General features: G+C 43.5%; 2 protein-coding genes across 2 annotated transcripts; both read right to left on the reverse strand.

Moving 5' to 3' along the window:
• Positions 1-10361: 10361 nt before the first annotated feature.
• On the reverse strand, positions 10362-26525 carry LOC133753689 (melanoma-associated antigen 8-like). The gene is made up of 4 exons (XM_062184378.1): positions 26408-26525; positions 15567-15638; positions 13863-13946; positions 10362-11482 (listed from the first exon to the last, which is right to left on the reverse strand). Exons 1-4 carry the CDS (start codon positions 26523-26525, stop codon positions 10362-10364), a joined length of 1395 nt encoding a protein of 464 aa, XP_062040362.1.
• A 2280-nt stretch (positions 26526-28805) lies between these two features.
• GABRQ (gamma-aminobutyric acid type A receptor subunit theta) lies at positions 28806-42676 on the reverse strand. The gene is made up of 9 exons (XM_062182923.1): positions 42320-42676; positions 40299-40387; positions 38943-39010; positions 37034-37254; positions 33390-33472; positions 32812-32949; positions 32088-32240; positions 30596-30852; positions 28806-29867 (listed from the first exon to the last, which is right to left on the reverse strand). The coding sequence occupies exons 1-9, from the start codon at positions 42466-42468 to the stop codon at positions 29112-29114; spliced, it is 1914 nt and encodes a 637-aa protein (XP_062038907.1). The 5' UTR covers positions 42469-42676; the 3' UTR covers positions 28806-29111.
• Between the last annotated feature and the right edge of the window lie 29196 nt (positions 42677-71872).

The raw sequence follows: 71872 nt of genomic DNA on the forward strand, positions 1-71872 counted from the left end.
GATGAAACATAATACATGTTGACTTTATTCAGCATTTTGATATTATTAATTTTACACGATATTATTTAGGTTATGCGATATCAGGAGAAGAGGAACATCCTTCAAAGACTTTACCTCCTTTTCTTGGAAAGGGATTAGTATGTTTTTGCCTGTATACAGTGTAGTTGTATCATGTTGGGCAGAATTATGATCTTATTATTATTGTATTTAGTTGCAGATTAAGTATGGTCTCAGGAGCTATTTTTGGGTGTCAAATTGAGAAGAGTGTGGGCTTGAGATGGATAATTTTATATCAACCTGACTGAACTAAGGGATACTTCCACAGCTGGAAAAACCTTACTCCTGTGTGCATGTTTTGGCAAGAGATTAAAATTTGAATCAGAAGACTGGACAAAAGGTCACATTCACCCATGTGGCTGGACATCATGTAACCCATTGATGGCCTGAATAGAATATTCTCATCTGCCCTTAGACATTGAAACTCCTGGTTCTCAGGTCTTCAGACTCTAGGACTTAAACCAGTGACTTTCCCCCTTGCCTCCTCTCCTTGCCCGGTTCTGTTTGTCTGGAGAACTCTAATACAAGTGTATAGTCCACTATTTACACAACACTCTTTTTTTTTTCTTTAAAGATTTATTTATTTGAAAGTCAGAGTTACACAGAGAGGAGAGGGAGAGAGAGACAGAGAGAGAGAGAGAGAGAGAGAGAGAGAGAGAGGTCTTCCATCCGCTGTTTCACTCCCCAATTGGCTGCAACGGCTGGAGCTGCTCTGATCTGAAGCCAGGAGCCAGGAGTTCCTTCTGGGTCTCCCACGCAGGTGCAGGGGCCCAAGGAATTGGGCCATCGTCTGCTTTCTTAGGCCATAGCAGAGAGCTGGATTGGAAGTGGAGCAGCCAGGTCTTAAACCAGTGCCCATATGGGATGCCAGCGCTTCAGGCTAGGGCATTAACCCACTGCGCGACAGCGCCAGCCCCAACACAACACTCTTTAACCTAAATCTGTGGCCTCAGATGACCCCTGTTGGTCAGTCAAGTTGACATACTCATGCTTCCCACTACCCGCTGAATAGCTCCCCACCAGCAGGAGACAGCAAGTTTCTGGCAAAATGGTCACAGAGCCCATTTTCTCCACACTTCCTCATCAAATCATCATCGACTTTTCGTCCTTTACCCTCAACCTCAACTAAAGGAAACAGCTTCTGCCTAGAACACCGTGGATTCCCCCATCATTCACAGTGCCTAACTTCCTAAAACTACCACATGTGCCTCTACCTCACCATTGTTCCAATAACAGATGGAATTAAGGGCTTTTTCACTTTCTTTCATTTTGCTTACTTCATGTTCTTTATCAGCATGTGTTCAGTTACAGTTGCTGCATGAATGAGATAAATAATGAGGGAATGAATCAAAATACAATTCAGGGACTCAAACTGTAGAGCACGCCACCTCCTGGGCCTTTGGCCTCCTGGAAAAAAGGCAGAGTTAGCTTAACTGTGCTCACTCAACCTCAGAATTCCTGTGGAAAACTGTCCCTGATTGTGGAAAGATCCTCTCCAGACCCAAACACCATCCCAGCAGGATGCTGCATTGGACCCCATCCATCCTGGCAGTTGGACAAGGAAGGGAGCCACCTCCCCAGGGTTTCCATCAACCTGCAAATGTCGGCACCAGACTGCAGTGGGGCCTCTGTCCCAGACGACTCCTGCTGGTGACATAGGTCAGCTCCCATGGCTACAGAACACCTGCCCCGGGTGCCAACAATTCAGAAACCATGGGAGTCAGTCTGAGGCAGAGGAATCATCTGGACTGTTTTTCAAGGCATGTGCACAACCAGCCCTTCATCTGCAGAGTTGGATTAACTGGTCCTAGGGCATTCTTCCTCCAGGGACCCGTCCAGGCTGATGACTGTTGCCTTCCACTGCTCACTGATAGTCCCTGCCTCTCTCAGCTGTCAGTCATCAGTCCCCAGCCCTGTCCTTCACCTGGTGTGTGTGTGTGTGTGTGTGTGTGTTGGGGGGGGGGCATAAGCTGCAGACGGGCTCCACTGAACCCAGGGGATAAAACAGCAGCTCCCATCAGATGTTCTGGCAGCTCTCAGTCCTGGGGCACTGGCGAAGGTGCATGGGAGCATGAGAATGGTCAAGAGATATTAGGCACCTGGAAGGATGCAGGGAGATAGCCATCCTCTTCCTGAGGGTGACCGGTGGGGGGCTTGCATGCTGCAGGCCCCTCATCTGCAGATCTCCCCAGGTAGCACTGTAGCTGGCAGCTGGTGAGGAAGATCCCCAGGTGCCTCAAGCCTATTCCTGTGTGTTGTCCCATGTGCCCCCCTCCTCTTCCTCTGGCCCCTTGCCCCACTGTGTGGAATTCTGGGTTCAGAATTCACCAGCTTGCCTGGGGTGCCGCACACTCGGTGCTTGATGTGTGTGGTCTCTTAGGGATGCTGGCCATTGATCTCCCCTCGATCCTCAAGACATTCCCTCGCTCACCACTCTCCTTCCTTAGCTGCTGATCAGTCTGACTGAATCCTTCTCAAAGCAAAGGAGAAATGTCCTGTTGACATTTCAGAATTTTCAGTCATACCCAGAAGGAATAGTGTTGTTCAGGACATCACAGCATAAACCTAGCTTCATATGAGTGAGAGATAAAGTTACATCTAAGCTAATTAAAAAATGGGGAGACACAAGTTATAATATCTGTGGGGTAATATTTTTCATCTGTATATTTTATCAAAATGTTAAAGAATGTAAATTACAGTTTTGAGAGTAAAGGACATGCACATGCACTTATTTTTTAGAACACAATTTGGTACCACAGTTTTGAAACAAAATTGGGGCAATAGTCATAAAAAATTTCCATATTTACAACCTTTCTACTTTAACCAAGTAACACCTTTTGAAAAAAGATTTATTTATTTATTTGCAAAGCAGAGTTGCAGAGAGGAAGAGAGAGCGAGAGACAGAGAGATCTTCCATCTGCTGGTTCACACCCCAAATGATCACAATGGCCAGAGCTGGGTTGATTTGAAGCCAGGAGTTGTGAGCTTCTTCTGGGTCTCCCATATGGGTGCAGGGGCCCAAGCAATTTGGCCATCTTCTGATGCTTTTCCAGGTGCATTAACAGGGAGCTGGATCAGAAGTGGAGCAGTGGCGACTGGAACCGGCACCCATATGTGATGCTGGCACTGCAGGTGGCAGTTTTACCTGCTACACCATGGTGCTGGCCCCATAAACATTTTTTAAAATTATTTATTTATTAATTTAATTTATTTATTTTGTAGGCGGAGAAAAAGAGAGAGGAAGAGGGAGAAGGAGAGAAGGAATGACGGGGGTGAGGAGGGAGAGCGAGAGAGAGAATATCTTCCATAAGCTAATTCACTTCCCAAATGTCTGCAACAGCCGGTGCTGGGTCAGGATGAAGCCAGTATCCAGGAAGTCTTTCCAGGTCTCCTACATAGATGTCAGACATCCATATACTTGTACCATCATCTATTGTCTCCCAGGTGCATTAGCAGGAAGCTAGATCAGAAGTGTCGTGTAGTCATGATTTGAACTGGCACTCTGATATGGGAGATTCTGTTATGGAATGTGGATGTCTCAAGCGGTGGCTTAACCTACTACACCACAACACTAGCCTTATAACCAAGTAAACACCTTAATATGCTAACTGTGCTCACCTTTGAACATAGGGCTGAATTTTGGAGAAATTTTGCAGGGAGATAATTACGTATTCCCACATTTTTTTTTACAAGAATATAGGCACTACTAATGTTTACAATTAAATTTAAATATGCCTCACAACAGAACTATGATCTGTGTCAGCTGAAGTGACTGCCAACTGATGCATCAGACAAAACCTGGAGTGTGAAGAGCTTGACACAGTGAAAGTTTACTTGTGCACTTACATTCTGGTGCAGTTGGGCAGAGCCCCTCTGTACTCGGGTGCCCCAGAGATCCACATTGCTCCCACCTTGTGATTCCACCATTTCCACAAGAGGCTGCTACATTTGCTGTGGCAATGGGGGAGAAAGCATGGAGCTAGCATAGAGGTCCTCAAATGCCTAGCGTGGCAAGCTGTTATCTTTTGCTTATGGGTCAGTGGACAGGAAATTGCAGGACCTTCATAACTACAGGAAAGGGAGTAGGCCAAGTTGTGAGTGAGCACTTGCAGTCCCTCCCACAGACTGTTACATAGGATGTACTCAGCAAGCAGCACCTACTATCATTTGTTATGACGATGAGTCTCTTCATTTCTAGGAGTTCCTGCCAAGGACAACTTCGTCTTGAAATATTCCTAATCTTTCAGTGGCTAGTATATGACAGAAACTTTATCTTTCAGTTTTCATGACTTTATTTAAACACAAATAAAATGTGATCTGAGCTGTCTATTCATTTTCTTCACTGAACAGACGACATTAGAATTTGTGACTGATGGCCAGCTGAGCTGGTTTGCAGTTCTTGGAGGAAACATTGTGAACAATTTCTGCACAGGAAGATTTGTTGCACATCAACAGCACCTCCATCTCCTTGACATCATGAACTACAAACTTCTGGAAGCCACTGGGCAGCATGTGCTTTGTTTTCTTGTTTTTCCTGTCATCAATGTTGGGCATCAAGATATGGCCCTTGAATCTTCTTCACACCCTGTTGGCAATAACCTAGGGTTTCCATTGGTTATGCTTAATCTTGACATATTGGTCTGACTGGTGCTGGATGAAGTTTTTGGTCCTCTCTTTGATGATCTTGGGCTTCACCAGGGATCTGAGGGCAGCCATGATGCCAAGTAGAAGGCTGCCACCTCCATAGGTAGTGTCAAGGAAGAGAAACAGAAACTTTTAAATACGTGATCCTAGACAATTTGAAAAAGAATCATATAAAAGTCAGCAGGGAGAGTTTTCCATCTTCAGTCAATAGCATTTTTCTGAACTCCCTCTTGCAACAACTTTTTTCCCCTCAGAAACCTTTTATTTAAGGAATACAAACTTCATGTATTTCATAAATACAACTTTAGGAACATAGTGATTCTTCCCACCTTACCCGCCCTCCTACTCCTCTTCCTCCTCCCTCTCCTATTCTCATTCTTATTTTTTACTACAATCTATTTTCAATTAACTTTATACACATATGAGTAATTCTATACTAAGTAAAGAGTTCATGAAATAATATGAAAGAAAAAGAAACTGTTACTCAACAGTCATGGGCTGCTCAAAGTCATTGCATCTCAAAGTGTTAATTTCACTTCCATAGATTACCTTTTAGGTGCTCTATTAGTTATCACAGACCAGGGGGAACATATGTTATTTGTCCTTTTGGGACTGGCTTATTTTGACTTAAAAAAGCCAGAATCTTACCCTGGGACAGATACACAGACCAAGGATGTGGAATGATGCGTATTTTTTTCATTTTCATTTTTAAGCAGAACTGGCATGTCCACTAAGTAACCATTTATCACCTCCCAGGAGGACTTTAGAGTTTTAGGACTTGAGCTTGGTAGATATTTGCTTCACAGTGATTTCCATAGTCTTTCCTCATCTACCACTTACAAGGGAGATGTTTTAGATGAAGTCAGGAAAGCAGAGATCTCATGATGGGTGTAGTGCTCTTATAAGAAGAGATACAAGAAAGCTGGCTTGCTCTTTTTTCTCTATCATGTGAAGAAACACAGAGAAATAAGTCACCTTCAAGCCAGGTTTGTAGGCATCCAATCTGCCAGTACCTTGGTCTTGGAATTTCCAGTTTCTAGGCCTATGAGAAATGAATTCCTGCTGTTTATGCCATCCAGTCCATGGAGCAGTTTGAGAAGCCCTAATCTAAAATTATAAAATTGAAAATGTGTCAAAATTTGATAATTTGAGTGTTAATGTGACAGCACAAGAGTAAAATTCCACATCTGATCTCATCTGATAGATCACAGCCAAAACATAGGTACATTAAAAATATTGTATAACACTAGCTTTGGGCTCCGTGTATAAGGTGTATATGAAATATAAATATATTTCATGTTTAAAATTGTTCTCATCCTTAAAATATCCAGTTATGAATATGCAAATACTCCAAAATTCAAAAAAATCTGAAACGTAAAACACTTTTGGTCCTAGGTATTTTGGATGAGGAATACTCAACTTGTATATTTTTATTTGATGGAGAGAGAGAGAGAGAGAGAGACTCCCATCCCCTAGTTTACTCCCCAAATGCTGCAACAGCTGAGAGCTGGACAAGGCTGAAGTTGGGAACCAGGATCTCTAGGTATTCCATGTGGGTGGCAGGCTCCCAAGTATTCAACTCATCACCTACTGCATCCCATGGTATGCATGAGCAGGAATTTGGAATCAGGAGCACTGTGAACTTGGGCATTTGGTCTAGTAGTTAAAATACTGGTTGGGGTGCCTGTATTCCACAAAGGAATACCTAGGTTCAAGTTCCAGCTCTGCTCAATTCCAATTTCCTGCTAATGTGAACCCAAGGAGGCAGTAGGTGTTGGCCCAAGAAATTGGGTTCCTGCTTCCCGTGTGGGATATCTGTGTTGAGTTTTTGGCTCCTGGCTCCAGCTTGGCTCAGCCAAGTCAGCTCTCTGTTACTACAATTAAAATATCTGAGAGATGCTAACTCATATTGGAAGAGATTTATTTTTGTTCACGATTTTGGAGGTTCACAGTCCAAGATTGCCTCCCCCCACTCAGTGGTATACTGTGTGATGAGAGTGGTGAATGGTGGATTGCATTCAGAGGAAGGATCACATGGTGAGCCAGGAAACAGAGATAAACAAAGAGCACACTCTTCCATGTGGTCTCTTCATATAATGACATCATGGTTTGATCACAGGCTCTACCCTAGCAACCTAACTCAATCCAATCACTTAACCAAACTCCCTGTTTTCAGATACCATAATTGGATCAAGTTCCATCCTTAATCTATTAACATAAGGCTCTGGGGATCAAGACTGCTAACATATGGCCTGGGGTCAGCACTGTGGCGTAGCAGGTAAAAGCCACTGCCTGCAGCCCTGGCATCCCATATGGGTGACAGTTCTAGTTCCGGCTGCTCCACTTCCAATCCAGCTGTCTGCTGTGGCTTGGGAAAGCAGTAGAAGATGGCTCAAGTCTTTGGGCCCCTGTACCCACGTGGGAGATCCAGAAGAAGCCCCTGGCTCCTGGCTTCAGATCGGCGCAGCTCTGGCCATTGCAGCCAAGTGGGGAGTGAACCAGCTGATGGTAGACCTCTCTTTGTCTCTCTGCCTTTCCTTCTCTGTGTAACTCAGACTTTCAAATAAATAAATAAATCTTAGAAAAACCACTTGGACCCTTGGGGGACACTTAAGCTATTATCCAAACCATAACAGAAGACAAACAGGGGAAGACCATGGGAAGGGCATTACAATGTGGGAAAATGTTGGAATTGCATAAAAACACTGAGACTTAGGTAGAGCTTAGGTATAGCTCAAGGAACCTCAGAAATCCACAAGTTGTTTCATTCAGATTGTCACCTTCTTTCTTTTCTCAGCCTGTGTTGTCTTAACAAAATACCACAGAATGGGCTGCTTAAACAATAGACATTTATTTCTAACAATTTTGGAGGCTGTGAAGACTAAAATCAAGGTACCAGTATGTCGGGTGTCTCATAAAGGCTCTCTTCCTGGCTTGTACATAGTTGCCTTCTCTGTATATCCTCCCATGGCAGTGGGGGTTAGAGAGAGAAGGAGAGGGGGAGGGAGAGGAGTAGAAGGAGAGAGGGAGAGGGAGAGGGAGAGAGGGAGGAGGAGAGAGAAGGGAGGGGAGAGGGAGAGAGGGGGAGAGGGAAAGGGAGGGGGAGAGGAAGAGGGAGAGAGGGAGAGAGTTGCCTTCTCTGTATATCCTCCCATGGCAGTGGGGGTTAGAGAGAGAAGGAGAGGGAGAGGGAGAGGAAGAGAGGGGGAGAGAGAGATGGGGAGAGGGAGAGGGAGAAGGAGAGGGGAAGGGAGGGGGAGAAGGAGAGGGAGAGAGGGGGAGGGGGAGAGGGAGAATGAGAAGGGGAGGGGGAGAGGGAGAGGGAGAAGGAGGGGAAGAGGGAGAGGGAGAGGGAGAGAGGGGGGGAGGGGGAGGAGGAGGAGGAGGGAGAGAGAGACCAATTCCATGAGGGTTTCGCTCCCATTACTTCATTTCACCCTGGGAACCTTCCAAAGGCCCCACCTCCAAATATATCACATTGGAATTAGGCTTTCAACTTGGAATTGTAGGGGTGCACATTTCAGTCTACACCATTTCTTTGATCCTATTTTTAGTGCCTTGGACACAGAGTCCTTCTTTCTGGTTGACTAAGAGATATACAGTCATGAGAAGAGACATGACTTTCAGGAGAGAAGGTCTGTTTCAGGTTGCAAGGAGTGAGATTAATTCAGATCTTGTGTATTACTTTATTAGGGTTGTCATAACAAAGTATCAGATCAGGTGGCTTAAACAATAGAGCCATTTTCTCACAGTTCTAGAGGCTAGAAGTTGGAGATTAAGGTGTGGGCAAAGCTGGTTGCTTGGGGAACCCTTTTTCCTTGGCTTGTAGTTGGAACCCTCTCCCTGTGTCTTCAGATGGTCCTCCCTCTGCCTGTCTGTGTTGTCATCTACTGTTCTTATATGTACACCAGCCATATTGGATTAGGATTCATTCTGATGACCTAATTTTACTTCAACTACTTTAAAGATTTCGTCTATAAATGCAATCACTTTCGGAGGTACTGGGGGTGGTTGGGACTTGAACATATGATTTTAGGGCAGACACAATTTCTGCCTATAACACCAGGGATTTGGTATCAGCCCTGTGATAACGGGAAAATCCCGTCATATGATCCTCAGTTTCTTCAACTGTGAAATGCGTTCGATAAAGTATGTCTTGTAGGACTGCTGGATTGTATGTGATGCTCACAAAGCACTCACCACAGGGTCTGGTACACACTGGATCTGCAATGATAAGCAATTCTTTGTGTTACCTTTTGGACCTCTGATCCTACCACTGCCTTCTCTGGGAATTTTGTTATTATCTAGGAGACCTCTAACAGTATGCAGCATAACAGTAAGGGGGTTATCAATTTAGCCCAGAGTGTTGCTTCATAGATAAAACTCAGTAAAATTTCCCTCCTAGATGATCTAGTATTGAATTTGGGTGTGAATCTGGATATAGCTCAAAGTTCCTAAAATTTGATGCAAGAACCAAACCCTTCCCTCCTTTCTCAGCTACTCCTCCATTTACACCCATATTTTCATTCATCTCTCCTTCTAAGCAAACTATAGCTCCTGCTTACAATTGGTCAAATAACAGTATTAAAATTACCTAATTAAACTTCCATTTTAATAGCTTTGGCTCTGGTTATACCAAACATGCAGAAGAGTATCTGCCAGGGGCTTTGGGGCATTACTTCTTGGAGACACACCCTTATTTCTCAGGAAATCCTTAGATATGACAGGCATCAATCATCTGATTCTTGCTGTGTTCACCTCATTGAGACAAGCATCCAGGACACTTTCTATACCCACTCCATGTGCAGATTCCTTTGCTTCATCCAACATGCAGAAATAACTGCCCAGAGAAATACTCAGTCGCAACCTTTTCTCAAACCAAAGCTGCACTCCTGACTCCTGCCAAGACCCAGCCTCAACACAGTGAACTCCCACAGAAGGAAGTACTGTTTCTCAACCTTCAGAATGCCTTGGCTCAGGGCATTATACTACCCTGCCCTCCCCTGGAGCCCCATATGCTCAGCCTTCTTTCCATAGTCATGTGTGTCTGAGAGAACATCTCACCATCTTCCTCCTATGATGGCTGCTGCGGGACTCCACCCTTTTCTAGTAGAGTGCTTGTGACTTGTGTCAACATCTCCACTCCTAGCACAGGGCCTTCCATACAGCAGATGCACAAATGGATGTGTGAACAATAAACGAACCAGTGAATTGAGACACAATTTATTAAGATTTAATTTCTCCTATATTTTCATATAAGCTGAACAAATCCAAGGAAATTCTTATTCCAATGCCATGTTATCTCATTCCAAACCACAAAATAAGATGGAAAGTCTCCTAAATTTGTTTTACAAAATGGCAAAAATTTTACTCTAAATTGTACAAGAGCAAAACATCTGTATCATTCATAACCTTAGATTCTGAAGCTAATTAAGCTTCTAGTTAAAAGGAATCTTTAAAAGACTTCAAAAGGAAGATAAAGTTTCAAGTTATCCTTATAAAATAGGAAAACCAACATGTTATTCACTCAGTTTTGCCTAGCCCTAAACTGCCTCTCTACTTAAAACTGTGACTGCCATCTCTAAATTCAGTGACTTTATTAAAGTACCTTAACATGTCTCAGATTTTATTAAAGTGCCTTAAATTGCCTCACACTTTATTCAGGGGAAGCTTCTGGATGTGGTGCTGGAAGTTGTTCTGGCCATGGCACTAGTGCCACTTGAAGTGGCAAATCTTCCCTGGGCTCTCTCTTCCTCATCTCTCAAAGCCTCCTCATAACACAGCGGGAAGGATGTGGCATCACCACCATTGAACTTGGCCAAATACTCCAGGACTCTCATCTTGCTGGTTTCAGCATAGGCCCTTGGCCCCCACAAGAACACATAGTGAGGAGGATCGCTATGGGGCACCTGCAAGTACTCCAGGTACCCTTCTAGCACCCAATCTTCAGTGATGAGCTTCCAGGGCTCCCCATAGATGTGGTGCTCACTCCCAACATGTACCCCCATCACACTCAGCGCCTCCCACAGCTCCTCCTCAGGGACACAATTGCCTTCTGTGAAGATCACTCCCAGGATGATTATCAGAAGGCCGGTCTTGGGCATGCTCTGATCATCATCTAGCATACCATCATAGGTGAGGCCCAGGGCGGTATCAAGCACATAGGAGTGACCCATGGGATCTACTTCCTTCACATCAATGCCAAAGACCATCTGCAAGCACAGAGACACCTTACTGAAGATCACAGGAAAATGGTCTTCATAATCTTTGATGACACAAGACAGCATTTCTGCCTTGGTGATCGGCTCCTTCATTCGATACTTATGGAGCAGGAGCTGCACCAACTCCTCCACCTTCTCATCCAATGCATTTTGGAGCAAAGACTCTGCATCTTCTGGGTCCTGCCAGGTGCGTGGGCCCTCCTCTTCCTGGCTGCTGCAGCTGTCATCAGATTGGCTCCACGGAAAGGCTGTAGGGGAGGAGATGCTATGAGGACCCTGGGGAGGACTCTGGGGAGGACTCTGGGGAGGACTCGGTGTCTGAATAGCAAAAAAGTCATCTGGGTTGCTTAGAATCAGAGGAGAGGAAGAAGAGGAGGAATAGGTGGCGAAGAACTCCTCTTCACTCTCCTCTTCAGACTCAAAAATCTGTTCATCAATGTCTGGCTCCTCTCCTTGGTCCTGAAGGCCTCCCTCATGCTTCTGACAAGAAGGCATCACGTTTTCTTTGGGGTCAGGTGGCAAGAGGCTAGGCAGCAGCTGGTTGATGGGAACCCACAGGCCTGGAGGAGAGAGGGAGGGTAAAAGTGACCTCAGCTGAGAACTGCACCCTTGGGGGCTGTGACAAAGGCCTTCCCTCTGGGTGAACATGGGCCTCACAGGGTTCCTGTCCTGCTTATGGGACTGTCCCCTGAAAACCTACAGAGAGTGAGAGGGCTCTTCAGAATGCAAGGAGACTATGAGTGTGTGAGTCTCCAGAGCTGACAGTAGGGGTGGGATGGGGCCAAGCAATGGGATCCCTTATGTTCTGGGGTAGGTGGCACTCTGGGTCCACAATCAGGGGATGCACCTTGCCTTGACTCTTGGCACTGCTAGGGTCTTAGCTGCTCTGTGACCTAAAGACACTGCCTCAGACTGAGACCTTTACCAGCAGGTTACTACAGCACCTGTAAGAGGAACTGAAGGGATACTCAGGCTGCACACTGAAAGCAGCACCCTAGGTCCCCCAGACTTGACAGGAGGATGGCCAAGACTCTGAGAGGTCCCCACTATGCTGGGATGAAAGGTCCTATCTGTACTCACTTGAGGTCTTCGTTTTCTCCTAGCTAGCCTTGAACTCTACCCCTCTGCTGGTCTAAGGCAAAGTTTCAGAGCAAGAGTTTGCCTCTTGAAAGGCAATGAACGGCAGTGAGGGGGGCCCAACATCCAGTCACACCTGCCCAGGGCCTTCCAGGGAGGACAAAAAGGTGGCCAAATTCAATGGGGGATGTGTCTATTCTGAAGTAAGGAGACTGATCCACCCTCACCTTCCTGCCTGGCAGGGCCTGGAACAATTCCTGTTGACTTGAGCCCACTCAAACCAAAGCCTTATCTCCATGAGATACCAGAAGAGGAAGTAAGGGTAAGCCAATCCACTCAATGTTTTCTGTATCTTTCTCTGGCTGACAGAATGGGACAGGATGGGGTTGGGGTCCTGTATATTCAGGTTAGTGGAGACTCCTCAGCCCTTAGCTGGACTCCTGGTAGAGCTTAGAACAAATCCTTCTGTTGACCTGAGTGTAGTCCTTTCTAATTAAGGCCCTACCCTCTCCAAAGCCTCCCCAGCTAGACATGAGGCTGAAGCTGGCAGTCCTTCCCAGAGCCTCTTGGACTGAGAGTAGGGCCATAGTGGATATTTCTGGGGTCTTCTTTGTGTTCTGAGCTGGGGTGTAAATTCAACCTTCAACAACAGCCTTTAGCTTCCCTCTTTGCAGACCCTGGGACTCCTCTCTTTGCTTTCAGAAGTTCCTTCCTCTTCTGATCTGATACCACCCATACAACCAAGGCCCTCAGTTCCCTGAGTCCCCCAAGTAAGAAATGGGAAGATGTCCCACCCTGGGGGTACTCTTCTGCCTTGGGCCTCCCAGAACTAACAGGATGGCTGGATTCTGTGGAATCTTTTCATTTCTGGGGTGGCAGTACCTTCACTCTTCACCAAAGATCCTCACCTTGTCTCCCGGCTGAGCCCGAGATGATGACTCCTTTGATACCAGGTGTGGTGGTCTCTATCAACCCTCAGAACACGACTTTGATCACTCTAGAAGCTCTGAGACAAAAGTTATTCTTAGCATCTGAGTCCAGGATCGACCAGGGCTATCAGGAGGGCCTGGGTCCAGACTGTTCTGGGGTGGAGGTTATCTCAATCCACCTTCAGGATATTCACCTCGAATCCTGACAGGGCCCAGCACAGACCCCTTGCTGATCTGACACTGCCCCCTCAGCTCAAGCCAAAGCTCTTACCTGCCTGAGGACCCCTCTTCCTCCATCATGGTTGCAGTGAGAGCAAGCCACATAGTACAATCCTTACTTAGGGCCTCCCAGGGTTGAGAGCAGAGCAGTTGGGCTCTGTGGGGTATGTTCTTTACTGAGGCAGGTTCTAGGTACTTACCTTGACTTCTGACAAAACCTGGGATTCCTTCCTCAGCTGATGTGAAGCTGCACTCCTCAGAGCAAGGTCTTCTTCATGACTCTCCCTTCAAGAAGAATCAGGAACCACAACACCTGGCACCACTGTGTGGGTTCTTGCAGGGTCAACTACAAGGGCATGAAGTGGTTGTGCACTCCATCTAGGAGTGTGAGTTCTCCGCAGTCCTCTCTCTACATCCTCACCTTGATTCTTGCCAGGGTCAGGGACTCTTCCCTGTGCCAACATCCTCAGACCAAAGTCCTAACCACCCTCAGACTTGGGAGGCCGCAGTAAAGGAGCATCATACTGTTCTGGGGTATGGGTACCTCCAGTCCCCATCAAAGGTGATTACCTCTCTGATACCCCAAAGGCAGAAGAAAAGATGCACAATATCTGACCATTCTGCCCAGGGCTTCACAAAGTTGATAGCAGAGCTAGGCCTCTTCTGTACTAAGTCTGCTGGAGTCCTACCCCCCCCCCCCACATCAAGTCCTCACCTTGACTCCTGGAAGGGCCTGGATCCCTTCCTCTGCTCACCAGAGGTGATATTTCTTCTACCAAGCCTCTAATCTCTTTCCGACCTGAAAAACGACATCAGGATAAGCTGTATATGGTCACTTTTTTTTTTAAAAGTTTTAAGGAGTTTATTCAGTGAGAGAAATGCATAGGAAGGTGAAGGTTTTATCTAAGTGAGAAATAAAAGTCTAGAGGCTAAGTTAGGGTGCATACCAAGCAGAGACCAGGCCAGGAGCCAGCCACATGCAGTAAGCATGTGGGCAGGAAAGCAGGGAGTGGGTGGCCCAAAGGCCACACACCCTGAAGGCACAGGCAACAAGGGCAACAAAAAGGGCAATTAAGGGAGGGGCCCACAGTGCTCCAGGCCTTTTATCTACTTCCAAAGGGGAGTGGTTATGTAACCTGATTGGCAAGTGGGCATACAGGTGGGGTCAGGTAGGGGCATGAGATCACACAGGGGGTGTGGTGAAAGCGTGGCCTTCCAGCTCACAAATCTAATCAATTCTATCCTATCTGCTTGCCTATATAATTTCCCCCTCAGAGAGATTCCAGCCCTTAATCCTAAATGCTGTTGAAGGACATAGAATCATATCTTCTATAACTTCTTCCTGCTTATGAGGGGTGAAGTGCAGGCCCTGACTGCACTTTGACCTGCTCACTTTGTACAGGGCCTCCCAGAACTTATGGCAGGGATGTAGCTGTGCCCCCTGTCCTGGAATCCTGGGTGTCCTGTGTCCTTTCTTAGTCCTAACCTCAACTTCTGGGTAGAGCTTGGGCCCCTCTGTCTGCCTGTCTGAGTCCTGTGCTCCTTCTTCCAAGCCCATAACCTCTATCAGATCCCAGTGGCAGAAGTCAGAAACCTTCCCAAGGCCATCCTCCTGATGGCAAGGATAGGCTTCTGTGGGATCCTTCCTGGTCTGGAGTCTAAGCCCCTTCCTTCTCCTTTGGTCCTCTCATTGGTGCCTGGTATAGCCTGGGACTCCTCCTCTCAGCTTAAGGCCCCCACTTTTTTCAGAACCCTGAGGTGGAAGTTAGGGTACAGCACATAAGGCCACCTTGTGGGAGCTTCCAATGGCTGACAGCAGGGCGGAGCTAAACTCTAGGGACCCTGTACCAGGATAGGATATATCCCCTCAGTCCTTCCCCAGGGTCCTGACTATGAAGCCAGCCCCATCCTCTGATGATGAGGCTGCCCCAACACATCAAGATTCTGACTCTCAGAGTCCTCTGAGGTGGAAAGGGAGGGGGCTCTGCCGGGGTAACCTGTTCTGGGCAGAGATGGATTATTTAGGACCTTCATCTGAGGTGAGGGCTTCCTTAATCCACTATCCACACCTCACTTTGAATTCTAACAAAGCCTTTCCCCCTTGGCCGGCCTGAAGCACCGACCTCAGAAACGTTTCTCTGACTCCTGAGGTAAAAGTCAGGGAACATCACATCTGACTTCATGAGCGTGCCTGGGGATTACCATGGATGACAGAAGGGGCAAGAACGGATTCTCCACAGGCCTTATTAGCCTTCCTTGGGGTCCTCACCTCACAGAACATGGCACCCGTCTTCAAAAAGCCATGTCCTTGCCTCCTTCGACTCCCGCTCCCAGTCTCCACACAAAAAGTCTGCTATTAAATGGTGCAGGACTGAGAAGAGGGCTACAGCTGGATTATTCGGGGTCCTCAGCCTCTCACCTTGACTTGTAACAGCGTTCCCACCCGATCCCGTTGTGGACCTGAAGCGGGAACCTCCAACAAACTCGTAAACTGAAGAAGCGGAAGTCAGGGGGCGTCACATCCGGCTAGTACCCAATGTCCGGGGCTTCTCATGGCTGATAGCAGGGGCGGAACCGGAACCTCTGGATTGTTACCTTGTTACCTGTGAAGGCTTAGACCCCAACCTCTGCTGACCTGAATTGGCCCTCTATCTGGGATGGGGGCTTCTTTGGTTCACTTCTAACACAGCCTAGGCTCTTTTCTATTAGTTGACTTGAAGAGCGGACCTCAGAAGCCTCTGCTGAGCTCCGGACAGATGACGTAACATCCGGCCACTGTGTCCCGGATTTTCCACTGGAGTCCCTTTGTCCTTGGGTCCTGGGGTCTTGTGTTTGTCCTCTCTCATTTGTCACTTGTAACCCTTTTGCTTCTACTTAGCCTATAAACTCTCTCAAGTCTGGGTGCAAATATCAGGACACGCTGCATCTGATTATCCTGCGTCAAGCTCCCAGAGTTTGCAGCAGAGGTGGGATGTGGAGAGGGAGCCTTTGTCCTGGGATCCAGGGTTTTCTTAGCCTAAGTGTCTCACCTTGACTCCTAGCAGGGAGAAGGACAACTTCCTAGGTCAACCTATGGACGCATGGCCTTTCCTCATAGATGCTTCTTTATTGGAAGCTAAGAAACACTGCTTTCACCCACACAGCTGACAACAGATGTGACAGTGGGGCATCTTTTGTTCTGGAGTCTAGGGTTTACTGCATGCCCTCTCAGGGTCCTTACCTTGACTCCCACTCTGACCTTGACTCTTAATTTGACACCTCCCTGGTCCTACCTGATTATGCTTCTGTCATATCAAGGCCTTAAGTCTCATAAGGCAAAATTGGACATACACAGGTCAGCCCCTGTACAGTCAGGAATTAGAGGAGTGGCTAGATGGACAAGGAAGCCTGGGCTCTTACAGAACTAATAGCAAGGTCAGAAGTGTATTCTTGGGGATTACTGTTTTTTAAATGAGTGGATACCTTAATTCTTACTCATGAGGGCTTCCATCTTGGCTGTTGGCTACTTCATGAAATGCTCCCTGGAGATTCCCTCTCTTTGACATATCTGAGCAGTTTTCCAACTGTAACCCTTGTGGAAATTGACTCCACAAGCTTGAAAGGGGAGTTACAGTGCTTATGACAAGTGGTAGACAGTCATATTTGTAGCATTTGTTTACAACATTTGGATTTCTTCTATATCTGTATTTTGTAGGACTTTATTAAATTTCTCTTATTTATTTATGCCTTTTTAATTTAAAAAATCTTTATATTTATTCAAAGGGCATAGAGAGAGGCCAGCATTAATGCATATCCCAGGACTGGCTACATTACAGATTGAGAAAGTCAAATCATATCTATATTGATACATAAATGTTTTATATAAAAATTGACATAAAATCATAATAAGAAGGAAATGTATATGCTAGAAATAAATGAATAAATAAATAGGAGAGAACAGTAAAACATCCTGTGCAGAAAATTACAAATCAATATGTAGCTATTTTACCATCGCTTAAGTGTGGGCTGTGCACAATGATTTCCATCCAATGAAAGTAGAGTGTGAAGAGGGGGACAGCTGGTTCTAACACACTCGAGAGTGGTTTTAAAAGAGAGTGGCAAGGGAACATCTTCCATAATGGGCAGAGTCTTGAACAGTGTGCCTGGATTGGGGTCAGAATGGACTGGCTAGTTGCTCAGAGACCACGAGAAGAGAGGCCTGAAAGAGACTCCCAAATTAACTTGATCTGGTCCAAGGGCACAAAGAGTATTCCAGACACAAGTGAAAAGGTGGTAAGCAGGGTTCTACTAGCTCCAATTTTCCTATGTGACATTAAAGGGAAAATGTTTAAGAAGCTGATGTGTTTCTGCTAACTTTCCTACTCCTTGAAAAAAAAACTACAAATAACACATCTTTTCTCTCATATATGGATGCGCGCGCGTGTGTGTGTGTGTGTGTATAGTTTAAAAATATGGATGCCACAGTGTTTGGTATATAAATGTTTATAAATGTTTCCTTTACTTAATTATAGTTCTTATTTAATAATATACTTTTATCTTCTCATGAATAAAAAAAACCCTACATTGGAAGTAGTATTACTTCCTTTAGTTTTTTCCTCCATCCTTTTTAAGGTTTTCCATTCAGAATTTTGGTTGGATCAAGGTAAAAAAGAAACATGTACCAGGAGATAACAATTTAGGGAAAGAAATTGAAATTAGTGAATGGAAAATTGAGGGTGCAGTATTGGATTGTGTTGCAGCAAATCTTAGATTGACCATTGGAACAGTTCATGTTCAGGTTCTGAAACTGACTCCCCATGCAGTCACTCAGCTGTTTCCAGACAACTGGACAGAAACTTGTTGGAGTCTCAAGGCAAATAAATCTCTCTCTTTTTCTTTTATTTTTTTTGAGATTTATTTATTTATTTGAAGGCAGAGTTACAGAGGAAGGAGAGAGAAAGGAAGAGGGAGAGGTTAAGGGAGAGGGAGAGGTTAGGGGAGAGGGAGAGGGAGAGAGAGAGAGAGAACACAAACTTCCACCTGCTGGTTTACTCCCCAAGTGCCCACAACAAGTACGGCAGGCCAGACAGAAACCGGGAGTCAGGAATTCCATTTTAGTCTTCCATGTCAGTGACAAGAACCCAGTTACTTGAGACATCATTGCTACCTCCCAGAGCCTGCATTAACACGAAGCTGGAGCCAGGAGCTAGAGGCGGGTATCAAACCCATGTACTCCAATATGGGACTTGGGTGTTTTAACTGGCATCCTTACTGCTAGGCTAGATGCCTGTCCTCCTATTACTTTTAAAAGTATCAGGGTATGGAATTTACCCAAGGGAAATTAATTTGGCTAATAAAAAAGCCATCTGCACATTAATGTTTATTGCAGCTCAATTCACAATAGCTAAGACCTGGAACCAACCCAAATGCCCATCAACAGTAGACTGGATAAAGAAATTATGGGACATGTACTCCATAGAATACTATACAGCAGTAAGAAACAACGAAACCCAGTCATTTGCAACAAGATGGAGCAATCTGGAAAACATCATGCTGAGTGAATTAAGCCAGACCCAAAGAGAAAAATATCATTTGTTTTCCCTGATCGGTGACAACTGAGTGCCAAAGGGGAAACCTGTTAAGTGAAATGGACACTATAAGCAACAATGAACTGATCAGCTCCTGTCCTGACTTTAGATGTACAATGTAATACTTTATCCATTTTAGTATTTGTTGTTATTGTTGTTGTTCTAGTACTATTGGTTGAACTCAGTAATTAACACACAATTATTCTTAGGTGTTTAAATTTTAACTGAAAAGTGATCCCTGTTAAATCTAAGAGTGGAAAAAGAGAGGGAGGAGATGAACAATTTGGAACATGCTCAATCGGACTGGCCGCAAATGGTGGAGTTAGAAACGTGCCAGGGGATTCCAACACAATTCCATCAAGATGGCATGTACCAATGCCATCGCACTAGTCCAAGTGACCAATTTCAGCTCACAATTGATAGCTCTGATAGGTCTAAGACTCAAAGAGATCACACAAACAAGACAAGTGTCTGCTAATACTAACTGATAGAATCAAAAAGGGAGAGAAAGATCCAACATGGGAAGTGGGATACACAGCAGACTCATAGGATGGCAGATGTCCTAAACAACACTCTGGCCTCAGAATCGGCCCTCAGGGCATTCAGATCTGGCTGAAGAGCCCATGAGAGTATAGCAGGCATGGAAAGCCAAGATATCATGGAAAAAAAAAAAAAGACCTAAAAGAATGATCTCTGTGAGGGAGATCCCAGTGGAAAGAACGGGGCCATCAAAGAAGGAGGTACCCTTCTCCGAAGGGAGGAGAGAACCTCCACTTTGACTATGACCCTATCGGAATAAGATCAAAGTCGGCGAACTCTAAAGGCTTCCATAGCCCTGGCAACTCATGACTAGAGCCTAGGGAGATTACTGACGCCATGAACAGGAGTGTCAAATTGTTAAATCAGCAACAGGAGTCACTGTGTACTTACACCCCATGTGGGATCTGTCCCTAATGTGTCGTCTAAAGCCAAGTGATGCTATGACTGGTACTGAAACGGTATTTTTATACTTTGCGTTTCTGTGTGGGCGCAGACTGATGAGGTCTTTGCTAATTATATACTGAAGTGATCTTCTGTATGTAAAGAGAATTGGAAATGAAAAAAAAAAAAAACAACCTGGTGTTAAAATGGAAATGGCATAGAAAATTAATTAATTTGAAAAAAAAAATTCTGTAGGATCTCTGTCTTTAATGTGCTGTACATTGCTATTTAATGCTATAATTAGTAATCCAATGGTAGTTTTTTCACTTGATGTTGCTATATGGGCAAAAAGTTGAAATCTTTACCCAATATGTACTAAACTGATCTTCTGTGTACAAAGAGAATTGAAAATGAATCTTTACATGAATGGAAGGGGAGAGGGAGCGGGAGGGGGGAGGGTGGCGGGCGGGAGGGAAGTTGTGGGAGGGGGGAAGCCATTGTAACCCATAAGCTGTGCTTTGGAAATTTATATTCATTAAATAAAAGTTTAATTAAAAAAAAAAAAAAGTATCAGGGTAAAAATATTCTCAGTGTGGGTGTTTGATGTACCAGTTAATATGCTGCTTGGGACACCCCTGTCCCATATGAGTGCCTGGGTTCAAATCCTGGATCTGCTTTTGATTTCAGCTTCATAATAATGCATATCCTGGGAGGGAACAGGTGAGATGGCCCAAGTACTTAGGTCCCTGCCACTCACATGGGAGACTTGGTTTGAGTTTCAGGCTCCTGGTTTTTGTCTGGCCCAACCCCAGCTGTTGTGGGCATTTTGGGAGTGGACCAACAGATGATAAGTCTCTCTCTTCCTGCCTTTCAAATAAACAAAAACAAAAATAATATGCTCAAAGTTTTTAAAAAATAAATCTACCTTAGTCCTGTTCACTTTATTGATTCCTCTCCTCTCTTACCCTTGATATTCTGTGATTGGGATGAGAGGTTGGAGAGATCTAAACTGGATAAACATCACTATAGCAGTAGCAAGTGACCCCTGCAAGGCCAGCATTGTGGCACAGCAAGCTAAGCTTCCATCTGCAATGCCAGCATCCCAAATTGGAACACCAATTTATGTCCCAGCTGCCCTGCTTTTGACCCAACTCCCTTCTAATGTGCCTGGGAAGGCATCGGAGGATTGTACCAGTATTTGAGCCCCTGCCACCTATGTAGGAGACAGATTGGATCTCTAGACTCTTGGCTTCTGCCTGAACCAGCCCCAGTAGCCATTTGAGGAGTGAATCAGCTGATGGAAGATCCCTCTTCCCTCCCCATTCATATTCTTTCTTTCTCTCTGTCTCTGTTTCTCTCTGTCTCTTTCTCTCTCTCTCTCTCCTCTCTCCCACTCCACACTGCATTTCAAATAAATAAATAAATAAAATTTTTTTAAAGCAAGTGGTCCCCAGGTGACCCTAATTGGTCTCAGAAGAAGCTTGGCTAAGATGAGAGGCTGGAAAGAGAGGGCTTGCTGAAAGCTTGAGAAGCTGTGGTAATGGTTTTGCTATGGTTTGTCCCTTGAAACTTACATTGAAATTTGATTTCCATTGTGGTAGTGCTGGGAGGTAGGGCTTTCAAGAGGCAATTAGGGGGGTTGGCATTGTGGCATAGTGGGTAAAACCACCCCTTATGATGCTGGCATCCCATATAGGCACTAGTTCAAGTCCCAGCTGTTCCACTTCCAATCCAGCTCTCTGCTATGGCCTGGGAAAGCAGCAGAGGATGGCTCAAGTCCTTGGGCCCCTCTTCCCATGTGGGAGACCTGGAAGAAGCTCCTGGCTCCTGGCTTCAGATTGGCCCAGCTCCAGCAGTTGTGGGCATTTTGGGGGTGAACCATCAGATGGAAGATCTCTCTCTCCCTCTCTCTCTGTAACTCTTTCACATAAATAATCTTTAAAAATTTTTTTATTAGTTTGCATGCATTGCATAAATATAACTTTAGGAACATAGTAATAACAACAACAACAAAAACCTCAGACTTCCAGATCACTGAGACCGGATTCTCACTTTTTGAAAAAAGAGGCATTTAGTTTCTGAGGGTGGACTTAATGCCTTTCTCATGGGAGTGAGTTCTTGTTCCAAGGACTGGGGTAGTTACCACAAGAGTGGGTGGTTATAAAGAGACCAGTCCTCATGTTGTATGTTTTCCTCATATAGCCACTTGCCCTTCTGCTTTTCTAGCAGGTTTTTGAAGCCCTTGCTAGATGTGTCCACTTGATTCTGGGTTTCCAGCCTCCAGAACGGGAAGTTCAATAACTTTCTTTCCTTTGCAAGTTACCCAGTCTCAAGTATTCTGTTATAACAACATAAAATGAACAACATAAAATAACCAGCTCCTTTACCCTGCAAGTTGTCCAACTGGGAAGAAGCAGCGGGGCCATGCTGTGGGCACTGGGTAAAATTGCTGCCTGCAATGCCAGCATCCCATTTGGGTGCAGGTTCAAGTCTGGGCTGCTCCACTTCTGATCCAGCTCCCTGCTAATGCACCTTGGAAAGCAGCAGAGGATGGCCCAAGTGCTTGAGTTCCTGCACCCATGTGGGAGACTTGGAAGAAGCTCCTGGTTCCTGGCTTTGGATTGGCCTAGCACAGCCAGTGGGGCCATTTGGGGAGTGAACCAACAGATGGAAGATCTCTCTCTCTCTCTTTCCCTCCTTCTCTCTCTCTCTGTAACTCTGCCTTTCAAATAAATACATAAATACACCTTTTTAAAAAAGCAGGAAAAAAAAAAGCAGGGAGGTTACCTGCCTCTCCTCTCACCCCATCCCTTAGAATAGTTGTATATTCATGCAGGCAGCTAGTGACTGTGCAGTTGGCAGTGTCAGGCCCACCCAAGGACCATGAGCTTCATCTGTGCTTGTGGTCACCTGCAGAAGTTGGCTTATCAGTAAGAATTTTAGCCAGTAGAAGACTATGTAGCAGCTCAAGGCAGGCTCTGGCTGTATTGGAAAAACTCTTCCCTACCCCCTTCTCTAGCTGCATATTCTTCTTCTGTGTGAAACTGGCAAAGGAAGACTACCAGGAGTTGAAAGGGAGATTCCTTGCCTCAGAAAGTCCCTGTGGGATCTTTGGGAAGGTTATGTGGAGCTAACCATACTGTAAAGTTTGGTCCAGCAAGGGCTACTGTTTGGGAGGATGAGGACAGCAGTGATCTCAGTTCTTGTCTCATATCAAAGAAGAATTTCCCCGTGGAGAGGGATGGTGAGCAAAACAACATTTATTGAACTAAGAAATCTCCTGTCACAACAGTCAGGAGGGGTGCTCCAAGGGAGGAGTTGCCAGTAAAAACCTGTAGGGATTGCCCTTTTTACATACAGAGTGGTTCTCTCTGATTAGTCCCTTTCTGAAAATCAAACCTAGATTTTACCAATCAGGGGAGGAGCAGAATAACAGCTAACCAGAAGGCAGGGATTACAATCCTGTCTAGCTTTGGTAAAGCTAAGTACAGTTAACTGAACTCACTGCCTTCCAAGGGGCCTAATTCCCTTCTAACTGGCCTAATTGTCCATTAGCCCATCTAACTCCTTCAGCAAGGGCTACCAAATGGTTAGTAAGGGACAATGAATGTGCACTCTTTAATGGGAGTCTCTGCAGCTAATGAGGCTTTGGGTTGGGTATTAGTAGGCAATTAGAATTGGGAGCCTGAGTCCAGTGAGAGAGACTAGGGAGGGCCAGGGAGACAAAGCATGCTGCTTGGGGCTGCTGACAAAGGTTAGGACAGTAAGGAAGAAGCACTATCCAGGAAACTCTTCTATTCTATATGTTTCAGCTTGGAACTGTGGGGAGGCTCAGAAGGGACCTTGTAGGAAGAGTCATTGCTTTATGATTCATGTTGCAACTCCAAGATTCTCATGGAAAAGTACTTGGAAATATTCAGTGAAATGTGGGTTGTAGCAAGGACCCTCTGCACCATCAGCAGGACCTCTGCTTTCTTCCCATCCCCACAGGGCTTTCTTGTTCTTTATTGTGCACATCTACATTGACAAAGGAGATTTTAAAAATGATTTTGTTCTTTATAAAAACCACTTTCCTTATTCCCCCCATCCCATAAAATGGAACTAAATGCTCACTTTGGATTTTGGCACCACAATGGTTTATTCTGTTTTTTAAAAAAATTGCGTCCAATGATTAAGAATAGTTTGTGGAAATATGTAAACAAATTTCAACATGACATTGTTAATTCCCCTCTGTGATTGAAAATTATGCCTTCAAATGTTCTAGGGCATGAAGAAGTTGGTGTGCAAAGCCATAGAAGGGCCGTAGGGAGCAAAGGAATCCAGGAGTTTCCTGGGCCCAGATGGCCATCATGTGCAGCATCTTCCAATCCCACAGAAAGGAAACACAGTGACCCATCAGAGTATTTGTCATTATATACCTTTATTTTTCCCTGTTGGCTATTTACAAAATTTTATTTCAGCATGTTTTTCAGAAGCATAATTTTGCTTCTTCATATAGTTTCTTGAAGTCAGGGCCAGTCAAGGTCATGTTCATGCAAAAATGTACATTTAATGAGGACAAGGAGAGAGCCCCCAGTCATCTCACAAAACTTTGCTGCTCTGTGTCTTCTTGTGGATCAGGCCTCCCAGGACAACTAATCTTGGGCCTCTTCTTTTCTTGATTTTCACTGCCTGGACAAGCACCATTCTTCAAGACCTACATGTGTAATTTTACTCATTTCAAATGCTTTCAGGATGTTACTGACTTAGCTGCCCTTGAAAGCATCCCCTGAAACTGCCTAATGTCAGGAAGTTTAGGTGCCCTAAACTCAGGCACCGCTAGCTCTGCTGATGACTACTGACCCTAGGGATGCAGTCTGGCAAGATGGTAGGTGCAAATGCTCACACCAGTTGAGTCAACAGAGGTGACCCTGACCAATTGCCTTATTTCATAATTTAAATATATCAAGAAGATATTTTAACATCCTTCCCCTCCCTCCCCTGAAAACCCAACACTGATAATATAGACTTCATATTGTTCACAGGATACTATACAGCAAACACAAACATAACTGCACTTTCAGTAGGACAAGTCACGATTTCTTTTTATGCCGAGCTGTAGAACAGCTAGAAGTTACTGCTCATCACCATGGCAGGGTGCCATGCAGGTGCATAGCTTAGTAAGTGCATTCAGTGGTTAATAGATCAAAGGTTTAGCTTTTGTATATACAGAATAAGGAAACCTCATTAGGAATGCCCACAGTCTCAGCAACAGTTAGCTCCAAATATGCAAAGATGTTGTAGCTTTGCTATTAACAAGATGACATAAATCTCAAGAATATATCTTTCAAGCTCCATTGAGAACCAATAGATTGTTACATCTGCAAAGGCACCCCACAGTGGCAGATGGAATAGGCAGTAAATTCCTAGGAAATGTGTCACATATCCCCATAACAAAACAACACTTGGGAATAAGACTTGGGATATCTTTCCCATGGTAGGGATTCTAGCGGAAAAGTTAATGGGAGGGAAGGAAATGGAAGGTTGGTAGAGGGGTATAGTTGGGGTGCTCCATTCCAGACTCAGCAAGGCCATTTCCTCTTCCCAAGCTCCAAATTCCTAAGTGCGTTTTCATTGGCTGAAACCAGGATCATCTGAATGGTTGCTGTGCACTTCCAGTTACTTGATGTCAAGTATGAGTGGTGAGAAAAGATAGGCAGCCAGCTGGAGAGAGTATGCTTGCAAGGCTGGACAGCTGAAAATGGGGCTGAACATCACCAATGACGGACCACATAGAGACATGAAAAGGGAAGATCTGGCAAATTTCAGGTTAAAATGCCCATATTCATGGGAAACCCAGAAGGTTCAAATTTCTGAAAAGGTGTAATTGCCAAACCTTCTCTTTACCTTGACACTTAACCTCACAGAGTATGGGTCGCAGTTGAGTTCAACCGCTCTCATTGCAGCACATTAGGGCAAGAATAATATATCTAGCTATATGGGTCTATAGAGATATTTACAACTGGCCTCTCTGCCCTTCCTCTGTGCTGTGAAGCCTTCCTGTGCACTGTTGTTGGATGCATCTTGAAAACCTTTTCTTTTGTTCACACTGTTCCAACTTCCCTTTATGGTTTCATCCCCTACTGGAATTAAAGCCAAATCCAAATCAACCCACCAACTTTTAGTCTCCAAGAAGCCTGCCTTTCAATAACCACAACTGGCGCTTCATATGTGTAGTCACTGCTTTCTCCTTGTCTTGGATCTTTGAGTGGGGTGTCCAGAAATAAATAAAATGTATGTACGTGTGTGTGTGTGTGTGTGTAATTGTGCCAGTGACTATGTGTGACCATATGTCATTGTGAGTGCATGTCTGGGTGTGTTTATATATTTGATGAGGGTGAATGCCCCCTGTTCATGTATACATGTGACAATGTGCGTCTACGTTGGCGTGGATATATGACAGGTTATATGTATGTTGTGTGCGTAGAAGAGACAAACTGGATCCTAGTAGGTAGGTAGTTCCCGGGGCTCCTTTGTACTTCTCTCTTATCTATCTCTTTTCCTGGTTGGGGGAGGAAGTATAGAGTTCTGGGACTTCAAATCCAAGGTGGAAATTGAGGCTGATTGCTGAAGTCCAGTAGCCAACAACCATCCCAGAATGGGATACTAAAGTGCTTCTTGTCCCTGAGTGGGCAGACAGCGCATGCCTGCAGCCATCCCACACTTCTTTGGTTCTTAGCATGCAGCTGCTGGCAGCCAATCCCCTGAGCATTCTTTCACATCACCCACTTGCCTGCAGCTGCCAGCACCTCACATGTGTGTGTCAGGCTCACAAGGTGATTAGAATTAAAGGAAGAGTTATAAAGACCATAAACCACCTCCTCTTGAGTTCTCAAGCCCTCCTGCCCCATCGTCTACACTATATTTTGATTCCAAATGTATCTTGAAGGCTCTCTCTCCAGCCTGGAACTCCCAAATATGTCCTTCTAGGACCAAGCGAAATAGACTTTACTCACAGCTTATCCCATGATCAAGCATTTCCTACTCCAGGCATTTCCTACCTCAAGGCACTACATTACCACTTCTTAGGACTACATTCACTTCCTCTGAGTTTTATATCCAGGAGATAGCACAGATGCATGGAAGGAGGGGTGAAGAGTAGATGGGGGCCACGAGGAGACACCGCTCCCTGGGACAGGGAATTTGAAAGAAACAGTGAACTAGCCCAGCCAAATAGGGCCTCCCTTATTTGCGAACAGGCCGAAGAAACTCTGGTGGTTTTAGGAGGGCCACCAACAGGTAATACATATGCTTTCAGGCATGTTTCCTTTCATACCCATTCAAATCAGATAAACACAGATATGTAGAAATGTACTTATTATATACATGCACACAATTTACACCCATGTGTGTACACACACATATAAGAGACATTTTCACAGGAGTGCACACACATTGTGTGTGTGTGTGTTACACTGATAGACAGTGTTATACGGCTTCTCAAATAGCTGTGTGTGCACACAGACCTACCTTGATGCATGCACGTACACACATCTAGGTACATACAGAAACACAAACACAGAAGCACAGTTAAAAGTATGAGTGCATAGAGGGGTGAGGGCCTGTAGGACAAGCTACCTAGGGAGGAAGGGGGAACATAGGTTGAGTGCTTGACAAAGCTCATTCCTGCATGGCCTCCATTGATAAGGTGGAGCTGCTTGGCAAGCTGGAGTTCAGGCCAATCCTACTTCTGTGAGGAGCCCTGGTGGGTGGGCAGTGCCCATGTTTTCCATCTGCTCTGTTTGTGCTTATTGGCTAGTTACTGGTCTTCTTCTTTTCTTTATTTTTTTAAAAAGATTTTGCTTATTTATTTGAGAGATAGAGTCACAGAGAGAGGGAAAGACAGAGAGAAAGGTCTTCTATTTGTTGGTTCACTCTCAAAATGGCCAGAACAACCAGAGTTGGCACAATCCAAAGCCAGGTGCCAGGAGCCTCCTCCAGATCTCCCACGCGGGTTCAGGGGCCCAAGGACTTCTGCCATCCTCCATTGCTTTCCCAGGCCACAGCAGAGAGCTGGATCAGAAGAGGAGTAGCCGGGACATGAACTGGCCCCCATATGGGATGCCAGTGCCAATGGCAGTGCCACAGTGCCAGCCCTTAGTTACTGGTCTTGTTCAGAGATGCTCCTCATGCTGTAGAATGATGCTGGGAGTCTGAAAGCTAGGTATAATCTGCCAGAGCACCCCCTTTGGCTAAGGGGAAAAAGAAAGGGAAAGGGAAATGCCTCAGTTGAGAGAATTAGGACAAGGGGGAGAAAGAACAAGTGGGGTGGCTGTATCACTCATTGGCTGCATGCCCACAAGCCTGGCACATGAGTTTCATTTTTTCCCCCTTGGAACACTGTGGACAACGTGCTTTGCCTTCCTGGCTCACTGGGTTCCTGTAAAGGCCCAACAAGGTGATGGGTTGATGAGCTCGTTAATACTTACTATGCACTAAACAAAGAAAGATAAGAATATAGATTCATAATAATTGTTCAACTGCTATTCTAGATCAGATGGTGAAATGGCAAGTCTGAACTTTCCTAACCTGATGTTTTTTCAAATGCTTACTCTGTGACTAGTGATTAACTCAGCAACTGAAAAGAAAGCTACGTTTTGACTTAGACAGAAGTACTGAGTCCCTATTATCAAGCACACTAAAGCAGAAATATACACCAGAGAAACTCCAATCCCTCCAAAGAAGCCAGCTCAGCCTTATAGTCTCCAATCCTACACCACCCCATGCCGCCCCTGCAAGCTCCTACTGGAGACCTGCTCTTTTACTTACCTTACTTTATATCTTCTACACTTCCCAATTTCCTACCCAATCCTGCACAACACCACACTTAGAATTCCACACAAATTGTGGGGGGAAAGGCATCTATAAATGTTTCCCAACTTTCCTATAGACAGTACCCTGTACTTCCAGGCAATGGCTAGCTTCCCCTATGCACCTCAACCCAGCCCAGCTTGACTTTCTCCCATTAAGCCCTAAGCAGAGTGTGAACAGCATCCACAATTCCTTGCAGGGGAAAAGGGAAGAAAGCAAAGTAATGATAAAGAAATCCAGACACCTCTAAGGCACAGAAAATCCCCCATAAAGGTTTGTGGTCAAGGCTTGGATCTTCCTTGGTTCTCCAAGCTAGCTCCTCTCTGATAAACAGTCCCAGAGGCTTTTCTATGCTCAGAAGCCTTCGAAAAGGTGAGTGTCTTCTAGAAGGAAAAGAAATCAATGTGTTATTTACCTCTCAACTCCTCCTCAAACCTTTCCCTTCTAGCCAGAATGTTTTTCCCACTACCTCACATCTCATGTTTATGAACAGAAGTGTTGAACTGGTTGGATTATCCAAACAAACACAAAGTAAAATGAACAAAGCAAAAGGGGAAAAACAGAATCAAACGGTACCATGAAAGGAGGGCAGCACAGTCTCCCTGTTGCCTTGGGGCCCTGGAGGATTAATAGATATGATATAACCAGTAAACGACATTGAATAACCCAAAGGAAAGAGGGAAGAGTAATCGGGACCACCTGTCGACCTTAGGGACAAAGTCAGGGTTAAAGAGCTGGAAGAAGCCTTCAGTGAAGGAACACCCAGGGCTTGGGGGGCGACTATCCTCAGACTCTGAGCTACTGTTCTTCTCCTGGCCATAGGTTACGAGCTCATCTTTAAGGCTCTGGACACCATCAGCATTATACTTCAGTTGCTCCTCAAAACCATGGAAGTTGCTCTCAATATCAATGTCATCATGTAAATTGTTGATGTCATCAAGGACCCAGCTTGCTTCTGGAGCATACCTCTGGCTATGGTGCATGACAGGCCTCCCTCTGGGGTCTTGGCCATGGCTCTCATCTGAGCTCAAGCTCTCTTCAGAATCTTCATCATCTTGGGTCTCAGCACAGCCCTGGGCCTCAGCATGGTTGCAGATTTTGGTAGGAGTACCACAGCCATCAGGGTGAGAGGCATTAAAGTGAACACCACAGCTGTCCCGGGCCTGTTCTGAGGTTGAGGGGAGATCACTCAGGCGTTCACCAGTGGCCAACTGGGCCCAGCCTGAGAGAGAAGACAGTGGGCTGAGGCTTTCCAAGGTGGCCAGCTGGGCCTGCTCTGAGGTGGACGCCAAAGAGCTGAGGCTTTCTGGGCTCGCCAGGCAGGCCCATGCGGGGCTGGTGGGAAGAGAGCAGACTCCGTCTTCCATGTTAATCAGGCCATCCTTTGAGGAGATAATGGATAGGCTCATCAGTTTCCTATTGCCTAGATGGGTATGCATGAAGGGGAGGAACGTGGGAGGGGGTTTCCTTATCAGCACGCACAATGGTACTGTTGATCTCTTTGACAGAGCCATCTCCTCTTGGAGTCTCTGGTGCTCAGGGGGCTGAGGAACAGTACCAAGAGGCTGTTAGCATGCAAGGGAAGGCTGTGATGGCTGACAAGATGTGGTTTCCCTGGGGATAGCTGCTCCCTCTGGAACGCTGTAGGGTAGATAGAGGTCTGATTTAGAAGGTGGGACTGGGCTCCCTGCAAAAGAGGGAGGTTGTTGAGTGCTATGTACTGCCAGCAGCAGATGCCTCAGTGTGGCCTTGGGAGTCTGAAGTGCCAAGGAAGGAGGGGTAGGCAGGCCAGCCTTTCTGGTTTCTGTTTTCCTTTCAGCCCACTTTCCCTTCCAGCTTCATTGCATGCAAAGTGGGCCAAATCTGACCCAAAGATCTGGAGAAATCTAGCTCTGCCACTTACTTGCCTTGTGATGTTGCACAGTGATCATTTCTAAAGGAGTGATGATAGTCTATTTCTTTGTTAGCTGTTTTGTTTCTGTGTATTATGCATGCATGCTTGTGTGTGTGTGTGAGGATTAAAGGAACTAAGAAATACACGAGGATCAAATGCTAAGCCTGGGCTCAAGAGGTGCTCAGGGAAAGCTGATTGTCAGTCAAAAAGTCAAACCTGAACGTTTCCCATCACCACTTCCTGGTAGTGGTAGCGAGCAATCATTCTTCGGGGTCTCCTGTGTCGCCTACGATGACGGTGAGGTCCTCGGGTGAAGAAAAGATAGTTGATGTAGACATACTCCAGCAAGGACAGGAACACAAAGAACAGGCATACAAGGATATAGATGTCAATGGCCTTGATACAAGAAATGTTGGGGAGTTTATCCCGCATATGTGAATCGATGGTAGTCAGGACGAGGATTGAAGTTAGGCCTACAAACAACAAAGCACAAGTTTTATCTCCTTTGGTGACTGAAGTTCATGGGAAGTCATTGGGCCCATATCCCACAGAAAGGGAGCAGGGGTCATCTCTTGGGTGGGGAGGGCCCTCAGCAAAGGTCTTTAGTATTCCAGGATTGAGGACTTTGCTAAGGTGCTCCCTTTGTTCTTTCTCCCACATCTTGAAGCCCAACCTATGCTTCAGGAGTTCAATACATTCCCAATGCTCTCAGGTTTGAGTGACAAATCTCTAGCCATGCCTTGGCAGTTGTTTATATCTCTAGCCCCACACTGCCCTATAATGGCCCTTTCTTCTTTAGCCTTTCAGTACATATGCCTTCCTTTAGTCACTGGGAAAGTTTTATGAACCCTAACATGGTACACAAATATAAAGTTTTAGTTCAGGATGTGCTCCTATAGAATAAGGCTGAAAAGTGTGTTCCAAAGATGATGAAGGAGAAACCAGACTTAGATCTGGGACACTATGGCTTTTGGCTGTATGAGGCCAAACAATCAAGACAGACAATCTCTTAGGCCCCATCTCCTACTCTGGTACTGCTAAAAAACCTTTTGTGGCTCCCCACACATGAAGTTACAGTCTTTTCAAGTCTTCCCAGGGTATTTTTCTGCTGATCTCATCATCTCTCCAGCTCTCTCTGCTCTCAACCACCCTGCTAATTTAGTTCCATTTTAGGGACTCTATGTCTTTAATTCAGCTATTTCTTCCTCTGGGAAATGCTAAGTCTTGTGTCGCTGCCTCCTGTAAGTCCTTAGAACCCACTTTGGAACACATTTTATTGGAGAAGCTTTAGCCACCAAGACCTTGGTCACTTTCTCCACTGGACTCTGACTGCTTGCATCTCTGCATTCCACTAGACACTTGTCAAGGGCAGCTCTTCTGAAAGCCCTCTGTTGCCAAATAAGGTATTTTGATATCTCACTTATTCAATGTTTATTGTCTTGCATGTCTAATCTAAATTGATGACTTGTCCATTTACTGATATATTCAAGAAATAATGAATTCTGGTACTTTGGGCCCAGCATTCCAATATTCCAGCCCTGATTTTTTCCACACCTTTCTCCAATGTTGGCATCTCCACTGGGAATTGGCTGAGCATTGATTTCCTTGCCTGAGCAGTCATATACTGCTCCAGGTATTCCTTTATTACTCTCAGGATTTTTTTCTGGGATAAATGACTCAAGTTCCTCCCTAGGGTGTCAAGACCTACCAATTGTCACCCTGGCAGCAGAGGAATCATAGTTCATCCAAAATGATATCCAGGAGAGAATGGTTGTGAGGACAGTGGGCCAATAGACCTGTACAAGGTAGCTGTTGACTTCCCTTTGCACCTGGAACTTCAGGATGAGGCGCGTGTAGGAACCTGGAAGGAGACACACTGGTGTCAGGGAGGCAGGGCTGAGGGGATCTGCAAGGTGCAGAGGCACAGGATGGACAAGTAGATAATGAAAGGGGACTGATGTGGAGGTTGCCCCATAGCATCCCATTCATAGGTTTCTAGCCTGAGCAGGCTGCAGATCTGGCTCTGTTTGTGTACTAGCAGACCAGTGACATGTCTCAGTAGGCTCGTGTGGCGCAGCAAGTATGTTCTCTTCCCATTCTTTTCTCACTTGATCCATGATAGCTGAAGCTTTGAAATAGGAAAGACAACAAACGTTTCCAAGCTGCAAATCGCTGGGGGGGTGAGAGGCCAGTTCTGATAGGAGCATGAGTCCTTTATACCTATAGAGTATTGTAAACCTGGCCTAGTGCTTCCACATCTGTTCCTTAATTGAAAGAGACTGGACTTTATCAAGGGGACTTGGAAGGTATACAGAACAAGAGGGGAATGGAAAAGGAGGCAACAAAGAGGATAGCAGTCAAAGATAGAGGCCCCTAGGAGTTTATGGTGGTACAAAAGGGACAATAAGGAGAGAAGGAAGGGGTAGACCAACCTGTATAGAAATACACTTCCTTGCTAGTAATAGTCCTTCCTATGAAACTGAACTGAGGGATTTTCAGTTCTTCAGTCATGTAGATGACATTCTCATTGTCTTCCCAGGATAATATGACATCTTCAACTGTGTAGCCATCTGGGAAGGGGAGAGAAACAGAGAGTCTCAGAAAATCAGGTAGATTTTATACAAGAGCAGTCTGAAACCAATGTATGATTGGAACTTGTAATTTCAGGAACTCCTTTATAGTTTTCCAAGTCTGGTCACAGAGGCGAAGGAGCATTTGTAATGAAAACTCTCACTTTGGAGTTACTTAACCAGGAAGGCAAGTGCAGCTGTGAGCTTCTAACCACTAGCTTGTGACCAATTTCTCAATGGCAAGGTACCATTTCTCAATAGAACTACTTGTGCCCCAAAGGCCACCTGCTTCCTGATTATCTATCTATCTATCTAAGATTATAGGTGGAAGGAGGGAGTAGAGGAGATATACTCTTCCTCTCACTGTCAATTCTGCTTTTGGTTTCTGAATCACCACAAGCTCCAGGCAGGAAAGAAGGGGCTCTGAGGGAAATACATACAGCTCTCCACTTCCAGCTTGCAGGCTTGCTTGTCCATCGGGAATTTATGCAGATCCATAGAACAGGCTGCTGTAGTAGTGAGCCTGCAAAGGAAAAGGAAATGAAAAGTGAGTGTAGCCTGGATAAGCAACAATTCCTGAAAAAATGGGAATAGTTACCTCAAGGATTGATCTACATATGGGGAGGAAAGAGGGAATTGGAATGTGACAAGGAAACCAAGAGTTCTGGCAAAATTGAGACAAAGAACAGATATATGGTCTGTCAGAATGGGAAGGGCTCTTGAGAAAACCAAATTCAGTGACAGAAGCAAATGGTGTGCTACACTGAAGTCTTTGGGGCACCAGATCAAACATGCATTTGCATAAATGCCAGATATGCAGGTCTCTGGGGAAACTGAGGAAGAGCAAAAAGCCAGTGGATTCCAGATGGATGGGAGAGATTAACAGATCCATGGTGGGCTATATGTTGCATCCATATGAGGAGTCCAAAGAGGGGTCTTGAAGGAGCAGAGGAAGTAGAAGTGGGAAAGAGGATAACTATCATAGCTCTTTACTTCTTCAGCTGGGAGGCTCTGTCTCACCCTTCAGCCTGCTTGTCCCATCTGCTAACAATAGCCTAGTACATGTCCATTATTGAAGCAATTTTTATTTTTTATACTGAATAGGTGTGTGTGTGTGTGTGTGCGTGTGTGTGTGTGTGAGGGTATCTCTCTCCCTTCTCTGAATCCTCCATGACACATTAATCAGTTAATGCCCCCCTTTTTTTTAACTTTTATTTAATGAATATAAATTTCCAGTGTACAGCTTATGGATTACAATGGTTTCCCCCTCCCATAACTTCCTTCCCACCCGCAACCCTCCCCTCTCTCGCTCCCTCTCCCCTTCTATTCACATCAAGATTCATTTTCAATTCTCTTTATATACAGAAGATCAATTTAGTATAAAGATTTTAACAGTTTGCACCCACATAGAAACACAAAGTGAAACATACTGTTTGAGTACTAGTTATAGCATTAAATCACAATGTACAGTACATTAAGGACAGAGATCCCACATGAGGAGCAAGTGCACAGTGGCTCCTGTTGTTGACCCAACAAATTGACACTCTAGTTTATGGCGCCAGTAACCACCCTAGGCTGTCGTCATGAGTTGCCAAGGCTATGGAAGCCTTCCAAGTTTGCCGACTCTGCTCATATTTAGACAAGTTCATAAAAGACAGGGTGAGGATAGTAACCAATGATCCTAAGAGTGGCATTAACCAGGCCTGAACAATTATACAGCATTAAGTGGGGAAGAGGACCATCAGTACACACAGGTTGGGAATAGAGCCATTGGTGGTAGAGTAGAGGTTATGATTACAAAGGAATGAGGCCCAAGTGCGCTAGACAGGGTCTAGAACAAAGGACAGAGTCATTATTAGAGAAGCTAAGAAAGGTGCTGTCTAAGCTACAATTAAGTTTTCTGATTGAGAGGCAAATAGAACCTGATAGAAGGGGCTTGATAATAATCTGGTGGGCTTTAGGCCTTGTAAGTTAAGAGGCCCAGACCTATCTATCTCTTCCCATGGGGTATATCCTAAGGGAGGTGTGAACCTCCTAGGGGAAGGCACTCTGTTGACTTTCATTACTTAGCTGGCCTGGGAGGAGAGCTGGCTAGGTAAAGGCAGGTGGCATCTGAGGGTATCTCTCTCCCTTCTCTGAATCCTCCATGACACATTAATCAGTTAAGCCCCTTTTTAATTTTTTCAAAGATTTATTTATTTATTCAAAAGTCAGAGTTATACAGACACACACAGAGAGAGAGAGAGAGAGAGAGAGAGAGAGAGAAAGAGAGAGGTCTTTCATCTGCTGGTTCACTCCCCAATGGCTGGAGCTGTGCCGATCCGAAGCCAGGAGCCAGGAGCTTCTTCTGGGTTTCCCACTTGGGTGCAGGGACCCAAAGACTTGGACCATCTTCTATTGCTTTCCCAGGCCACAGCAGAGAGCTGGATCGGAAGTGGAGCAGCCGAGTCTCAAACTGGCTCCCATATGGCATGCCAGCGCTTCAGGCTAGGGTGTTAACCCGCTGTGCCACAGCATTGGCCCTAGTTAATGCCCTTTTTTTTTAAAAAATTTTTTTTTGACAGGCAGAGTGGACAGTGAGAGAGAGAGACAGAGAGAAAGGTCTTCCTTTTGCCGTTGGTTCACCCTCCAATGGCCGCCGCGGTTGGCGCGCTGCGGCCAGCGCACCGCGCTGATCCGATGGCAGGAGCCAGGGGCTTCTCCTGGTCTCCCATGGGGTGCAGGACCCAAGGACTTGGGCCATCCTCCACTGCACTCCCTGGCCACAGCAGAGAGCTGTCCTGGAAGAGGGGCAACTGGGACAGAATCCGGTGCCCCGACCGGGACTAGAACCCGGTGTGCAGGCGCCGCAAGGCGGAGGATTAGCCTAGTGATCTGCGGCGCCGGCTGTTACTGCCCTTTTTAAATGAAAAAAACATGACAAGTGACATGCTCCCTGCAAGCTTTGTTATTCTCTGACTCCAGAGTCTTGCCCTAATGGGAAAATGGGCTGAGAGAAGAGAGAAAGGAAAGAATTGAGCAAGAGCACCACCACAGAAAAGAACAATTAGGGCTGTACAATTCAGAGCTGAAGGGCTGGCGCTGCAGCTCGCTTGGCTAATCCTCTGCCTGCGGCGCTGGTTCTAGTCCCGGTTGGGGTGCTTGATTCTGTCCCAGTTGCCCCTCTTCCAGTCCAGCTCTCTGCTGTGGCCCAGGAAGGCAGTGGAGGATGGCCCAAGTGCTTGGGCCCTGCACCCGCATGGGAGACCAGGAGGAAGCACCTAGCTCCTGGCTTCGGGCTGGTGCAGTGCCAGCCATAGTGGCCATTTGGGGGGTGAACCAATGGACCAACAGATAGAAGACTTTTCTCTCTGTCTCTCTCTCTTTCACTGTCTAACTCTGTCTGTCAAAAAAAAAAAAACCCAAAAAACAAAAAACAAAACAAAAAAAAAATTCAGAGCCGAATCTTGGTAGGTACATCTCAGAGGTGTGATCAGAGTTAAACTTATGTCGCAGGCTTATCTCTAGACATGCTCTGTAGGTGATGACACTAGAAGAGAGCATTCGTGACTGCTATGCTCTAAGCAGCAGTAGGGCATTCCAGTGTTCATGAGTTCTCTATGTATAAAAAGCCACAGACCTGCAACACACACACCTGCATCACCCTGCTCTCCCATCTACTGGCTTGCTTGCATGAGTGTAAATGACCAAGGGCAGAGACTGAGGCAGGGTTCATGTGTCTTCCTCCGTCACTTCATGAAAGAGATAAGACATGGAGCTGAAGAACAGATGAATACAATGATAAGGGCAGGGAGAGGTCTTTCAGTCAAGGGAATAAGAAGATTCCTTGACCAAAAGGGCATTTGAGTTAGGGATTAAAGGGTGGGCAGGGTTTCAATTCATGGAAAGCAGGGAAAGGGCCACCTTAGACAGAATGAATAGCAGAATCAAAGATGTAGGAACATGACAGCCAAGGGTATCTGTAGGAAATTTGTAAAGTAAGGTGGGGGGCCTGCTCTGTGTTTCCCTTAGAAGGTGTTTGTGGGGTACTTGTTAAGAAGAAGGAAGTCAGCCAGGAGAGCCCAAGGATCCTAAGGGGACTCACCGGATGCCATACTGCACTGTTCCATCTGGGTGAAGCTGAAACACTCGATTTTCCACAGTCACATCATGCACGAAAGCATCCTTGCTATTCAGAAAGTAGCAGTCAGGGACCCAAAATTTCTCATGCATCCGATAGTCTAGGGTCAGGTTCAGATTGGTCTCAGAGTATGCTAAGCGTGAATCCTTCCAGGTCTGATGAAAAAACATTGTGACTGTATAGTCCTAGGGAGAGAAAGGCAAATCCCATTTGTAAATTATGTTGTCCAGTTCTCTCTCTCTCTCTCGTGTGTGTGTGTATGTGTGCATACGTGTGCAAGTGTATGGAATATATCATAAATATAGAAGAGTGTATGAAATATATACATGCTGAAAAGAAAAATAAAATCAACTTCATGTAATTAAAATCTAGGTTAAGAAACAGATTACAGATAATTTTCAGTTGTCATGTGTTCTTTCCAGAACATATATCTCTCCCCATAGCAATAACCATTATCCTAGATTTTATTATAATAATCCCTTTGCATTTTTAGGATTTTATCATCTACATACACATTTCTAGAAAGCATATTGCTTAGTCGGATCTATGTTTTGAGTTTATCTGCATGAAATCATACTGTATTTATCTATAATTTTCTTTCACTCAACACTGTATTAGTGAGATTAATTTAGATTGTGTAATGATAATTTGTTCACTTGCATTGGTGGATAACAGTCTAATATAAGAGTATGTCATGCATATTATCATGTGAATGAACCATACATACTACAACTTTGATGAAGTAAAAATGACAAGGTTTTAAGAGTGTCAATTTGTTAAGTCAACAACAGGAGTCACTGTGCACTTACTCCTCATGTAGGATCTCTGTCCTTAATGTGCTGTACATTGTGATTTAATGCTATAACTGGTACTCAAACAGTATTTTTCACTTTGTGTTTCGGTGTGGGTGCAAACTATTAAAATCTTTACTTAATATATACTAAATCAATCTTCTGTATATAAAGAGAATTGAAAATGAATCGTGATGTGAATGGAAGGGGAGAGAGAGCGGGGGGTTGGAGGGAAGTTTTTTTTTTGGGGGGGGGAAACCATTGTAATCCATAAGCTGTACTTTGGATATTATATTCATTAAATAAAAGTTAAAAAAAATGACAAGGTTTTAAGAGCCAAGAGCAGGTGAGGGTTCCCAGCACTTCTGACCTGCCAACACTGGAATTGTCTGACTTTTGATTTTTGCCAATCTGGTTAGTAGTAACAGGTTCTCACTGTGGTTTTATTTTGCTTTTCACTGATTACTAACAAGATCAAACATCTTTTCATATGTTTACTTGCTATTTAGTCTTCTTTACAAAAGTTGTATTCCTGTTCACATTTTACAATGATTTTTCTGTTTGTTTTAAAAATATTCTTCTTATTAATTCAAAGGAATTATGTATATACTATCAGTGCTTTGTGCTGTAAATATCTTAGTGTACTATGAATTACTGTTTCACACTTGTTATAGTGGTTTTGTTTGTTTTGCAAAAACAGAAGTTCCAGAGTTTTGCTAAGCAGAATTTTAACATAGCTGAAGTAACTAGTACTAATTTTTATGATTTGTGATTTATATGTCCTTTTAAAGAAGCCCTACATACTTCAAGACACAAATACAGTATCCTATACTATCTTAAAAGCTTCATAAGCCTTTCACCTTTAAGTCTATAATCCATCCGGAACTGAGTTTCTTAATATGATCTGAAGGTTCAATTGATTTTATTTTTTTCTTATTCCTGAGGGGTTGTAGTTTGCAAAACCTATCCTGTTACTCTGTGTGAGTTCTGTTACAGGTCAGAACAAGTAGAGATGATTTATGACCCCGTTCCTTGTACCATGTCCTCTGTCCCCGCCCCATGGCTAGAACTGACACACTTACCGTGTTTATTTCTGAGATCTGTTCAATGCTGGAGACATAGATAGATATTCTGATGGGCACAGGGTCACCTATAATACAAGAAGACACTATTACATTAAGGAAAAGAAGAAGGTTAAGAGCACAGACTCTGGAGCCAGACTTCCTGGGTTTGAACCTGTTTTGACACTTGTTAGTTGTGTGATCTTGACTAAGTTACCCAACCTCTCTGAGCCTTAGGTTCCTCATGGGACAAATTGGGATAATAATAGCACTGATCTCATGGTTAATTCAGGTCAAGTACTTAAGGGCCCATGATATGCTAAAAGGAAGGGATCAGGGCAAAATAAAAAGAAAATAAGGATGAAGCACATTTTTCTGTTTCCTGATAAAAACTGGAAAGGAATGATCCCAAAAAACGCAGATTCATGATGGAGTGGTTGAATGTTTGTGTGAGGATATGAGTGAATGTATGAGCATGTTTGTGCAAGTTCATACGAGCGTGTCTGTGTGTGAGTGACTCTATGAACTGTACATATGAGTGTATGAGCATGTTCATGTGTACACAAGAATTTGCGAATGTTAATGCACAGGTGAATGTCAGTGTATGTGAGCATGTTTGTGTGACCAAATGTGTTGTATGGAACTAAATGTGTGTGTATACATGGGTGTAGGTATTCTGCAGTGTGGGAGTGAGTGTATGAGTGTGTTCAAGTGCAACACATGAGGATGTCAAGTGTGAGAGAGTGAATGTGTGACTATATGTGAGTGTATGTTCATGTACAAGTGAATGTGTGAGCAAATGTATGTTTTTGAGTTTGTTTCTATATATGAATATGTGAGTGCATGTGTATGTGAGCATATCTCTGCATATGAGTGAATTTGTATATTTTCACATGTGAATGAATACATGGACATGCTTGTGTGTTTCACTGTGTTCTATGGGAGAAATGTGCAAGCACATCCTCAATTTTGAGCTCGTTGGAAGGACAACTGCTCAGGGCACAAAGAATGTATCAACTAGAAAGGCATGTGTCCTCCCTAGAGATGGAGCAGACATGGCTGAGAATCATAGTCCGCCATGTCCTGCACACTCCTTTCTGTGCTTAGTCCTTCTCAGCCACAACCAGCGAAGAGGGTTTGCAGAGGGCAGAAGCATTCTTGCACACGAAGGGAGAGAAGTGGTTTGAAATTCCAGGGGTAGAGCAGGGTGAGGGTTGGGAGCCTTGCAGTCTTGGCAGGGTCCACAAGGCGTGATGTGGAGGACAGTAGTAGAGTCTGAGGAGTGCCACTGGTCAGTGAACAGGGTGTGGCTAGTTCACCGTGTCTCAGCTCTTTGCCACCTAACACAAAGGCCTCTAGTGTCCAGATGTGGCTTACCTCCAAAATTTGGTCTCAGACGGACATCGTATTTCGACAGCACCCTGTCCAAAATCTTTTGAACCACAGCTTCATTTGCACAATTTTTGCTGAAATACAGAAGTCATCAGTAAATGCTGCTTGACATGTGGCCAATTTTCTGGTGGTTCACTTGCAAGGGTCTTACCCTTAGTACATATGTAGACATGTCCAGTCATATGTGTACACACTCTCTCCCCTCTTCATCCTTCCCCATGGTGAGTCAGCCAGAAGCGCAGCAATGACGCAGGCTTCTCTTCCCATCCCCCTTGCCAGCTCTTATCCAGAGGGTGGGGCAACAAAGGCTGGATCCCTGTTACTAGGCAAGATTGGGGTGGAGGAGGGGGAGAGGTGGTAGGGAAGGGGCAAGTTATAGCCCTCAGAAAATTGCATTGCTTCAATAACTTAAGGAGCCCCACCTTGAGATCAGCCTGGACACTGTTCCTAGTTTGGGGAAGGGGGTCCTCCTAACAGGGGTATCTGATCACCCCAGGGAAAAGCCATCTTCCACTCTCACTACCCTCCTGGGCTGAGCCAATGTTCTCCAGCTCAAAGTCACATTTCCTCTACCTGAGCTGTGCATTTTGTTGTCACATTTATGTCAACCTTGATTTTGAATATCTTTGCTTTTAAGATTTGGCATATGGCATATGACACAGAGACACACTCTTGTTCATGTAGCAGAGATTTATGACCCTCCTGATTTAAGTCATTTCAGATTCTTGGGGCTTATAGCTGTCTTCAAAAAGACATCTTTTCCGGGAGCAGGCATTTCTCTTACTAAGTAAGCATGTGCTTCCAGCCTGGAAATGTCTTGGGTGATCACATGTAAGTGGACCCAGGTCAGTTGTGCAGAGAGCTGACTTTTCTAGTGGTCTCTGATCTGTTCACTCAATTCTCCTAGACCTTCAGTGGTGCTCTTCCCCCCAAAAGGGTTTGTAAATGAGAGCAGGCTGTTGGCATCATTGTGACTCCTGAGATCTTTGACGCATTGCCCAGGAATATCAGTCCCTGGAAACCTGTGTGTGTGTGCGTGTGTGTGTGTTCATTGGCGTAGTCTTTATGTTGGGTTGAAGCCATTGCAGAGCTGTCTGCTGGAACCTTCCAAAGACTCCCTCCTCCTTTATATGCATACATGTTGATTTCTGATTTTACATTTAAAAATTATTCCTGATGATTTTAATCACACGATTTCATTTTCAAACATTCTAAAACACACACACACACACACAAATTATTCCTAAATTAAATAAGTGCATTCCTGCCTATTTCTGATCACACATTCCCCATGTGCCCCATACACATTTCTGTATTATCTACATGTATGCAAAGGCTGAGTGTTTAAATTCTTCCAGATAGTCACAGACCCAAAAAACTTGAAATCAAACAGTACAAATATTTGAATCTTCAAATCTTTTCAGAGGAGTAAATACAAAAGTGTACCTATCCCAGGGTATAGGCTTATACAGCCACCGACCACACTGTTTGGGCTCTGATTAGGTTGAGTTAATAATAATTTCTATCTGCCGCATTGGAAAGTCTCACCGCTCAACACAGTCAGGCACATACGAGTGCGTGAGCCTTCAGGAACAGACTAAAATCCGGACTCAAACAGGTGTCTCTCCTGTATCTGTTTTGTGAATTGACCATCACTTTCTACCCTCTCCCCCATCTAATCTCACGTTACAGGGAAAACTGCCCTGGACCTTAGTCCTTACTGGGGTGAGTCCCCTCAACGCCCCCTCAACCACTCAGCCACTGCAGTTGGACCATAAGTGGGGCACAGTCGGGCGCTGCAGTTACAGGTGGGCTGAAGCACAAAGCTGTATCTCAACTGGCTGCCCCCACTCCCACTCCATCCCCTCTGAGGGCAAGCAGACAGGGGCCATGAGCTTGGGCTCGGTGAGCCCGGGTCGAGTCCCGCTGGCCCACCGGTCCACTCTCTCCAACGGGCTAGAGGCCGTCTTCCCGCCCCCACTCCCGCCATTCCTGTTCTGGCTTACCAATAGAAGAGGTCCAGGACGACTTGGGGCATGGTGGAGGGGAGCTCGAAGTGGGATTTCGGCATGGGGCTGGGGCTGTTGCTTTCCGCGAGCCAGGTCTTGATGAGCAGTAGGAGCACAGCGGCCCGCAGCATGCCTCGGATACCCATGGCTGCGGTTCTCTAGGGGCTGGAGGGCGTGGGAGACAGCTGCGGACAGCAGGGAAAAGGCACTAAGTTGGGCGGGGAGCGTGCGTGAGGGGCGGGGGCGAGGATGGCTAGCTTTTCAGCAAAAAGTCGTCTCAAAGCAGACAGCAGCTAGGGCACAAAGAACCCGAAGCTCAGAGCCCAGGGGAAGCAGCCACACAACAGCTCTACACGAAGCAGCGGTCCCCCGGGACGCGCCTGGCAGCTGCGAGGTGCGCTCGGTCAGCCGCCGCTCTTGGCTGCGACTGGGCACTGAGGCGGACGCACGACTGGCTCCGCCCACTCCGACGACAGCACTGGTCCAGCCAATCGAGTAGGTGCCAGGAGCCACACAAAAAGGCGCGCGCTCCAGTCTCCGCCCGCAGTCTGCGCGCCGCCCGGCCCTCCGCCCCTTCAGGTTTCTGCAGTCGTCGCCCGGCCAGCTGCTGCCACAGACAGGGGCGGGGCCGCATGGGGCGGGCCAGAGAGACGGAGGGGACTGACTGCCAGAGGCCAAGGGCTGCAGTCAGGGACACCTGGTCCTGTGTGTCTTATCTGCAAAAGGCAAAAGAACCTGTGCCCAAGAGTCATGTTTTGTGGTAAAGGGAGTACAGTCACTTGACTGCCATGGTTGGAAGATCCACACATTTTTGGAGACCAGGAGGTACTCAACTGCTGATTATTACCAGACTCTCGAGCTTGCAGTAACCCCAACGCCTGTGTGTGTGGGGGGGAATCAGGATGGAAATTGGGCTCCTGAAGCCCAAGGGTTACTTGAATACTTAAATTCCCCAGAGTATTCTTTCCAAGTATGAGTTCTCACGGAAAAACTCAGGAAACTGGGAGTATTCATAAGCTAGAGTCTCCCTGTGATATGACTCTGTGCTATGGCCAGGGAATGCAGTGCTGAAATGAGCATCCAGAGAGATGCCATTAAAGGGAAAAAGCAGGCAAACCTCAATTTCTTCTGTCCTTTTAATCTCTGGTCGATGACAAGTTCAAAGGAAGTCTCATTAGAGCTCCTGGGACCAGATATGTAATCGTCAAATACAATTGACTCATGTTCACCAGCACTGCACCTCCCAAATCCTACCTGTAAGAAGAGTTGTAATCAAAATGGGTTTCAAAATCACTCTTGCCTAACTAGGAACATTCATGCGGAAAGATAACTTTCCCCCTTTCACTTTCCCTCAGTATCTGGTGAACTGAGTTGGGATTACTTGTGCCCAGGAAAGCTGCACTTGCCTGGCTGGTTAAATGTTTTGCACAGCTGAGGGTTTGCCTCTTTACCTTTCATTAAAAAAAACAACATTTTAGAATCAAAAGCTAAAAATGTGTCCCATAGTTTCTTGCTTTTTTAAATGAGCAGAGCACCCTCACACCTTCCTTTCCCTTCTCCTTTCCTCTGTTGTTGCAAATGCTCTTCCTCCCACTTGGGCACGGAAGAAAATAAGGATGGTGGAACCCATATATCACTGTCAAGTATAAGAGCAGATCAATCAAATCCATTCATATTGCCATTAGGTTCATCATTCCTGGAACCCATACACCCTCATAGATAGACTCGTTGTGTACCAAAAAATAATGTCATTGTAGGTCATGGGACCCAACTACATGGATTGTAGTGTGGCGAAACTGAGATCCATTGAAGAAATAATAATTGGTACAGGGTCACATAGTAGCAGGGGCCAAAACCAGAAGCTATTTGTGTGTTTTCTTACTTCCAGAATAGTGTTTTCAGTGAAGTTCAGGCAAGCACCAGCAGGTGGGAGTAGATTTGTTTGGATGTGGGATGTTCCCAGCACTGAGGAATGAAATTGCATAGGCAATTGGTCCAGCTTCTCATTTACTACGGAAAACAAGCCTGAAGCCTGAAGTTTTGTTCCTAGGTGCTCTTCTGACTATGACGATTGCCAAAATGTTGGTGGTGATGTTGAATTTACTTTCAGAACATACATTCCAGAGAATTGCCACCCCCACTTCTCTCCCTAGAGGTAACACTTCATTGAAATTTCTGACTCTCAAGACAAAAATGGCACAAAAATGCAAAAAAATTTCACAAATACCACTATAATTTATATTTTAAGGTTTTGTCCAATGAATTTATTAGAATATCCATAAAAATCCAGATAGGATGAACTTAAATCAGCATATGGGATCATGATATGGGGAAAGAACATTGCCACACAACAGAGAAAGATTCAATTTTGCTGCATGGTAGGGTAAGTTTAGAGGTAAGGCAAGAAATGAGAGGGTAAAAGGTAAAAGATCAGGCAGAACCTGGCAGAGTGAGCACCACACAGTGCACAATAAAAATGTGTCTAATGAATAAATGAGGCAAGAAAGATTTTGGCACCAAATTGTCCAAAACAAGTAATTGGGTTTTTATTATTAATATACATATTGTATATATAAATTTTATTTAAGTTCTACAAATTTCATGTATTTCATATATTCAGATTCAGGAATGTAGTGATACTTTCTACCCTACCCTCCCTCCTGCTCATGCTCCTGCCCTTCTTACAGGAATTTGATTTTTATTATAGACTTAACATTAATCTTTTGAAACATTTGTGTAAGATAATCACATAATCAGAGTAGTACCTCAGAAGAATCTTTTGGTTATTTTGTGAAGGGGAAATTGGGAGGAAGAGAGATTAGGGGTAAGGAGAGAAGTTAAGAGCATATTGCACACCTATGCTTCTAGTAATGGCAGGATAGGTTAGTTGGACTAGCTATCTCAATGAAGACAACCAAGTAAACTACATGAAACACAGAAAGAAAAATCATCATTTTGAGCTAAGAGATAATGAGGCTAAAATCTAGAAGAAGACAAGAACCAGTATTAGTGTCAGGAAGACCAGTACTAGAAGCAACTTTTAGTCTTAGGGCATTCACTCAATTTTGGAGAAAGAGTTTTCAAACTGAGCCATTCTTTTGGTTACATCATGGACAATAGGGACAAAAGTAAAAGCTCAAGGTCCAAACAAGTAAGGGATTTAATAAGCCATCCTGTCACTTTCAACTGAGACCTGGAGTGGTTACTGTTTTGGCATAATTGTGACCCAGATGTAACCAACTTTGCAGTCTAGGTGCTTATTACTTGAGTAGTTCAAGGAACCTGAACACCTGACCTTGGATTAAAGCAGACTTGGACAAGTATTGTCCCCAGGCATTTGAAAATACCCCAGCAAATGAAATGACTTTCTGAAAGGAGGTGTTATCTTGGGCCTAGAATCATTAGCACAAATGATTTTTTATTAACAGGGTAGCATATAGTCAAAGATAACTCATCATAAAGGGAAAATGCACTGTGATAAAAAGGAACAGAGAGCAAAAAAATAAAAATAAAAACTTCAAAGACTTCAGGTATAAGGATTTTGTGACACAGACTGAAATAACTATGGTTTACTATATTCCAAAAAGAGGATAAGCTTGAACATTTCTGCAGGCAATGGAAAATCATAAAAAATAATAGTCAACCTGTAAAAGAAATGAGAGGGTCTACAACTAGAAACTATAAAAGTGAAAATTCAGAATTTAGTAGATGTATTTAGCACAAAGCTAAAACCAGCTAAAAGGAGAAGCACTGAACTGGAAGATAGATTTCAAAAAATTATCCCAAGTTCTTCCTAGAGAGATAAATTATTTGGAGAAATTAAAAAGGAAGGATGAGATACACAGTGAGCAGAAAGAGAAGATTAGCTACACATTTCCTTAAAGTTTCAGAAGGAGAAGAGAAAAACATTAGGAAGAAGATGGCTGAAAATTTGAATTCACAGATCAAAAGATCAATGAATCATAGGCAAGATAAATAAATAGAAAACTACTCCTAGATTTGCAACAGTGAAAGTGAAGAAAATATTCTTTTTTTAAAGATTTATTTATTTTTATTTGAAAGGCAGAATTACAGAGAGCAGAGGCAGAGAGAGGGAGAGGGCATTGCAGGTGGCGGCCATACCTGCTATGCCACAGCACCAGCCCCAAAAATATTCTTAAAATTCTATCTATGAACTACATGGAATCTATTCTATTTGTGTTAATATAACATTAATACAATTGATGAAAATTGTGTTGTAGTAATTATTTACTTGCTGTGACTATGAAAATCTAATGTATTAATAAATTCCTTAAAAATAAAAAAATAAATAATTAACAAAATATATCTATGCTAATGGTACAATTGCAGATAGTGAGATCCTGATCTAGGGCAGAAGCAGGAGAGTTTGGGACTAGCTAATAGGAGATAGACCCTGGATTTTTGAAGGCTTTTACTTGATTTAAGCATGAAAGATGATTTTATAAGGATATTATCTATTTCATGACTAGTTGAGAAAATGTATTTATTTAAATATACTTGTTAGAGCAATCTAACATCTAGGAGCCCTTCTCAGTTGTGTTTGGAAGGCCATTGTCATGTAATTATGTGCCCCTCATCTCATGGCTCACCAAAGAGAGAGTATCCTCCGAGTGTGAAATGCTAGTTCCAACTGAGGTCTAATGCCTGATAAAAGTGTGTATATATGGGTTTCTAAGAGAAAATAGAAGAAAAGTGAATATTTGTAGAAAAGTCTCCTTCTGCTTACCAACTTTCTCGGCTTTCACTCTGTTTCTAATGAAAACTAGATAAAATGAAAAATTCTGTGGTCCTCTGAGTGTCTTGCTACATCTTAAGGCTTGTCATGTGCACTCACTGGGATACCTAATGCTAGACTGGAGTAAAGTTCCTGCAGAAGCTTATATTTGTAACAAAGAGAGCTAAAAATGTAATACACTGTCTTTTTTATTTTTTTATTTTTGTAAGGGAAAGGGTTTATTGGTGGGGAAACCCGACAGACTGGAGGGAAGGAAAAGAGGGAGGAGAGCATAAGAGAGAGATCAAGAGGGAGGGAGAGAAAGAGCAAGAGACAGAGAGAGCCACATGTTCAGGAACAGGTCCTCTTAAAACTTTGCCAGGGGGACAGGCAGGGCAGTAGGAACAGCGAATACCATTAGGATGGGGGTGGAGCTAACACATGTGGTTGGGCCATGGGGTCACCTGGCTTCCAGCCATGGAGTCAAGGGCTAGAGTCTAGGATGAATACACTGTCTTTAGACAGAGTGAGATTTTACAAGAGTTGTTTATATAAAGACTGAATGAATGGTCTACTGTCAGAGATGGAATAGAGGGAATTCTGCTCTAATGGGAAGTTGCATCAGAGTGTCTATGTTTTGTTCAAAATCCTTCATGCATTTGTTCCATTTGAAAGATGAACATTCTTATTTATCACTAACCATTTCTCCAAGAAAGGATATTCGGAGGACAAGACAATCTTCTCTATTGCCTGGTCCAAGTCAATCAGGGAGATGTCTACAGTGAAGACATGACCTACCTTTATTAGTGGCTCAACAACTTTTACCAAATGTCATAAGTGGAGGAGGTGTTGATCTTTTGATTCTGAGTTTTCACATTTTGTTTTCACTTTTCCTGGGCATTCACAATTTATATAGGTCAAAGCTTTCAACTCAAGTGTATGGAAATATGCTTTTTATTAGCTATAGTATCTTCTTGCAGTATCTTCTTCTCTTACTATTGAGGGGCAGGAGCAGGGAAAATGCTTCCCTAGGTCTAGGGGTTTTCTCCCAGTTACAGGGATTTGATTACCAGGAAATCTAGATTGGAATTCCATCACCAGCTACACATGTGTTTCAATCTCTTTATCTTAGCTACCTCATATGAAATATTAATTATTAATTAATAATAATTAATTAAATATTAATAATTAATGGGACAATCCAGACAGAAGGGAATCCCTATCCATTCCAACATCCTAGCCCTGTGGCCTCCCCTTGCCTTATCCTCTCAGCAGGGTGTAAGGTTTCTGCTCTCTCTATCTGGAAGGGCTGTGGCCACTACCACATCTGGCCACCAGGAGGCATCATCTCCCCTGGTCTAATTGAGGACTGAATCTATCTAATTGTTTCTCTGAATTCAGTCAAGCCAGGCTGACTGAATTAAAAAGAATCTTCAGAAGCTATAAAACAGAGATGATAAGCAGGGTGGGGCAGAGATCCTTCTGAGGCAGGGAATTTTAGTGCACGAATGGATGGATGAACCTCTATTTCTACCCTGGGATCCTAGTTGCCATTAGCCACTCTGCCCTTCAACAGGGTTTTTAGATGGCTAGCTTCTGATCACCCCTGCTCCTGTTCCCAGGGGAGTGAGAAGCAGTGATCTTGTACAAGTTGTGAATGGGAAGCCCCTAGAATTGTGAAGGGCACAACCTGTGTGGCCACATTTGGTGCCCTTGGTGAGAAGGGCCCTTTTCTTATGTGATTCCCTGAACCCTCCTAGTCTTGTATCTGTATTTGATTCTAATTATTGTGACCTTGTGTCTTTAGCCATTAGTTCTCTCTGCTTCTCCCTCAGATTAAGTTCTACCTGGCCAGTTTATTTTATTTCTTTTTTTCTTCTTCTTCTCCTTCCTCCTCCTCCTCCTCCTCCTCTTCCTCTTCTCCTTCTGTTACCGGTGAATGGCAAGGTTCTTGTCTTCGCGCAAGAAAGAATTCAGGCGTGAGACAGAGTAGTGGAAAGCAAAAAGTGGCAAAGTTTATTAGGGTAGGGATATCCACAAGAACGGATGGGCACCTCTCCAGACAGGACCTGAGAGAGAGTGTGCAGTCGCTTGGACAGGAGGAAGGAGTGAGGTTACATGGTTGAGTGGAGAGATTACACCTGCCAGGCAGGCCAGGTGGGCGGCTCAGCATAGAGGTAGAGGGCTGAGCGCGCAGTCCAGTTGAGGCGGAGGGTTTTTAAGGAGATGGGTCTCAGATTCACACATCTCCTCCTGAAACAAAGGATTTTATGGATGTAAATATTAAGAATCTCCTATTTGAGTTTTTCCCTGAAGGTATCAGACAGGAGGAAGCCTAGCTGGTGCCATCCTGGGTTCAGAGGAAGGGTGAGCAGGGCCCCCTGGAGAATCGGATCCGGAGCAGGAGCAGGGTGTTTGAAATGCAGATACTGGGCTGCATCTGGGAGATTGTGGAGGATTTGTCAGGCAGAAGGGGCGGGGATCCCCCGCCTGGCAGGTTATCAGGGGGCAGGGCAGAATGCGAATACTGGGCTGCCCCTGAAACATTATCAGGATGACTTTGAGATGCAGCATAGGCTGGACATAGAAGTCTTCTCTTTAGCCCTGTTACACACACATAAGCTCATATCTAACTTCCTACCTAACACTTCTCCTTCCGTCTCCTCCTCCTCCTCCTCCTCCTCCTCCTCCTCCTCCTCCTTCTTAATTTTCTGAATGGCTAGTTCACTGCCCAAATGGCTGCAACAGCTAGGGCTGAGCCACGCTGAGGCTAAGAGCCAGGATCTGCTTCCTAGTCTCCATGTGGGTGACAGGGGCACAAGCAGTTGAGTCATCTGCTTCTGCTTCCCCAAGCACATTAGCAGGGAGCTGGATTGGAAGTGGAGCAGCTGGGACTCAAACCAGCACTCATATGGGATACCAGCATTGTAGGGGGCAGCTTAACCCACTGCACCATAAAACTGGCCCCCAGGTGATTTTTTTTTTTAGTCACTGGACGTTAATATACTGTTTTTGTGGTAATAGCAATAATTCCTAATAAAGAATTCAATCTGTCAGCAAGTTTAGTCCCTGTACTTCCTCAAATTTCTCTACAATCTCTGAGGAATCAGTAGTGCCCACCGAGTGTTCTTGCTGCTCCTCTCATTCCCCAGGTTACATTTCAGTTATTTGAGCCATATGAGTGGTTCTATAAAATGAAATACAAACATGAGTGATACCTAGTATTTCCAGGATGAGGAATTGAAGAGCAAGTGTATAATCCTTAGACTCTTGATTTGCCCTGGTGATTCTCAAAGCCAAATGTAGCAATTGTGACATCCAAGATGGACAGAACCTAGACTCTGAGTCCTCAGATAGAGGGGAGAGCTGATGACTTTATCTGACCTTATGTGACCTGAAAATCCAGCTTTGTTATGCTAAGATGCTGAGATTTGGAGATTATTTATCATTTCAGTAAAGCCTAACTTAATAAGTACACTGTTAACTGCTCTCCTCCTGACACCCACATCATTATTGTAAAGGCCTCTTGACAACTCTTTCTTTGTATTTTATAGGTAACTTGAATCCAAAATATCCAAATCTCATCCTGGGTCCTTGAAAATCTGCTGCTTTTTAGATATTTTCAATCTCTGTGTAGTGATAGGCAGTTGAGACCTGACTGTGACCTAGAAGTCATCGACAGCATGATCTGTTTCTCCACCCCCATATCTTCTATTTCTCTACCCCAACATCCAGAGAGTCATCACCCATTCATTCACCAGTTATTTATTGAGTAGGGGATACTTTTCTGAGAACTGGGGCATGATAGTAGGAAAATAAAAACAGTGAAAAATCTTACCAGTATGGAATCTATATTCTGGGAAGGGGGAAGCGAAGACCACTCAGATGAAGTGAGTGAAGTATCTGGTTTGTTCGATGATAAGTGAAATTAAAAAAAAAAACAGCTGTCAAAGAGGGTCAAAGATGCTGGGCAAATAGGGTTGTGATAGGTAGAAGGTGAGGAAGCTATCTTAAGGCAATCAGGGAAGGATCACTGTGATGGTGGCATTTGAGCAGACTTTAAAGAAGAGATGGTACAAACCATGTAGACATTTGGGGGGAGAGTAAGGAGCTTAGTGTGACTGTAACAGTGAATGAAGGAGGAAAGGAATAAAGGACTAGATCAGAGTGGACACATATGGGCCACTTCATGTTGGGCCTTGTAAACTATTAGAAGACCTTTGACAGTTACCTGGAGTGGGATAGGAACTGATGATGAGTTTTGGAAATAGAGTGACAGGGTCATACTTATGTTTTAGAAGGATCACACTAACTAAATATTTGGGGAATAGGCTGTAGAGATAGGACAAGGGTAGAAGGAAAAAAGAACAGTTGGGAAGTGACTGCAATAATTCAGGTGATAGATCAGACCAGAGGGACAGCAGAGGAAGTACTGAAAATTAGTTAGATTCTGGATATCTTTTCAAAGTAGAGTCAAAATGATTCCCTGATAGATTGGGTATAGGATATTAAAAAAAGAGAGGATGCAAAAATTATTATAGGAGTTTTGGCCTGGGAGCTGGCATTGTGGTATAGTGAGTAAAGCTGCTGCCTGCAATGCCAACATCCCATATAGGCATTGGGTCATGTCCTGGATGCTTCCTGCTAATGGTTTTGGAAAGCAGCGGCGAATGCCCAAGTGCTTGGGACCCTGCCACCCAAGCTCCTGGCTCATGGCTTTGGCCTGGGCTAACCCTGGCTGTTGTGTCCATCTGGGGAGTGAACTGGCAGATGGAAGATTCTCTCTCTCTCTCTCTCTCTCTCTCTCTCTCTCTCTCTCTCTCCAACTATGACTTTTTAATAAATAAATAACTCTTTTTTAAAAAAGAATTTTGGCTGGATCAGTTGGGATAATAGATTTTCTGTTGATTGAGTTGGGCAAGATTCTGGGGAGAAGTTAAAGTGCATGGGAAACCAAGAACTTGATTTTGAACATTCTAAGTTTGCTTCAATATGAAGTATCTAAATGATGATGTTATATATGATTTTGTATATGTGATAATCTCCTTCCCTGCCTAGCACATTCCTATTCATTCTCTAAGGCCCAGCTGCCATTATAGAGCTCTTTTCAATTTGCTAGGCAGAGATAGTGATTCCCTTCCTAATACAATAGCATCATCAACAATTCTATAGAATAGCATTTTGCTCTTGTATTGCCACTATTACTTTTCATCTCTCTTCCATGATAGATGGGGAGCTCTTTTAGCCCAGGGACTCTTTCCGATTCATTTAATATCTGCATCAACTATAGTTCAGAGTATTGCTTATAGTGGAACTCAAGAGATATCTGTCAAATAGCATCCCAGAAATAAAGGAGAAAACTGTCCTAAGTTGGAGCTCATGGAGGATGGCAAAGCCTGAGCATGTTAAGGAGTCAGGAGTTGGTAAGGTAATGCTTGGTGGCCTTTTTTATCTTTTATTTTCATACTTTGGTGATGAAAGGATCTGAAGGCTTGTGTCTCTAACTGTACCTCCGAGAGAACTCTTCTTAGGAAGAAATGTTCTAACTCCAGCAGTAGGTGGGATTTATAGGGAGCTAGATTCTAGTTTAGACTTATTTATAATGGAGGGAGCATTAGAGTAAGATTCAGAAACTCAAATCCATCCCAGCCCTGCCACAACCAGCTGTCTGACAAGTCACTTTCTCTCTCTGATTCTCAATTTCTTCTTACATGAAATTTGACACTGTTAGAATTAAGATCAATTTGGTAAAGCCCCTAGAATAGTTAATGACATAATTCTAAATAGCTAGGAGAAAGACTTCTGAATGTGCACACTACAAAAAAAATCTTGGATGTATGAAGTGTTAGATGCTAATTATTGTAATTTGATCATTAAAATGTATGCATGTATCATGATATTACATTGTACCCCATAAATATGTGCAATTATTGTTTGTCAATAAATAAAAAATTCTTCTAAAAATAATTGCTAGGGAGGAGTGGCTAAAAGAGAAGCAACACTGATGCAAAACAAAGATGGAATGAGCTCCCTGTTACTGGGGATAGTCAAGTATAATCATGTTGTAGGAACCTTATGGAGAGAATTCTAATGGTAGGACAAGCTGAAAATTGAGGTGCTACTCAGTCTTGAGCTTTATAATTCTAAGGATCCCAAGTAATAGAACCGCAGACATAAAAAACTGTTACTGAATCTTCCCTGCTAATAATGGAGCACTCATGCCTGATGGCATCTTGCTTCAGTAATACATTGCCTGCCAATAATCAAAAAGCTTCTGAAGAGACTGCATGTTTATTTTATTTCCTGACTCAGTCAGCTGGGGCCTCCCATACTAATCTCTCATTTACCCTTTGCAGTTTTGTCGTAATTGACTCTTGGTTTGGGAGAAGACTTCGGGAGGTAGGGGAGAAAGAGCGAGAGAGAGAGACGGAAATTTGTTTGCTATCTTGGCTTTTCTGTGTGGCTTGTCACATCTTTTTTGATTTGACGTTTGAAGCTATTCCTATGCTGCTTCTCCCCCATTATGCCCCCCTCCCACTGCTGCTCCCACCACCTGCTCAAGCTTTCACTCTTGTTGTGGCCTCCTGCCAGAGCCTTCTAATTGGTCCTTTTTTTGGTCTTTATTATCAAAGTTTCTAATTGATCTTTCCATTCAGTGTCCATTCCCTCTTCAATCCTATATCCAAGCCATTTACCATTTCAGTACAAGTAACCTGTTTCTTGCCATGTGTACCAGCTCTAATCCAAAAGAGGCTACTGGCTTTTCCCTGAGTGATCCCCACTTGGCAGATAGTTTGCCACCTTCATCGGCCAAAATCCAATCTAACTTTTAAATCCAAAACCAGATATTCCTCTCCCTAAAGTCAGCTGTGGGGGTTTTTACTGCATATCCTCTCTCTGCTCTGATCACAGAGAGCCATTTATTCGAGTCCTGTGTATGCATGTCTTATTTCCCTTAACAGTCTGCAACCCTGGTTTCTCTCACCAGCAGCTACAGTGTCTCCATACATATTCTCATTTTAAAAACAAACTCTTTTTGTCCACCATGATTTCTCCCCTGAATCCCTACTTCATTTAACAAGCAAGCAAATAAACTCAATCAGGGTTTGTGTGGGTTGTACTAAAAAGTAATTTTAACACCTAACATCCTAAAAGCACAAATTATGTAAGTCATTTAAGGGACTAATTGACAATATAGCAATCTGAGTGAAAAAAAAAAACCTCAATCTCCAAATGATTGATTCCACCAAATGTTGCCTAAGTGCTCTTAATTAATCAACAAGGAGCTGCATTTGCTCCCTGGTGCCCTTTATCTCCTTTAGAAATGCCAAGCCCAAGGGAAAGGTTGCTTAAACTATTTATTTGATTCATTTCTTAGCTTCTGAGCTTGACTAGCTTAAGCCTTTGGTTTGTTCTTGGGGATTATGGAGTTTTTAAGAATTGAGCCATTCTCTAGCTTGCTCTTAAAGATGCAGGTATGTTGCATGCATTTAATCCCTTGAATTTACAGAATAGCCTAGCACAGAAACCAGAGGTGAGTATAGCATTTATTTGGGCAGCATGTATTTCCATAAAACGAGATGACAGGAACTCATCTCAATTCTTCTGACAGTTCTCATGTTCCTAATGTTGTTTATGGGAATATTGCTCATTACGTGAATTGATTCTCCTAGATTCATTTTTCCCACCTGATGCCTACTGAGTTAAAGCAGAGAATGAAGGGTCAAAATACTTTAATGCACAGTCATCAAAGCTATGTTTACTAACACGGAGACCACTAAACTGTCACAAACGGTTTTCAGAACAGGGTGCACTCATATTCAAATGCAAGACCCTATTCCACAGGTTATTATTGTCAGGAAAGTATTGTTGTGAATCTGTAGAAGCTATTTAGGAGTCAGCTTTGGAAATAAAGTCAAAGTGACCCTTCAGATGTTTCATGAAATGTAAACATGTCAAGAGAGCTTTTTTCCAGTGAAATGCATTTTTATGTAACCCTTTATGCAAAACTTCACTTTAGGTTCACTCAGCTTTATTAAAGTAAATGGAAATGCGTGTTCCAGACACTTAATTTGAAAAATGTATTCCCTATCTCAACTCAAGGGTCAGAAAATGGCCTCTTTACTCCAGAGGACCAATATTAATATTTTAAGCTAGGTACTATTATTCTTCTAGTTTTCATCTACAAGTGGAGAAAATCTATGGAAGTCAGAGCTTGAGCTTTGAAGCCAGATTTCCTGGGTTTGAATTCCAGCTCTGACACTTACTGTATGACCTTAAGCAGGTTGCCTAGCTTCTCTGCGCCTCAGTTTCCTCATCTCTAAAGTGGGATAATAGGGTGCAGCTTTGTGGTGCAGCAGGTTAAGCCGTCACTTGGGATTATGGCAATGCATGTAGAGGTGTCTGGGTTCAAGTCCCACATCCACTTCTGATCCAGCTTCCTGATAATGAGCACCCTGGGAGGCAGCAGTTCATGCTTCAAGTACTTGGGTCCCTGCCATCCATGTTGGAAACTAGATGGAGTTCCTGACTCTTAGTTCTAGTCTGGCTCAGCTTTCAATGCTGCAGGTGTTCGGGGACTGAACCAGCAGATGGAAAACCTCTCTATCTTTCAAATACATAAAATAACCTTGAAGATTAAGTGGGACAATAATAGAACTTTCTTATAAGGCAAAATTAATTAATGCATGGTAAATATTTAATAAAGATCGTGGGAAAATTGAAAGATAAGTTTACTTGGGCACAGAAATATTTATACATGATTCTTGTGAACTTTATAAGGAATCTGTATCTCTAAAACAATTAGTGAGCATATGGTCAATCCTCAAACCTTTTCTTTTTTGGAGTCATGTGTTCATTTGTTGGCCATTGATTAGACCAACTTGGATGAAGGGAAGAAAAACTGGCTCAATGGAGCAGGCTAGCCTTACCCATAGTTCCCGAGAGGAGTTATGTGATTCTGGGTGAGGGGAGGAACAGCCATATAGAGGGGTTTCAGAATGTAGATCTGGGAGATCCAGTGTCTGGGATGTGTCCCCCAAGATATCTGCCTCAGGAACAAGTTCCAGAAGTCCAGTTGATGAGAAAAGGCCTTTTCCTATACAGGCCACAGTTCAGGAAGAGTTTGGAATCCCAAGTAATATACAAACTATTAAGCTCAATGAATCATAGTTCATTTAAAAGTATTTATTTATTTTTGAAACAGAGTGACACAAACTGACACACACATACACACTCACAGCTGTTACCTGCTGCTTCACTTCCCAAATGCCTGCACTGGCCAGGGATGGACCAGGGCTGAACCTGGGAGCCAGGAATGCAATCCAAGTCTTCCATGATAGTGGCAGGAACCCAGTCAACTTGAACCAACACTGCTACTTTCCAGAGTTAGGATTGGCAGGAAGCTGGATTCAGGAGTAGAGTTGGACAATGAACCCAGACACTGTGATGCAGGAAATGGGCATCCTAACTACTAGGTCAAATAGCCACACCCATAGCTCATCTTTAAAGTGTTAATTCACTTTCTTAATTTAGGTTTGGGAATTTGCAAAGCAACTGACCACTCATAGATTTTCTTTGGGTAATTGGAGAATATTTTCTGGCATATTCAGTAGGGGTATGAAATATCTGAGTCACATGGAACCACTTTGTCATCTTACCCTGGGATTTCTAAAGATTTGATTTGGTGTTTTATTGTCATTGTACAATTTATATGTTTCAAACAACTTTTTTTTTTTTAGTGGAAGGTAAAATAGCAAGGTTTATTAGGGAAGGGACATCCATAAGGATGGATGGGCACCTCTCCAGAAAGAGCCCGAGAGGGTGCCCAGTCGCTTGGACTGAGTGTGTGTGGGGTGGTAAGGAGCGAGGTTACATTCTTGAGTGGAGAGATTACACCTGGCCAGACCAGGCGGGCGGCTCAGCAGAGGCAGAGGGCTGAGCTCGCAGTCCAGTTGAGGCCAGGGTTTTTAAGGAGATGGGTCTTTGTCTTCACACACTTCCTCCTGAAACAGAGGAATTTATGGCTGAAACATAGGACTTTATGGATGCAAATGTTAAGAAGTTTCTCCCTGAGTTTTCTCTTGAAGGTCTGAAACAAAGGACTTTATGGATGCAAATGTTATCAGACAGGAGCAAGGGAGCAGGGTGTTTGAGATGCAGATACTGGGCTGCACCTGGGAGATTGTGGAAGATTGTCAGGCAGAAGGGGTGGGGACCTCCACCTGGCAGGTTATCAGGTAGAAGGGGGCAGGGCAGGGCAGGATGTGAATACTGGGCTGCCCCTGAAACACCATTGGGATGACCTTGAGATGCAGCATATGCTGGACATAGATGTCGTTATGTCGCACACACATAAGCTCATAACTGACTTCCTACCTAACATTCCCTCCCTCAAGAAGCAATACCCAAAATTCTTCTTTGGGATTATGGATGGAGATCCGTTTTCTGTAACTTCTTCAAAGCTGGCATGTGGGCGTCGAGGGGGATTTGGGTATTTCCTCTTGCTATCTGTCTTATGTGCGACAGTGGCCTTGGAAAGACTGTCCTGCTCGGTCCAGAGGGCTGCTCAGGTCATCCAGTGGAATGGGCTGGAAGCCTTGTCTGATGACCATTTGGAGTTTGACAGCTTTTAGTCTGTTAGAGATAAAACGGAACAAGGGCATTAAAAACACATGGTCCAAAGAGAAGCAGCAAGATTACAGAAGTTATTGGGTCAATGAGAGGAAATATCCAGGATTTCCATGACCAGATGTCAGGCCAGAAATCCCAGCCCTGCTTGGCCTGGTCCTGGAGCTGTTTAGCTTTGTCCAGGAAAAGTACAAATTTGGATTTGTATCTGTCTAGTCTGATTGACCCAGAGACAACATTCTTCCTGGAATATAGCACAGATACCTCCTGGAGCAGCAGTTAGCATGTCCAATATTTCTTTCTTTCATAACCTTTTGTGACTTCCTCAAACAACTTTTATGCAAGCTGTTAGTCCACGCTGAACTAACGGATGGCTCCCCTTTACTTTATATTCAAATTCTCAGGGAAGTTTTTATAGCAGCAGCCTTACATTTATACAGCAGTCAGCTCAGATGTTGAAGTGAACATGGCACTACTTCAAATAGAGTACAGGGTAAAATATAGCATTGGTTCATGTTTTTGGTTTGGTATAATGAGGTATAGAGGATCCATGGATTTTAATTTTTTGGTTACACAATGAACTCATCTTGTAATTCAATTTTCCACAAAATTTTTAAGTGCTCTTATCACATATATGCTTTGCAAATATTTTCTCCCACTTTGCGGGGTGTCTTCATTTTCTTGATAGTGTGTTTTAATGTAAAAACATTTTAATCTTGATTAAGTCCAATTCATTTATTATTTATTTTATAGCTTATGTTTATGGTATGATGTGTAAGAAATCATTTTCAAATCTATTTTGTTTTAATCCATTTTGTCCTGCAAGATTGTATGGTTTTAGCTCTTATATTTACTTCTTTGTTTCACTTGGAGTTAATTTTTGAGTATTCACTAGTTTTAGTACCCTTGTGAAAAGTCAACTGATGATATATGTATGGGTTTATTTCTAGTTTTTCAATTCTTTTTTCCATTGAACTATATGTCTAATGTTATGCCAGCACCACAATGTTTTTGTTTTAAATTTGTAGTATATTTGGAAATCAGGAAGTTTGAGTCTTCCAATTTGGTTCTTTTTCAATACTATTTTTACCATGAGTTCCCTTGAATTTCCATAAACATTTCAGGATTGGCATTTCTATTTCTACCAGAAAAAAGATTGTTGAGATTCTGATAAGGATTGAATTGAATCTGGAGATCACTTTGGGTAGTATGGGCAATTTAACATATTAAATTCATAAACGTAGGATGTGTTTCCATATATTAGTGTCTTCTTTAGTTTCTTTTACCAGTGGTTTACACTTTTCAATGTAAAAGTCTTGATTCTTTTTATGTTTTTACAAATGGAATTGTTTACTTTATTTCCTCCTAGGATTGCACATTATTAGTATATATAAATCTAATTTTCATGTGTTAATCTTGTAACCTACACATTTTTCCAATTCAATTATTAGCTTTACCGCTTTTGAGAGGGTTATTTGAGATTTTGTCAATATAGGATAGTGTCATTTTTTATAGAGAGGTTTTTACTTATTTCTGTCCTATTTGGGTACCTTGTTTTCCTTTTTCTTGCTCAACTGTTCTGGCTAGAACTTGCAGTATTGTATTAAGGCTCTATAGTGACAGAATTGATAGCTTATATAGATAAGTGAAGGAAGATTTATTAGAAGAATTGACTCTTGTGATTATGGCAGCTGAGGAGTTTCATGACAGGCCATCTGCAGGCTGGGACTCTGGGATGCCAGTAGCATGGCTCATTATGAGTCTAAGGGCCTCAGAGCCGGGAAATCTGAGAGTATAAATCTCAGTTCAAGGCTGAAAGTCTAAGTAGCAGTAAAGGGACCACTGGTAAAAGTCTTGGAGTCCGAATATCTGAGGTTTGGAATTCTGACACTCAAGGCAGAGATTGAGTGCATCAAGTATGTTCCAGCTCTCAGAGATCCATTTGCCTTATTTAGACCCCCAGTCAGATGATTATGCCTGTACACATTGAGGCTGGGTCTTCCTACTTAGTCCACTCAGAATCACATAATAATCTCATTTGGAAACACCCTCACACACACACCCAAATAATGATTTTCCAGGTTTGTGAGCATTCCTTAATCCAGTCAAGTTGACACCAAAAATCAACCATCACAAGTGTCATATTGAATATAAATGACAAAAACCAGATTCATTACCTGCTGTTTTTTTTTTAAAAAATATATATTTATTTGAGAGACAGAGAGGGAGCAAGCTCCCATTCACTGTGAAACACTCCCCAGATGTCCACAATGGCCAAGACTGAGCTGAACCAAATCTGGAAGCTGGGAACTCAGTTCAGGTCTCTCATGTGGGTTGCAAGAATACACTTATTTCAACCACTCATTCTACTTCACAGAGTGTATATTAACAGGAAGGTGGAGTCGGGAGCAAAGCTGGGCATTGAACCAAGGCGCTCTGATATGAGCTGTGGGCATCTAGTGTCTTAACTGCTAGTCCAAATACCTGTACTTGATCTTAGAGGGAGAACTTTCAGTTTCTAATATTGAATATGTTGTTAATTGTGGGTTTTCAGAAATGTCTTATGTTGAGGAAGTTTCTCTGTTTTATTCCTAGTTTGTTGAGTGTTTTTTTTTTTTTTTGTCATAAAAAATGTTGACTTTAGGGGCCGGCACTGTGGCACAGTGGATTAATGCCCTGATCTGAAGCACTAACATCCCATATGGGAGCCAGTTATAGTCCCGGCTGCTCCACTTCCAATCCAGCTCTCTGCTATGGCCTGGGAAAGCAGCGGAGGATGGCTCAAGTCCTTGGGCCCATGCACCCACATGGAAGACCTGAAGAAGCTCCTGGCTCCTGACTTTGGATTGGCGCAGCTCCGGCTACTGCGGCCAATTGGGAAGTGAACCAGTGGATGGAAGACCTATCTCTCTGTTTCTACTTCTCTCTGTAACTCTGTCTTTTTTAAAAAAGTTGACTTTTGTAAAATTTATTTTCCATGTAAATTGAGATGATCATTTTTCCCCTCCAGCTTCAACCTGTCAATAATTTGTATTACATTGATAGATTTTTCATGATTTGAACCAATCCTGAATTCCTAGGATAAGTTCTACCTGGTCATGATATATATTCTTTTTAATATGCTACTGAGTTTTTGCTAGTATTTTGTTGAGGATTTTTGCATCTGTATTTATATGTTGGCTTGTAGTTTTCTTTTATCACCTGGATTCGGTATCAGGGTAGTGCTGAGTTAAGAGAAGGATTTAAGCAGTACTCCATATTTTTCTATTTTCTAGAAGAGTTTGAAAAATGGTGTCAGTTCTTCAATGATTGGCAGAATTCTTCAGTCAGAGGAGTTAGTTCTATATTCCTCTTTGTTGAGATATTTTTGATTACTGATTCAATTTCTTTACTTATTAAATATCTATTAGACTTTACTCTTTTTAAAAATATTTTAAGGGGCTGGCGCCGTGGCTCACTTGGTTAATCCTCCGCCTGCAGCACCGACATCCCATATGGGTGCCGGGTTCTAGTCCTGATTGCTTCTCTTCCAGTCCCGCTCTCTGCTGTGGCCTGGGAAGGCAGTGGCAGTGGCAGTGGCAGTGCTTGGGCCCTGCACCCACATGGGAGACCAGGAGGAAGTACCCAGCTCCTGGCTTCGGATCAGCACAGCGCCGGCTGTGGCGGCCATTTGGGGAGTGAACCAATGGAAGGAAGACCTTTCTCTCTATCTCCCTCTCTCACTGTCTGTAACTCTACCTGTCAAATAAATAAAAGAAATATTTTAAGATTTTGCAATTTTTAAAATTTTGTCATATTCATTTCATATGTAGATATTGCATACATATACATGTTTTTCTTAAAAACAGGGATATTAATATCACATAATGTGCTATTCATTACGCTGATCATAAAATGCGGAAAGAAGGGTACATTATTATTATTATGTAGGTGGAATAATTCAGTGAAGAAAATATTTATAACTACCTATATACCAAATAATAGGACATCTATACATCTTTGTATTATTTCTCTATACATTAACTTCCATGCATGAAACAAAACATGTGGTATTTGTCTTTCTGTGTCTGGTTTATTTCACTCAGCAAAATGATCTCTAGTCCTATCCATTTGGCCACAAATGTCAGGATTTAAATTCTTTTTTATGGATGAGTAATATTCCATCATGCAAATATGCCACATTTGCTTCTTGACTTCGTTTAGTAGTGCGTATGTTTCCAGGAATTAGCCCACTCATATCCTTTATCCATTTTTTTAAAAGATTGATTTATTTATTTGAAAGTCAGAGTTACATAGAGAGAGAAGGAGAGGCAGAGAGAGAGGTCTTCCATCTGCTTGTTTACTCCCCAGCTGGCCGCCATAGCTAGAGCTGTACCGATCCGAAGCCAGGAGCTTTTTCTGGGTCCCCCACACCAGTGCAGGGGCCCAAGGACTTGGGCCATCTTCTATTACCTTCCCAGGCCATAGCAGAGAGCTGGATTGGGAGTGGAGCAGTTGGGACTTGAATTGGCGCCCATGTGGGATGCTGATACTGCAGGTGCTGGATTTACCAGCTGCACCACACACAAGCCCCCCTTTATTCATTCTTAAAACAACTTTTATTCACATTGCACCATGTGCAGGCGCTGTGCATGTACACCAGTCATATGTTCTACTCCTGAGAAAGTGAAAATTTAGTAGAAACAGTGAAGATGAAATAAGGTCATCCAATAGAGTGTGATGCTGCCATATAGATAAGGGAGACTTCTAAATCAAGTTTAGGGGTTTAGAAAGAAGATTGGGTGGCTGGAGTAGGGGTTATTTGAAATTTTAATTTTCTCTTTTTTTTAAGGGAAAAGGTTTATTGTCAAGTGTGGGAAACCTGACAGACTGTTTCCCCATGCACAGAGAGAACAGCAGCCTGTACTGGGAGAACAGGTTTTAATTTTCATTCTTTCATGTCTTTTTATCAACCCTACCTTAATCTATAAACAAGTATTATATTCAGAGTAAAATATTAAATGTAACCAATTTTCAATACCTTCATATTTTTTCATTCTGATCTACTCATCATTATATTCTAGGTGAATGGACTGCTAAAATAATCTGTAGCTGGTTCCTATACATTTGATCTTGTCTTTTGTACTAAATATCACAGATTAGCTCATGGGACACTATTCCAACCTCAATTATTGTATCCTTTACTAGATGATAGAGATTGGGAAGTTAAAGGCTATATTTCCCAAGCCCCCCTCCTCCTGAATTCCACAAGTGACATAGCCTTTGCCAAGCAGAGGACCCTGTGTGTGATAAGGAAGGAGAGTGAAGCAGAGTCCCTGCTTTTGCTTCTGAGGTTTTTGTTAATGAGTATGGTTTTGGAAGCTTTTGTGTCTTTTGCATTAGCAATAACAAAATTTCCAAGACACAGTTTCTGGTTTTGTGTGTATCAAAAGGTAGGTCCACTTTGCTTATGTAGATGGAAAAAGAAGCCTGTGATATTGAAGCCAATATTTATGATGATCTTAGAAAAGGCAGTGTGGTCCTGGAACCAGTTATTGGAGTAGTGGCTTCCTGATTGTCCTGATGGTGCCAATTATGTGGTGTTTTTCTGGAAAACAGTTTTGCAAATTCAGCCTAGAGTCTTTTCTTCTGATCCTTTCAACAATTTTGTAAGCACCTAATTCTTTCTGCTTAAATTGGCTAAAGTGGTTTCTGTTGCTGTAACAGAACTCTACACACTACTCTACACAGAAGTGAAAGGAAATGTTTAAAAATGAAACCTGATCTTAACTTCTTTTCTCAAAACCTTCCAATGGCTTCCCTGTGTCTCTTGCAATAAAAGTCAAACCCCTAATACCTTTCTACTCTCCCTTGGCTCACTTCACTGAAACTCGCCTCCTGGCTTTCCTCAAATATATCTCAGGGCCGGGCATTTTCTGTTCTCTGTACCAGGAATACTCTTCCTCCGGATAGGTGCATGGTTCAAATTTCTACTTCATGCCAACCATTTTCTTTTAACCTAAGTATAGCCTGACCCCAGCGTTTATGATATTTCTCTTGATTTTCTGCAGTGCATGCATCATTCTCTGAGCTCATCTTGTTTATTTGATTTTTTTGGGTGCATCATCTGTCTCTCATTTTATAAGCCTCTATCATGTATTCAGCCCAGCACTTGGCATTATATGATAGGAATAAAAAGGGAAAAGCCATAGACTACCTGCAAAGAAGGAGGGTGGATGACATATGGGAGAGGTAAGAGGCCAGAAGGACAGAGAATCAGACAGCACAGCATCAATGAATAGCAGACTCTGAAGTGCTTTGAGGTGTGGGTGTTTGGCTCAGTCAGTGATTAAGATGCAGCTTGGGTTACTTGCATCTCATTTTGGAGTGCCTTTGTTTGAGCATTAGCTCCACTTCCAATTCCAGTTTCCTGCTACTGTGTACCCTGGGAGGCATCAGGTTGTGGCTCAAGTACTTGAGTCTCTGCTACCTATGTGGGAGACCTGGATTGAGTTCCCAGACCAGCCCCAGCTGTTTGGGAGGAATGAATAACAGCTGGGAAATTCTCTCTCTCTCTCTCTCTCTCTCTCTCATAAAGAAATAAAGTATTTTGAATCTAGGGCAGAATTCAACATACAAATATCAGCAGCTGCCAAGCCACGGAACCTTATTTCTACCCCAACTTGGGCTTCAAGTGGCTTAAGCTAGTGTTCTCATTGCTGCTAGCCACTGTCGTGTTCACTGTAGTGCGGTGAATTTATAACCATTAATTTCATTTGGATCCTGAACACTGCTTAGCATTCCTACTCTCTTCCTTTAGTCACTTGTCTCATCTTCTCTCCACAATATTTTCTTGGCGTATATATACTCCTTGAGCACTCTCTCCCACAGAAGATGACATTATCCTCGTACTCCATGAAGAAAACAGAGAATTCCAAATTGGAATCTTTGTTTCCTGTCACCAAACCTCCAGCTGCCTGCATCAATCTTCAGCCTCCTATCCTTCAGGCAGAATTTTTACAGGGAAAGTATTGTTGGAGTCACTTACTGGCTATGACTGGGCTCATCTAAGAATGTAACATGGTGCATTTGTCCACATGACCAAATTTTATTTTTGGACTGTACTGATCCAATGTTTTTATTACTATAATCAGAATCGAAGGAAATACCAAGTACTGCAATGTTAATTCTCCATACTCCTGATCCCCTGCATTGGAATCTCCCAATGTACTTATTCAAAATGAAGATTTCCTCTACCTGCCTCATCCTCTATTAGGGATGCCTCCAAATATTCTGCAATTTAATAATATTTCCATAAAATACTTTTTATGTACATATAGTTTTAGGAGCCACTGATACTGACCATAGACTGTTTGTTCAGTGAAAGTTTTGGAATGGGTCGTTTGTCACAAATAAAGGTAGACTTGCTTACATTGTAGAAGTAGTTCCTTAAAAGATAAGGCCAAACACAAACCAGGGGAGTTCTCTTGGATAATCTTTTCATGAGACAAATTTAGGTAACTTCATTATCATCAAAATACACACACACATCCTGTTGTAATGCATGGAGGAACATATTAGTCCTTGACCTCAACACTTTAAAGTATTCAACTATGGGAATATCATAGCATCACACAATATTTAAGCCATTCTTGTGAAATATAATACACCTACAGAAAATTGCATGGAGAATGTAACTTATATGGTGTTAGGAAAATATATAAGGTGGGCATTCATGTATCCACTATTCAATCAAAGAGAACATCTAAGCCCCTAGAAACCCCTCGTGTTCTTTATCAATATTAACCTCCTAGTTACTGTGTATGGTCTTTTTTATTTTTTTTAATTTTTATTTAATGAATATAAATTTCCAAAATATAGCTTATGGATTACAATGGCTTTCCCCCCCTATAACTACCCTCCCACCCGCAACCTTCCCCTTTCCAGCTCCCTCTCCCCTTCCATTCACATCAAGATTCATTTTCAATTCTCTTTATTGTGTATGGTCTTTTAATATGCTTGTTTTTAACTTTGTAAAAATGGCATCATGCTGTAAATATTCTTGTGTTTGGTTTCTTTGAATATTATGCTTGAAAGATTCATCCAGTTTATTGTATGTGGCTAGTTGTCCATTTTCTTTTCTGTATGATATGATACCAAATTTTGTATACACATTCAACTAGCTTCGGAATTTGGACCATATCCAGTTTGGGACTATTATAAACAATGCATTTTTGGGTCTTCTGGTGCAAGTGTGCATGGGATTCTCTAGGCTAAGAGCCTAGGTGTGGTATTACTGGGTCTCTGGGTATTTTTAAACTTATAGGATATTAACACAGAGTGTTTGTACTTATTTCTAAATATTTATTAGTTTCCTTTAATCCATAGGTTACCTATTAATATATTATTTTGATTTCAGACATTTTTAAATGTTATTATTATGTTATTGACTTCTGCATAAGCAGTATGGTCAGAGAGCCTAGTTTTTATGATACTTATTCTTTTGGATTTACTGACACATCATTTTTTCCCAATTCATGTTCTATTTCTTTTTTTTTCTTTTTTTAAAATTTTATTTAGTAAATATAAATTGCCAAAGTACAGCTTATGAATTACAATGACTTCCCCCCATAACTTCCCTCCCACCTGCAACCCTCCCCTTTCCCGCTCCCTCTCCCCTTCCATTCACATCAAGATTCATTTTCAATTCTCTTTATATACAGAAGATCAGTTCAGTATATATTAAGCAAATATTTCAACAGTTTGCCCCCACATAGAAACACAAAGTGAAAAATACTGTTGGAGTACTAGTTATAACATTAAATAACAGTGTACAGCACATTAAAGACAGAGATCCTACATGATATTTTTTACAAATTAATTAATTTTCTTTTTTTTTTAACTTTTATTTAATAAATATAAATTTCCAACGTACAGCTTATGGATTACAATGGCTTCCCCCTCCCATAACTTCCCTCCCACCCGCAACCCTCCCCTCTCCCACTCCCCTTCCATTCACATCAAGATTCATTTTCAATTCTCTTTGTATACAGAAGATCAATTTAGTATATATTAAGTAAAGATTTCAATAGTTTGCACCCACATAGAAACACAAAGTGAAACATACTGTTTGAGTACTAGTTATAGCATTAAATCACAATGTACAGCACATTAAGGACAGAGATCCCACTTGAGGAGCAAGTGCACAGTGACTCCTGTTGTTGACCCAACAAATTGGTTTTTTTTTTAACTGTTTTTTTTTTAAACTTTTATTTAATGAATATAAATTTCCAGTGTACAGCTTATGGATTACAGTGGCTTCCCCCTCCCATAACTTCCCTCCCACCCGCAACCCTCCCCTCTCCCGCTCCCTCTCCCCTTCCATTTGCATCAAGATTCATTTTCAATTCTCTTTATATACAGAAGATCAATTTAGTATAAAGGTTTCAACAGTTTGCACCCACATAGACACACAAAGTGAAACATACTGTTTGAGTACTAGTTATAGCATCAAATCAAAAGTACAGCACATTAAGGACAGAGATCCCACATGAGGAGCAAGTGCACAGTGGCTCCTGTTGTTGACCCAACAAATTGACACTCTAGTTTATGGCGCCAGTAACCACCCTAGGCTGTCGTCATGAGTTGCCAAGGCTATGGAAGCCTTCCAAGTTCCCCGACTCTGATCATATTTAGACAAGGTCATAAAAGACAGAGTGAGAATAGTAACCAATGATCCTAAGAGTGGCATTAACCAGGTTTGAACAATTATACAGCATTAAGTGGGGAAGAGGACCATCAGTACACACATGTTGGGAGTAGAGCCATTGGTGGTAGAGTAGAGGTTATGATTACAAAGGAATGAGGCCCAAGTACGCTAGACAGGGTCTAGAACAAAGGACAGAGTCATTCTTAGAGGAGCTAAGAAAGGTGCTGTCTAAGCTACAATTAAGTTTTCTGATTGAGAGGCAAATAGAACCTGATAGAAGGGGCTTGATAATAATCTGGTGGGCTTTAGGCCTTGTAAGTTAAGAGGCCCAGACCTATCTATCTCTTCACATGGGGTATATCCTAAGGGAGGTGTGAACCTCCTAGGGGAAGGCACTCTGTTGACTTTCATTACTTGGCTGGCCTGGGAGGAGAGCTGGCCAGGTAAAGGCAGGTGGCAACTCTAACAAGAAATTTACAGTTCTGCCTGCAATGTTGCTGACCCTACTTGACCACACCTCAGCTGCAGTGGTCACTTTGGAAGTTGGGCTGAGTGAAGGGCTTTTCAGCTTAGAGCCAATAAGATCTGTGGCTCTGACCTGGGCATCCTTCGACTCCAGGGCAGGTCCATTTCCAGTGATCCAACTCTTGGCAGAGCTGCCAGGGCTCTTCACAAGCTGACTTCTGCTGAAGCCCAGGCTTAAGACATGGAAAGCCACTGCAGTGGACTGGCCTGTTGGGTCTCCTTGAGGGCAGATCACTGTACAGATCAGCCATTAATAGGCCTGCCACCCATTGCTTCTGATGCCTAGCTTTCTTTTCCTCCTGGTTTGTGTTAAAGCAGACCAGAGGATGCAAGTCAAGGGAGTGCCCGTGTCCCATCTCTAATCTTCGGTGGCCTGAACTACAAGTCTATAGTCACAGGCATGTTCTGTAATAGTTTTTCTAAGGTAGACAATGCCCATGAGGAAAATTATATTCTCACTTAAAAACTTTCTTTCCCTTTGGTCTGAAAGGGAGGTTTTTTCTGCTTACTGTATACTTTGCTGATGGCGAAGTGAATCTAGCTATGAGATTATTATTTAAGTTCTTATTTTGGCTATGCTATTACAGAAAAATGTTAGCCATCTCTTTTATAAGGTCTAAAGATTAAATTGTGCGTCCTACAGATTCCTTCATAATAGATTTAGTTTCCTACCTTGAAGAGAATAGAGAAATGAAAGAACAAGTTGGGCTTAGAATAGAGAAATGAGGGAGCAAGTCCTTTTCTATGCAATTTCCAATTTAACACCAGGCTTTTTTTTCATTTTCAATTATCTTTATATACAGAAGATAAATTCAGTATATACTAAGTAAAGATTTCATCAGTTTGCACCCACACAGAAACACAAAGTTTAAAGATACTGTTTTAGTACTAGTTATAGCATCACTTCACATTAGACAACACATTAAGGACAGATCCCACATGAGATGTAAGTACACAATGACTCCTGTTGTTGACTTAACAATTTCACACTCTTGTTTATGGCGTCAGTAATCTCCCTAGGCTCTAGTCATGAATTGCCTATTTCTAAAAAAATTGTGTTTTCTTTTTGTTGGGTGTAGAGTTGTATATTTTATAATAGTTCAAATTTTTCATGCTTTTGATAACATTATTTTTATTTGTTTGAATTTTCAGTTTCTGATAGTGGTAAGCTAAAATCATCAGCTCTGATTGTTATGGTATGTATTTATCTTGACAGTTTTAAAACTTGTTGTCACCTAATGATATAGTCAAATACAAGAGCAATAATTGACATTACTATAAGGAATAATACACAGAGTTGAGTATTTTAGCACACCTCAGTAACTGATAGAACGCTGAGAACTAAAATCAGCTAATGCACAGAATATTTGAAAAAGTTATTAACAAGCTTGAGCTAATGGAGATATACATCTATATGCATCCATATCTGTGTCTACATCTATATCTACACCTGAAAAATACAGTTTTCCCCAGCACATGTGTAACACTTACAAAAAATGACCATAGTGTGTCTAGAAAGCAAGTTTCAACAAATTGCAAACAGCTGAAACCATATGGAGAATGTTCTCTGACCACAGTGGAATTCAGATTGATATCAATAATTGCTCGGCGCCGTCCTCGTCCAGCAAGAGACAGAGACCGAACACTTTGCACGGGGTTCCTTTATTGCTCGGCAAGCAGGAGATCCAGCTTCGATCTCTTCTGGGCAGGAACTTCCCTTACACCCGCGTAGCAAGGGTTTATATGCACAATACACGTCACAAATCAGGTGATAGGCTAGAAGCGCGGGGATAGGACAATCTCGTGGCAAGGCGGGAAGGAGCGAGCTAGAGCGGGAAATCTAAGGCGGGAAGGAGCGAGCAAGAGCGGGAACTCCCTGAGATGAGGAAGAACCCGGAAGCAGGGAGTCGGCGCCATCTTAGGGGCACGGTTCCTCCGGTCTGGTTCCCTACATCTCCCTCCTTTTGTTTTTGCACAAATCACATCCCCGACGGCCCTGGCTCATGAGGGCCGGGAGAATATTTACTAGGCAGAGAGTAGAGGTGCATACCCAGCGTGCTTGTGATCCGTTAGTTACGGAACTTCAAGGGCCTGGCCACAACCCCTGATGTCTCCGTTAGGGATCAGTTTTTATTCCCTTTTGCTGGGGCAGGCTGGGAATTGAACCTGCATGCATATGCATATGCTCTCCCAGGACCCCCGGAACCCCCGGGTGGACTCCTGCTGCAGTACCTTTGGTCTCGCATACCCAGTTTTCGCTCCCCGTCAGGGATGGGTGATACAGCCCAATGAATGAGAGGGGGAACAAGACAACTCGAGGAAGGTGTGTGCCTGATGGAGGCATTGTCCATATGTGAGGCGTGAGTAGGGATGGGGGGACGAGGGTTTTAATCGCTGGTATGGACCCGGTCATAAGTCATGTGAGCCAGCATGGCATATGCATCCGGATCACGGTGATGGAGAGCAGCATACGCTGCCGCGCGGAACTGATGTCTGACGCTCTCCAACTTGTTGTTGATGAAGGAGCTCACCCAGCGAAGTACACAGGGACCTATGGACAACAATAGGAACAGAGATATTAACGGTCCCAGGAAAGGGAGAAGGTAAGGAAGGAATCCGTTCCAGGCGCTCCAGAGCGGGTTTTCATATAGTTCTTTGCGTCTTTTTTCTAGGGATTCTTGTAATTTTTTTTTTTTTTTTTTTTTTTTTTTTACTCGATCTCGGACCACTCCAGACTTGTTGGTGTAGAAACAGCAGCGTTCCTGTAAAGCAAGACAGACACCTCCCTTCTCCACGGTTAAAAGATCCAGGCCACGCCTATTTTGCAGGACCACTTCTGCGAGGGAGTCTATTTGATCTTGAATTTCCTGGAGGGACTGACCTACGGCTTCCATGTCACTAATCATTTGATGTGCAAGTTTGGTATACTTATCCAAGGAAACTCCTAATCCCGCCGTACCAGTACCCACGGCGGTAGCGATGCCAAGGCCTACTAACAAGGGTACCATGTGGACCGCTCGCTTTGTACGAACAGGCCAGGTATCCAAGGCGGGTATGGGGATCGGCTGGTCTCCCGGAATGATCTCTATGTCTGGGGGAATGATGGCAAGAGCACAGATCCCAGTCCAATTAAAGGGAAGCGCGGAGTAGGCATGAGATCCGCAAACCAGCACGTGGCCAGGGGGAGCACATCTTTGAGACGGACTGACGGTTAGTACTTCGTAGTTGCATAGTGACAGGGAAATTCCTACTGGAACAGCGTCTGTAGAGTTCAAATTGGTAGTAATGCAGGAGGCATTCAGAGGAGAAGATACTTGTACAGGGAAAGGAGGAGTGGCAGAACAATTGTCAGTGGTAAGATTAAGAAGGGAAGAATTTAAGACAGGAATCGCTAGCGGGTAAGGTGTCCCTAGGGCCAAGCACAACCAACAATCCTGAGCCAAGCTGGGGGCGGTTAGATTTAATGCCCTGTGAGTAGCCTCAAGAATATCTTGAGTTTGTGGATCAAGGGCCACAGAATGAGGTCGAGGCCTGACCAAGGGGTGATACAGCAAAGGAGAAGGAGAAAAGAGGGTTTTCCAACGCTTTGTTAGCTGTTGGTGGCGGAGCTGGTCCTGTGGGCCTCCGCCATCAGAGATATGCACGGGTGCCGTAGTGCGCCAGCACGCCCACTGTCCAGGCGTACCAACACAGGGGGCTGAGAGGTAGGGGGATGAATGGACTACCTGTGGCAAATGGTCAGGACTAGAGGACCTGCGAGTACTTTGTAACTGGGTGGCATAGTACGACTGACCGCCAGAAGTGCATTGGAAGTATGAGGAATCGCAAGAGCTGTGCATGGATTCTTGAAAGGTCGAGCAAGGACAGGAGTGGTTTTTGCTATGGGGATCAGAAACGCGGGGTTTGGGCACACATATGTAGCCGCGTGGTAGGCCGGGGATCCCCTGGAGGGGCAGATATGCAGTTTTGTCCC

Source organism: Lepus europaeus, chromosome X (genome assembly GCF_033115175.1).
Source record: "Lepus europaeus isolate LE1 chromosome X, mLepTim1.pri, whole genome shotgun sequence".
NCBI lineage: Eukaryota > Metazoa > Chordata > Mammalia > Lagomorpha > Leporidae > Lepus > Lepus europaeus.

Bases quoted from the DNA above. Each gene is read 5' to 3' on its own strand.
- GABRQ (XM_062182923.1), bottom strand. From the start codon at position 42,468: ATGGGTATCCGAGGCATGCTGCGGGCCGCTGTGCTCCTACTGCTCATC. The intron at 30,853-32,087 runs GTAGGTCTTGAC...TGTTGTTTGTAG, and splicing joins TGCTGCCAGGGTGACAATTG to GCCTAACTTCAATCCTCGTC. The intron at 29,868-30,595 runs GTTTGACTTTTT...ATCTCCTCAAAG, and splicing joins TGGTGATGGGAAACGTTCAG to GATGGCCTGATTAACATGGA.
- LOC133753689 (XM_062184378.1), bottom strand. From the start codon at position 26,525: ATGGGGCAGGAGGGCTTGAGAACTCAAGAGGAGGTGGTTTATGGTCTT. The intron at 15,639-26,407 runs GCAAGTGGGTGA...CCGCTTCTTCAG, and splicing joins TGAGGTGCTGGCAGCTGCAG to TTTACGAGTTTGTTGGAGGT. The intron at 11,483-13,862 runs GTGAGGACTTGA...TCTCTCCTCCAG, and splicing joins AGGCCCTTCCAGGAGTCAAG to GCCTGTGGGTTCCCATCAAC.